The sequence below is a fragment of the Eulemur rufifrons genome, chromosome 7 (assembly GCF_041146395.1).
Source record: "Eulemur rufifrons isolate Redbay chromosome 7, OSU_ERuf_1, whole genome shotgun sequence".
In the NCBI taxonomy this organism is placed as follows: domain Eukaryota; kingdom Metazoa; phylum Chordata; class Mammalia; order Primates; family Lemuridae; genus Eulemur; species Eulemur rufifrons.
The window spans coordinates 226,321,049-226,393,137 of record NC_090989.1 but is presented as its reverse complement, the minus strand read 5'-3'; the positions used below and the strand labels follow the sequence as shown (position 1 = coordinate 226,393,137).

General features: G+C 41.4%; 1 protein-coding gene across 2 annotated transcripts; it reads right to left on the bottom strand.

The window, feature by feature from the left end:
* Positions 1-28,185: 28,185 nt before the first annotated feature.
* Positions 28,186-57,631, bottom strand: VLDLR (very low density lipoprotein receptor). 2 transcript variants are annotated; one of them, XM_069474171.1, is made up of 18 exons: positions 57,500-57,631; positions 45,804-45,923; positions 41,386-41,508; positions 39,855-39,977; positions 37,841-38,212; positions 37,617-37,739; positions 37,407-37,529; positions 36,657-36,776; positions 36,426-36,551; positions 35,758-35,929; positions 35,019-35,237; positions 34,018-34,136; positions 33,275-33,414; positions 32,812-32,953; positions 31,682-31,828; positions 30,325-30,405; positions 29,388-29,557; positions 28,186-28,673 (listed from the first exon to the last, which is right to left on the bottom strand). In XM_069474171.1, exons 1-18 carry the CDS (start codon positions 57,579-57,581, stop codon positions 28,638-28,640), a joined length of 2,538 nt encoding a protein of 845 aa, XP_069330272.1. In that variant the 5' UTR covers positions 57,582-57,631; the 3' UTR covers positions 28,186-28,637. The 2 variants fall into 2 exon arrangements, with proteins under 2 accessions (XP_069330272.1, XP_069330273.1); XM_069474172.1 differs by lacking the exon at positions 39,855-39,977 and adding an exon at positions 30,746-30,829.
* Between the last annotated feature and the right edge of the window lie 14,458 nt (positions 57,632-72,089).

Genomic DNA, 72,089 nt, shown 5'->3' with positions numbered 1-72,089 from the left:
GCATTACTTTTTTTTTTTAATAGGTTGCCCTCTGTCCCAGTCAGCTTTATTTTACCAAGGACCTGTTCTAATCCTTGTTTGTTTTTCCTCTGACTGCTGAGCCCCCGTAGAATCTAGTTATTTTTCTTTGCTGCTTATTGCAGTTCAGCTGCTGGGGTGCCTTAACTGGGATTAAGATTGGGGTGGAATGTGAGAATAACAGGAGGACAGGGAGTGTGGTGGTCTGACCCCGAAAGCTGGCTGGGTTGCAGAAGGCAGTCATCAGCTCCCTATGACCTCAGGGGAGAGGGTGGAGAATGAGGAGGCACTCTAAGGCTTTCCCAGCCTCATTCTGCCTTCTTAGCTCCTTTGGGCTTGGCAAGACTGGCCAATGTCAACTTTGTCAACTTTCCCCGTGGGGGTCCAGGGATCCCAGTGGATCAAGCTCTTCCCAAAAGCTGACTGCTTCAGATCTTGCCCTGGGACTATCTTCTGCTGCTCCTGCCCCCAGGCTCTCACTTGGCCCAGAGACTGATGCACCATACTATACATTGTGCAGTTTGCCTGTCTACTGCTTGAACTGATGCTAGGCTCAGGGGTGTGAGACAAAGTTGGGATGAAGTTGTGAGTGTAGGAAAGGCAGATACATATTAATGAACTATCTTTCTAGACTCCCCTGCTGCCATATTTTCCACAATTATTTTTGATATTTCAGTTCAGTTATTCTTTCCTATAATTTTAGAATCACTTTATCAAGTTTAATAAATTCTGTGGGGTTTTTGGGAAGAGGAAGGAAGGGGGTAAATTGGCATCTTTCAAATATTTAGTCATGGAATATATGGCTCTATAGTAATTCAAGCCTTCTTTATAAGTTTCATTCTTTTCCATGTACAAGGTCACATACTTTTCTCATCAAGATTATTTTCAGATACTTGATTATGATCATGAATTATATTTATTTTTCTCATTATGTTTTCTTTTGAATTATGCTAATGTTGATTTTCAGAATGCTCTTTTAGAATAAGGCTTCTTAACCCTGGATGTAGTTTAGAATCTCTGGGGAGCCTCAACTCTAGCAATTCTGATTCAAATTCAAGCCATTCTTTTTGAATATTATTTTTTTAAAAAAAGGTGTACTTGAAATACATTACAGGGCACATAATAATCATCACCATTTCTTTTATCAACACTCTCTGAAGTTGGGGACCTTCCTGAGGTTTCTTCTCAACCTCCATTCTGACTTTGGGGGCCAAAGCTGCCCAGATGGCTCCTTTCCAGGTTCTCAGATTCTTCCCTTTCTCCATCCCAGGCAGTCAGGGTTCCTCACTGCACCTGTGCAGCCTGGTCCAGCCCATCACAGGGAAGCCTTGCATTGACTTTTTTAATGTAGCCACAGAGAAAATGATTGTGAAGTACTGTGATGATGCATGAAACATTAAAATAGCCATGAATTTTTCATCAGAAAAAAATAAGGACATTAAACACCCCCTCTTTTTTTTTTCCTTCCACAGAACAGAGATGACTATTTTAAGTATAGAGATAAAATAACACAGAAAACATACCAAGCCAGCTCCCTGGCATCTCTGACACTCCCGAGGACTACTCTGGGGAGTCATGCCAAGGACTGAATGCCCCAACGAGGACATGCTCTTTCTTATCCTGGGCAGACAATTTCAAATGATGGATTGCATTATTAATTTAAATAATTTAAGAAAATTATTAACACATTGTTTGTTTTCTTAAATTAGGTAATGTTTGCCCATTATACAAAATTCAAAAATATACAAAAAGGTAGCAAGCAAAACATAAGCTTTCTTCCTGCTCTAATCTTTCTACTCCAGCACTCTTCCTCATAGGAAACTACAGTTACCAGGCGCTGTAAATTCTTCTTGACCAGGGGTCGACAAACTTTTTTCTGTAAAGGGTCAGGTAATAAATATTTTACCCTTTGTGGGCCATAAAAATCTCTATTACAACTATTCAATTCTACCGCAGTTGCATGGAAGCAGCAAGACAATACAAAGAGTGTGTCTGTGTTCCAAGAAAGCTTTATTTACAGACATTGTAATTTGACTTTCATATACTTCTCATGAGACTATATTTGTCTTTTAAATTCTTCTATTAATTTTTTTAAACCATTAAAAAATATAAAAATCATTCATATCATACAAAAACACAGGTAGCATGGCCGGGCACGGTGGCTTGAGGCCAGGAGTTCGAGACCAGCCTGGGCAATATCTCTACAAAAAGTAAAAAGCCTGGTGTGGTGGTGCATGCCTGTAGTCCCAGCTACTCAGGAGGCTGAGGCAGGAGGATCACTGAGCCCAGGAGTTTGAGGCTGCAGTGAGCTATGATGATGCCATTGCATTCTAGCCTGGGCAACAGAGTGAGACCCTGGCTCAAAAAAAAAAAAAAAAAAAAAAAGGTAATGGGCTGGATTTGACCCTCAGGCCACAGTTTATTGACTCCTGTTCTAGAAGCATTCCCTGCATGCACATTCGATCCCAGGTAGATATACTGTGTATTCCTTCTGTTTCTTTGTTAATATATTTACAAACAGGCTCCATGACATATGTACTATTCTGTACTGTGTTTTTCCTATTCAGGTTTCCTGGTAATCACTCCATATTTGCTCGTAGAATTACTTCTTTTGTTTTATTGGTCACATGATGTTCAGGCATGTGCCATGATATACTGAGGGGCATTAAGATTGTTTTTGATTTTTGCCTTCTACAAATAATGCTGCCAACAAATACGCCTTTGTACACCTCTGTGGTTCTGTTTGTAGAATAAATTCACAAAAGAGTAATAAGAATTAAGAATTCAGCATAAATATAAGTGAAGTTTCTGATGAGAGATTTGGCTGCTTCCATTACAGTCTTGATGTCCAGACTGTACCAGAGCCCTGGGAGGTTTTGGATCTTTTCAGGAATCACCTGTTAAGAGGAATCCCAGAGGATGTGGACAAAATTTTTAGGTACAGGTATGTCTTAACTACCAGTGTGCAGAGTGGAAGGGAAAGGGGTACACGGTGAATCCATCCCTTGGAGGACTCGGAAGGCTCCAAATGACCCATTAAGGGTGTGGATTAGAGATGCTCTTACCACCCACAGGGGCTGATCAGCACTGCAGAGCCAGAAAGGAGAGAGTGTTGTGGTTTGGGATGGGATACAAGAATTTGAAATTTGAATTTTTATGATTTCCAAAGAGGATACCTCTAAAAATTATGAACTAATCTTACAAATGAAATTTTATTTTAATGGCATATTGATGCCATCTAAATGAGTCTGGTGAATCATTTTATAGAGTATATTGTTCACCCTAGAGTAACTTGTTTCATTATAATAAGTCATATTTTGGGTTGGCATATGACAAGTTTTATTTACACCTATAAAAAGTTTTCACATCCAGGCTAATCAGTGCCACAGAAAGTGCACACTGCAGATAATTAATCCAAAATCAGGTGTATCCTAGTCCATCAAATGACTTAGTCATTTTAGGTCTCTGTTGCCTCACCTTTAAAGTGAGAGGCTTGGGATATTTGCTTGCTTAGGCTCCTTACAGCTTTGGGACTGTGCAAAATGTGGACGATCAAGAAATGCCTGGTAGGCCGGGCGCGGTGGCTCACGCCTGTAATCCTAGCACTCTGGGAGGCCGAGGTGGGCGGATCGTTTGAGCTCAGAAGTTCGAGACCAACCTGAGCAAGAGCGAGACCCCATCTCTACTAAAAATAGAAAGAAATTATATGGACAGCTAAAAATATATATAGAAAAAAAATTAGCCGGGCATGGTGGTGCATGCCTGTAGTCCCAGCTACTCGGGAGGCTGAGACAGGAGGATCGCTTGAGCTCAGGAGTTTGAGGTTGCTGTGAGCTAGGCTAACGCCACGGCACTCACTCTAGCCTGGGCAACAGAGTGAGACTCTGTCTCAAAAAAAAAAAGAAATGCCTGGTAGATTGAGGTCCATGAGGGCAGAGACAGTATCTCCTCTTTCTTATTACGGTGTCTCCTCCTACTTAGAATAGAGCATGACACATAGAAGGCACTTGGGAAACATTTGTTAAATGGATGAAAAATGAATGTATTAAATGATCATATTGCAGAAACTTGCATTTGCTGTAGATTCTTGTCTAATCCAACAGTCATTTCTCCTTCCTCCTCTGTATCAAAACTGTTATTGTCTAAATGTCTACCCTTCTCCACATTGCCATACGTTTCAGGGGACCTGGTCTTCAGACCCAGTGCTAAAATGGTGCTGGCCAATCACTGTGACTCCATTTCTCTTACTTGTGATTGGTCTAAGCATGGTCACATGGATGTCAGGCCAATGATAAATCAGGGAAAAAGTGCTAGTAGGGCTCTCAGAAAGTTTCCTCACTGATAAGACAGGACCTCTTGAGGAAAGCAGTCTTCCCATTGTTTACCTGACTCCTGAAACTATTTGGCCATCTTGCAATCATGACACTGTCAGTTTGAGGACAAGCTGAGAAGCCCACAGTGATATAGGAGAAATATGGTAAGAATCTCTCAGATTGTCTATGGTGAATATGTAGAAGTTCTGAGATAACCTACTCTGGAGCAGCTGTACTTCTAGATTTTTTATTAAGTGAAGTCATAAATTCTTTATGGTTTAGATTTTTTTTTGTTACATGTAGCCAAAACCATCCTAATAAATGTCACTTCTATAGTCATTATGCAGATGACTGAAAATTACAGACTACTTCTTGGTTGTATCTTGGAGCTTAATGGGTAGACAATAAAGATGCTTTCTTCTTGTCCTTTCTCCTGTTATAGAACATTTTAAGAAGCAACACCTGCTAAAATAGGGAAGAGTCTAGTATTGATTTAAAAAAAAAAGCATTTATATTGCTAATTTTATAAACCATGCAGAAATATTACAAACTTGGCTGTTTTAAAAATGATTTATGGGGATGGATATAGTAGACTATTTCCACTTTGCAACAAGGCAACATTGTAATTGGTTAAGTAGATTTTTTTTACTTTGATTTTTTTTTACATTTTTATTTTTTTAAGATTGTAGGCAAAAGCAATCCATTCCAAATTTTATGTGAACTCCATGGCAAGAACTTAATACTGTTTCAGTCAATAACTGAATCAATAAAATACAGGCAAAGCAGCCACAGCTGTGTCAGTGTCTTTGAGACAGACAAATCGTCAATTCAGTATTTACTCAGCGTCCCACCCACAGCAGGAAGTGGTGCTGAGGCCAGCTTGCTGGAAGTTCAGGCCTCTACATGATGAGCTGTAGTATTATGAGAGCACATTAGAGGATTAGCTGAGGATAAACTATTATTAGACCTGTCAATATTCGTTAATTGCTGGATAATACTGTTTCATACATCTCATCTCAGCCTCCGCACAGCATCTCTCTCTCTTTCAATCCCAACACACACACATACACACACATACACTTTGGACTTTGGCAGTGGATCATCGTAAGCACTTGTCTAAAAGACCCTGCAAATTTAATTTTAAGTTACACTGAATTTTCCCAAGATTCTAGTGACAGGTGTCCCAAACCCTGCTCTGATGCTCTTATTCTAGGTCAATCTTTGCTTATAGAAGGCACCATAGAGCTCTAAGCCTAGAGTCCCAAAGCCACACAGAGGAAGTTGTAGAAAAACAGACTGCATGATTGTGCTGAAAGAAAAGATCTTTGGAACCTTGATTGACAAGTTCTACCAGTTGCAGCAAGGAGCTTTTCCACTGAGTTATGTGCTCATGGCATTCTTAGTCATGAGCTGACTTAGCTTTCTTGATCTTAAATAAATAAATGCTTTCCTTTCTCCCTGTCATGTTTTCTCCCCCAGCTGATTACCCACTTTTCTCTTTCTTACAGATTTGAAGGGGTGGAAATCTCATATCACAAGAGAACAAAAGTGGGCTTTCAGCTTTCCATAGGCACAAGGCCTATCTCAATTTTAAAGCACCAGTAGTTAAAGGTAGTGATACATTGTATATTCCATTCTGTTCAGATCTAGAAGCCTTCAGAAGGGGGTTAAGTCCATGTGACATTAGTTGCTTTAAATCAGTCACCGAGGTTGGTTGTATATGGTGGAAGAAGCCTGATGTAATGGAAAGAGAATGGGGCTTAGAATCTAACTGGCTTGAGTTCACAAAGCATCTCTGTCACTCAGTGATTGTGTGACTTAAATCAGATAATTAGCTGATAAAATGTAAGCCTCAGTTTCTTCATTTGCCAAATAGGATGTTAATACAGACCCTGTGAGCAGGCATGGGAAGCAGGTTAGCCCTCACTCATTCTGCAAACTTTATTGAGTACTGGTCTGTTTCGGGCATATATGTTAGGACAGGAAATTAAAAGTCAAATATGGCACAATGCCTGGCTCCGAGGAGCTTGGAGTCCACTGGGGAAGGCAGATGTGTACATCCACGGTTCCAGAAAAGAAACCCAGTGGAGGGCAGAGATAGTGGTGATGATGATGGTACGGTGACAGAGAAGGCTTCCTAGTAATCATGACCCCTGAGATGTATTTCAAAAACCAGGTAGGACAAAGAGAAGTGAGGGGAAGGGCAGTTTAGGCAAAACCTGCACAAAATCCACCAAAGTTTACCGGAGCATGAGGGATTACTATTGGGGCTATGTAGCTGGACTGAATGGAGTGATGGAGGCAGTGACAGGAGACGAAACCAGAGAATTTGTCAGGAATCCCACAATGAAGGGCCTTGTATACTAAGATGTGAAGTTTGAACTTACCAAGTCACTTGTCACACAGCCTGTAAATGGTAGGTAGATCTGGGTTGGAACTCGGGCTATTTAAATCCAAGGCCAGGATGTGTTATCCATTGTAGCTCACTATCTCCTTCGGTGTGGGACCGTAACACAGGTCCCTGAGGCTCAGTGCCTGTAGGAGTCACCCATATGGTATAGTCTGGATTAGAGAATGTGCAAAGTATAGCTTAAGTCTCCCCATGGAGAGGGGAGGCACCCACCTGAGGGTGTTGGCTGAAGGGTCCATGGCTTGCCCGGGAAAAGTAGTTAGCCTGTGGGTTCTAAAGCAGAGGTGCCAAACAAGACTAATGGAAGGAGGGAAGCCCATCCACACGTGAGTGAGGGCTAGGAATGGAGGATGGTACCCATGGGTTGAGCAACAGGTAAATAACAGGTATGGCACAGGGAGACAGGAGTAAAGAAGGAAGGGGATTCAGGACCCTCTTCATAACCAGGGCTAGAGGCTCAGAACTTCTGGTTACTTACTAGGTGCTGGTTGCCGCCGGTGTACATGGGCTAGTTATTCTGTTATATGTACAGGCTGGCACAGAGACAAAGTCATAATTGGGCTCATCCAGCATAACTGAGATCACTTTTTCAGTACACCACTTTCATACCCATGGAAGGAGCTTTCTACTTACTTCCTATCTTAGAATGTGTTTCTCCTTTTTATGTCCTAAAGCCCTCCAAAGGGAGGATGTCATTTGAACATTTACATTATAAACATTATCTTGGGGATAACTCAGGCTTTAAAATTAATTTCAATTGTTGAAATTTACCTGCCTGAGGACATTTATACCATCTTGGAATCAATGCTAAAGAATGTCGTTGTCCCAGGAAAATCAGGCGAGACAGAATTTGCATTTAGGGAAGTTAGATGGCAGAAGGAAAAAAAAGGGACCCCTAGGAAACCCCAGTCCAGCTGCTTCCTGGGCTCATAGGCGAATACGTCTCAGGCAGCGTTATATTGGTAAACCTGCTTCCGTTTGCTTTGCTGGGGTTAATTTCAGTCAAGTTGTTTGGATCCTAGAACATAATGTGCTGACTCTGGCAGCCTTGGCTTGCTTTGGTAGAGGGATTAATGTTGGTATGTGTCACTGAACGTAACCAGTTCTTTGTTCCTCTGACCACTCTTGCCCAAACTAGAGAAGCACACTTCTTCAAAATCACTTTTCAGTGTCAATTTGTAATTTTGATTTTGAACTGGAAAATTAAAGTACACCTGTTTGCTTCTCACCGAATTCTAGCTGGTGCCTTAAAGAGATCAACTGGCCTGAACATGCCAGCTGGGGCTGTAGTCATCTGAGATTTGCTTTTGAGTTGATGTTAGTTACTGAACCCCAAATCCATGACTTTTGGGGAAAACCCAATGCTCCAATTTGGAAAGGCACTGATGCTTTTTAAGTGGCTTCAAAGCCAAGAAAGACACAGCTCCTTCTAAAATAGTTTGTAGATTTAGCAGTGTACTATATATAGTGGTGCCAGAATTTTTTTAAAAAAATCCTTTAAAAATGTGGAGGAGGCTGTGCCTTTATATGGAGCAAAGTTGCAAACGTCATTCTTTCTGACTTGTTAGAGACTCAAAATTTCCTTTAGAATCCTCAGTGGACTTAGAGTCCAACAGAAAAGTACTGCCTGTCATCTAAGTCAGGGATCTCCAACCTATGGTGAGTTGTATAATTTTTTCATTATATATTACAATGTAATAACAATAGAAATAAAGTGCACAATAAATGTAATGTGCTTAAATCATCCTGAAACCATCCTACCACCATCCTCCCCTCCCCCCAGTCCATGGAAAAATTGTCTTCCCTGAAAATGGTCCCTGGTGCCAAAAAGATTGGGGACCACTGATCTAAGTCATTCAATAAAACCATGGGGGAATCTGGACTTTTAAGTGTCAGAATGAAAGGATACAATCCCTGTCATATCGTGCTCACGAAAATGGGACTTATCAAAGCCAGACATGCTAATCCTAGAACCAAGACTCTTGCTCCATCTTCTTCTTTCTCCTGCTGCTTTTCTGTTTTCATCTCTTCGGAGAAGGGAGGGGGCCAAATCATCCCTTACAAGCTTCTGAAGGGGTCTGAATCTTATCGAAGGACCATGTCTTTCAACAATTCACTTATATTTTTAAGACTTGCATTCTTGAATGACTAAGACTCCTTATCTTTTCCTGTTCTGTAAAAACCATTCCTGTGATTTGGAAATGTTCTGATAAACCTGGGTCAGAAAACCCAATAGGTAAAACGTAAACTTGATGGTAAAGGTATTTGTTTTGTTAATTGAAGTATCCCACACTCTAAGAATTGTGTCAGGCATAGGAGAAATGCTCAAAATAATTACTGAATAAATAAAAGAATGAATGAATAAAGATGCAAGTGTGTTTGTTATTAAGTAGATCCAGAGAGTATAAGAAGCTATTGGAAAAGAAGACTTTTCGTCTGTTTTTCCTCTATGGGCTGAAGATGTTTGAAGCACAGAATGGGAATGGAAGAATGGGTTTGGGAAAGAGTTTGAGAAAACAAAACTGTTGAAAAGTAATGTCAAAAGAGTGGAAAAGGCTTAATAATAAATGGTATATCTTCCAAAGAATTGAAAGTGAGTATTTGAACACATGCTTGTACACCAATATTCATAGCAGCATTATTCACAATAGCCAAAAGATGGAAACAGCCCAAATGTCCATCAACAGGTGAATGGATTAAACAAAATGTGTTATATACGTACAATGGAATATTACTCAGCCTTTGAAAGAAATGAAATTCTGATCCATGCTACAACATGGATGAAACTTGAAAACAGTATGCTTCATAAGTCAGATATAAAAGGAGCCAAACACAGAAGCCAGACACAAAAGGACAAATATTACATAATTCCACTAATAAATAGTAAATAGAGTAGATAAATTCATAGAAATCAAAAGCAAAATAGAGTTTACCAGGAGCCTGGGAAGTAGAGAGTGGGGAGTTGTTATTGTTTAATGGGTGTTATTGTTTTTTTTGTTTGGGATGATGGAAAAGTTCTGGAAATGAATTGTGACAATAATAGTATAACATAGTATAACATACTTAATGCTACTGAATTATATACTTTGCAATGATTCAAATGGTAAATTTTGTGTTATGTATATTTTACTACAATTTTAAAAAAACAAACATAAAACAACAAAACCTGACATTTTTATATGCCTAGGAAGCCAAGGAAGCTTCACCTTTTTCTCTGACTCTTTTTCTCTGTCATGGCACAGAAGACATTGATGTCAGACAGACTTGACTCAACTCCAAGCCCCACCATTCACTAATGGTGTGTTTGGTCAAGTGAGTTCACCTCTCAGAGTTCCAGCTTTCTCATTGGTAAAATGGAGATAATAGAAATGCCTAATTATTGTGATGTGAGAATGTTACTGTGTATGTAAAATGCTCAGCACAGTGCCTGACACGTGGTGGGCAAGCGATAAATGATTAATTCATGATCTCTCCCACTCTCTTCTCCTTACACTTCCTGCCATACTCTTTCATCTCTTCCATTTCTTTTTCTTCCATTTTGCAAATTTGGTTCTCTGATTCCAGGGCCTAGATCTTGGACAGATGGCATTCTCCCTGGCTGGGCTCAGGGAAGAGTTCCTGAAGAGAAAGCAGTTTCTGATCCAGGTGCATGTTTTGGAAACTTTCTGTGTGGCTATCAGCTAGAGTGCATATTCCTTTTTCTGTGCCTCAGGTGTTGCTGACTCAGCCTACGCATTCCTCAATGCCTCCTGGAATTCAGAGTCTACCCTGTTTCTTGGAATATCATTTTATCTTCCTTACACCAAGGCATAAAGAACTTCCTCAACCCTGTGTGTTCATGCCATTGGAGCGCTTGTCTCATGATCTGTTTTTTGAAGTTATTTTTATTAAAAAAATATATATGTATAAAATAGGCATTTTTAAAGTAAAAAATATATAATATAGGCATTTTTTTTTAAGTAAAAAAAAAAAGTTCTACAATGATTATCATGAAAACTAGTGGTCTCCTCTCTCTCCTCTTTTCTAGATCCTATTCCAGTTACGCAGAGACAAGTACTATTAACTTTTACTGCTCTTATAGCTAATATTTCACTTTGTTGATAACATTTTATTGCTAAATCATTTTTTATTGAATTAGATATTATGAATTGACTTGTTGAAATAAAATATGAGAATTTTACTCACTTGAAATCTCTCTCAACTCATTGCCTCCACATTCTTCCTCCCTATATCCTTCTCTTACACAATTTGGGAATATATTGATAGTTGGCATTTATACTTTTATAACAATGTAAATCTTATTTTTTATAATGTAAATACTGAATCTTATATGTTGTTATTATTTTTCTTGTACAACTACTTTTTATTTCCTTGGAAAAAATACCTTTTTGTTTGGTAAATCTTAGTTAGACCTTGCATGTCTGAAAATGTGTTTATTTCATCCATCCCCCCCATTTGATTAATAGTTCGGATATAGAATGCCAGGTTAAATTAATCTTTCCTTGTAATATTCCATTGTTCCATTCTCTTCTAGCATCTGGTGATGGTGTTGAGAAGTCCAGTGACATTCTGTTGTCTAATCTTTTTCTGTGGCCTGTTCTTTCTGAAGTGTTTATGATGTCTACCATGTTCTTAGTTTTCTGAAGTGTTGCAGTGATATGCCTTGTTGCAGGGGGGTGTTTATTGGGCTTGGACAATCAGTGGGTTCTCTTAATCTGGAAACTCAGGTCTTTCTTTCCCAGTAAATTCTCATAGTATTTCTTTGATTTTCTTTATACTTTTTTCTATATACTTTTTATACTATAAACAATTTTCTCTATACTTTTGCTGGGACACTCTCTTTGAGTGTTGGGCCTCCTATTGATCCTCTAGTTGTCATATATTTTGTCTCCTATTTTCTCTTTCTTTGTCTTTTGTGCTACTTTTTGGAGATTTTATTTTTTTCAATTTTATCTTGAATTCTTTTACTGACCTTTTATTTTTTGGTTATAGTATTTTTTAACTTCCAAGAATTTTCTGTATTCTGCATGTTTCTTTTTTCTTACATATAGCATCCTGTTCTTCTTTTATACATGAAGTACTTAGGTTTTAAATCTATGAATTGTAGAAAATTTTTTGGACATTTTCTTCTATATTTCCTCCATTGACATGGTTTCTTCTGAAGTTTTTTTTGTTGTTCAATTTAGTCTGCTTTTCATGTTGAAAGACTTTAAAATTCTGGGTGGTTTTTTTGGCTGTTCATACTTAAGAGTGAGGGACAAAAATTCTAATTAAAACTCTGTGTGCCTGAGCAGGGCTTGTTGACGAGTGGTTTTCCCTATACATGGTTTAGTTCAGGACCTTGCCATTTTTAGAAGAAATGCCAACTATTTATTGGTAACTACAGATTCTTTCACTTGGTCATACCAAAACTTGCAATACTCTGTAATATATGTGTGGAGACAGGAGTATAAATCTGGCTGAAACATCCTGGGGATTAAGAAGGCTGGGGCTCTGAAAATGGACAATGTTGACTCCCAGCTTGATCCACTCTATTTTCATCCAAGGTTCTGGTTTATTTTTTCCAGAGTGTAAGCTTGAAGATTACCATCAAGATTAGGGAGAGAGCAATCTGAGTTATGAGAAAAGGTTTCCTATTTGCTATGTGGGTGGGAGGAGATGGGAAATATTCCTTAAAATGCCAATTTAAGAAAATTTGGAGGCAAAATGAATGTCCATCAAAAGGTACAATGTTAAGTAGATGGTGGTACAGCTATATCATGCAATATTACGTAGCCTATAAAATAATGATTTAGACAAACATATTACATGGGAAAATGGTCATAATGTATGGCTAAGTGAAAAAATGCAGGCTATAAAATATTAATTATGTAATAGTATTTCTATTAAAACAGAAACCTATTGCTATAAATGTTTCAGTTGTAAGACAAAAATGTGTTAATAAGATAAGCCAGAGGATAGAGCTCTTAAGACTAAAAATTAGTCTTTTCAAAGTTGTCCTATTTGATGCAGCTATAACGAAATAGTTTTTACAACAATTTTGGCTTTTTATTTTCTACTTCTTTTAATCTATGTGGCTCACAGATGCTTTTGCCATGATTATTTGGCCAAATTAGGAAGTGAGTTGTAAGCCCTATCCCAACCAGTTATCCACTATCCTGCAGCAACTATCTCTGTCATGAGCTGGGAATATTCAAGGACCCTTGGGGCCAAGGGCATATAACATGAAGAACAGAAGTGGGCAAGTTACAAACGTTGGAAAAAAACGGTATATTTGTTTTACTGAGGCTCTCAGAAGGAATGCTTCTGGTGTATTTTTAATTAAGTAGGAAAATGGCTATTGATTTAAAACTGCCATATATTTTTATCATTTTAAGAACATGACCTTGTAATGCTGGTTTGCAAAGATCTTTTATGTAAAATTGCTTACTGAATTTTATAGAATGCCTTTTGGACTTTTTTTAATTATAAAGTTTGTCTTATTTGATCCATTGAAGTACCATATTAGATTACTTAATATTAAATTTTTAATTTAAATCTTTGAATTTAATTTGCTAGCATTTTATTTGGGTTTTATTCATTTGCATATTATAAGTGGCAGTGATATGTGCACATGTATGTGTGATGTGTGTGTGAGATCGTATATGTATGCACACAAGCTATCATTGTGAGGTGTGGAATAGGATTTTTCCAGCTAAAGGCAGAGCATCAAATGCATGGAAAAAACTGGAACTGCAAGAAGCAACAGACAATGCACATTTATGGTTAGAGATTTCAATACCTGTCTCTCAATAACTGATAAAACAAGTAGGCAGAAAATCTGCAAGAGTATAGAAAACTTGAACAGCATTACCAACTAATTTGACATAGTTGAAATTTATGGAACACTCCACCTGACAATACCAGAATACATATTCTTTTAAAGTTGCATATGTGGGCTGGGCAGGGTGGCTCACGCATGTAGTCCCAGCTTCTTGGGAGGCTGAGGCAGTGGGAGGATAGCTGCAGCTCAGCGGTTCGACACAAGCCTGAGCACAGTGAGACACCGTCTCCCATCTCTAAAAAAAAAAAAGAAATTACAAAAAAGACAAAAAAAAAAAATACTCAAAAACCAACAAAACCCAGCCGGGCGCTCTGGCAAGCGCTTGTAGTCCCAGCTACCCGGGAGGCTGAGGCAGAAGGATTGCTCACAGCCCAGGACCTGGAGCTTGTGGTGACCCACCCTCACTGTATTCTACCCAGGACACTGAGTGACACTCTGTCTCCACAAAAAAAAAAAAAAAAAAAAAAAATTAGAAAAATAAAAAAAAAGTTGCATATGTAGCATTTATCAAGATAGACTACATTTTTGTGATCAGGTCTTCATAACTTTTGTCAGATTTATACCTAAGTATTTCATATTTTTGATGATGTAAAAGATATTATTTTAAGTTTCAAGTTCTAATTGTTACTAGTTTATAGAAAAATAATATTTGTACATTACATTTTTATCCTGCAACTGCTAAACACATTAATTTTAGGGCCTTTTTTGTAGATTTCATAGGATTTCTACATAGATGGTCATGTTATCTGTGAATAGAGAAGGTTTACTTTTTTCTTTTCAATCTGGATGTGTTTTATTTCTTTTTTTCTTATCTTATTGTACTGGCTAGAATCCCTAATACAATAGTGAATTGAAGTGAGAGAGAACATCTTTGTCTTATTTCTGATCTTAGAAGGAAAGGATTCAGTCTTTCATTATTAATAGTGATGTTAGCTATAAACATTTTGTAAATGCTCTTTGTGAGGTTGGGGACATTCCCTTATATTTCTAGTTTACTGAGTTTTTTTTTTTAAATCACAATAGATGTATTTTGTCAAATGTTATTTCTGTATCTACTGAGACAATTATGTGGTTTTCCTGTTACAATATATTAATATCACAAATTACGTTGATTTTTCAAGGGTTAAACCATCTCTGCATCCTTAGGATAAACTCCATGTGGTTATAATATATTATCCTCTCAATATATTGTTGGATTTGATTTGCTAATATGGTATTTTGTTAAGAATTTTTGCATCTATGTTCATGAGGAATATCTATTCTTGTCTTTGGTTGGTATCAGAGTAATGTTGATCTCTTGAAATGAATTGGGAAAGAGTCCATCTTTTCAATATTCTGGAGAGATTGGGTAGAAATATTATTTCTTAAATGTTTGGTAGAACTTACCAGCAAAGCCATTTGGAGATCTTGAATGCCAGGCTCAAGAGCTTAGGCTTTGCTCAGAAGCCTCCAGTAGATCCCATGGTAGAAAGATAATGACTTCAAAGCGTGTTTTGGGAAGACGAATCTGGCAGCTGGGGGCAGGAAATATGTTGGCAATGAGAGCTGAGATATAAGCACCAAGGAAAACATTATATTCTAATTTCCAAAGTTCCTGCAGATAAAGCTTTTGTTTAATTTTTTACAGGCTGGAAGGAATTTCCCACACAGAAGGGAAAGTGACCCCATTTGATGAAAACTGTGGGTAGTCTAGAATAAGTGTCTTCTTTACGGAGAGGCTATAAAGGGGCTGTAACCATATTCACTGAAAAATAGCTCCTGGCACCCAGGGTTTCTAATTCAGCTAAATAAATTCAGCCTGGCTTGATACTTGGTTTATGAAGTGCCAAGACCAGGTCTAGATTGCAGTATTTTCAAGTGACTGGAATTTATTTTTAAGACTATTTTAGATTTTCTTTTATTTATAAATTATAGAGTCATAAAAGAAACACAAATCTGAAGGACCTATTCATAATCCAACTTTGTAAAGTGTTTGCCTTCCCACAACACTGGAGATTTGTCATTTTGAACAAGTACAATCTCCTGGGCATGGTATCCAACGTATTTCCTTTTGCACTGTTCATTGCTTTAAAAGAACAATATTGCAATTTGATCCATCTGATTGCAATGGCCACTCTCAATGAGTTTCACCGTACCACATCAGCTCTCAGGATAGCGTAGGCCAGTGCCAACCAAAAAGCTTAGTAACTCAAACTATAAACATAACAATATGAATTTGTCTTAAGACTGAAACCACCATATTTTTTGTTTTGCCTTTTCTTTAAATGATAGATTTTTTTTTTTTTTCTGGTTCTACTTGCTATTCTACAAAGTGTATCTGTTCCAGGTTTAAAATTTTACATAAACATGCCTATCATGACAATAAGAAACAAAGAAAAACCAGTAGTACAAATTCAAATATTTCATCTCCATCTTGAATGCCGTGTAATAAAAATAACTCTAAGATAAAAAGCCTAAGCTATAATCTGTTTTTATTTTTAATTTATTTAATTGACAAATAATAATTATACATATTCATAGGATAGATAGTGATATTTTGATACATATAATATGGTGATCAGATCAGAGTAGTTAGCATAGCCATCATCTCAAACATTTATCATTTGTTTGTGTTGAGTGAAACCATCATATTTTATAAGCTGTTTTTAGCTCGTGAAAATAGTTCCCCAAATGTAAGTTTTATGAAAGCATCTTTCAGGATTTCCTTCTGCACTGCAACTCAAACAATGCCTGAATACCTTTCTAAAATAATGAAGTGTTGCCGGGAGAAAGGCCCAGTCAACATCAGTGGAAGAGTCACCAGATTAGGCGATGGCTTTCACTTGGCATTAGTGTGAATGACTTGGCATTGTCAACATGGGTGGCATTATTTTAAACGCAGAACATCCTGCACAGTGATTTTCATTGTAAACCAAAAGTTCATGATGTCAAACTTCAATAAACTTTCTTTCTGGGAATTGAACCTGCAAAATGTACACATGGCAAATGTCTTTTATTCAAACAGCCTAAAAACAAAACAAAAAGCTCACATTTGGATTGTGTACGTCTGTTATTCCGTCTGGTCCTCATAACAATTATGTGATGTGACTAAGTCAAGTTTTATCATTGGCTCACTTTACAGTTGAAGAAATGGAGGCTTAGAGATAGAAGAGAATTTACCAGGATTATAAAGTAAGCAAGTGGCCAAACCAAGATCAGAATTCAAATCTGTGGCTCTCATTCTTCTACCATGATGGCATACTCTCTCTCCAGAGTGAAAATGTGGACGTGGTGATTAAGTTATTCCCAGTTTGCAAGACTCACCTGGTATATAACACAGGGAAAACCAATATAACACCCTTTGAATTGAATATTTTGTCAAAAAACTTCTAAATGTTACAATTTCATAATGAAAAAAACTGTTGTTTTGCTTTTAAATATTCTGTCCATTAAACTGTTTTGATGGTATCTCAGAGAACTTATGTGTAGGATCTTAGAAAAAAAAGGAGACATATAGAAAATTTGAATTTATTTAAGTGCATAAATTATTCTAACCTGGGGGAAGGACCTTTTAAAAATCTCTGTATAGACAGACATCAGGAGATTCAGGGATCCCTGGAATTAAATGTAAAATTAATCTGTGAGTGTATATATATATATATTTTTTCTGGGATGATCTTTTGGTTTCATTAGAGTTTTAAAGAGGGGTTTGTTTCTTAAGGAACCATTACTCTGATAGACACAAAAACAACTTCTCCTATCCTCCATCAAAGCAGCCCACGAAGGTTTCTCCATCTTCTAAGCTTTCAGGGAACTTATTGTCTGTCTGCCACATTCATTTGGTACCCACTGAGCTTTGCTTTCTTACTTAACTGTTACACATAAGAGGGATTTTATCTCAATAATCTGTTTGTTTTATAGTACCCAGTAGCCTGCTGTGCATGTAGTGGATGCTTAGTAAATCATAGATTAATGGATGTTGACTTTCAACTCTCTAATAACTAGGGTAAAAACCCATGAAGAGTTGTGGGATCGAGCCCTTTTGTAGTCATACTTAAATAAGGTACTTAGTTGGCAAATCAATTTTTAAACACAAAAAGGAAGCAATGGGTATGATTAGCAAGTTATAGGATAACTTTTAAAATAGCCCCACCAGTATATAGTAAACTAGATGAGTATTATCCCATTTGATGTAATTCCCTTGGCTGATTATGTATTTATGTCAAAGATGATGCTGTTGGTTGTAAGTATGTTCTATAAGACTTTCTCATTAGGACAGCCATGGAGGGCCTCAAAATGACATTACCCAGCATGACAAATTACTATGTTCCCTGAGGGAAACTCAATGGTTTTTTCAGTTTCAAAATATTAAGCCTACCTTGAAGGATGTAAGATTTGTTGTAACAGTATGTATGCAAAAGTCAGTTTTATGGTTTCTGAGCATAAGTTCACAAAGGGACCTTCAACTTATAGGAGGCATAGGACATCACTGGACCAGGCAGACAACCTCTCGTGAAAATTACTTTCAAGAGCCAGGTGTATACATACATAATGAGTGTGATGCACACTGTCTAGGGGATGAACACATTTGAAGCTCTGACTCGGGGTGGGGGGCCGGGCAAGGGCAATATATGTAACCTAAACTTTTGTACCCCCACAATATGCTGAAATAAGAGTAAAAAAAAGAGCCAATGCTCAGTTGGAAGCCTAAGCTCTGGGATGCTTATTTACAAAGTAAGCTATGGCTTACATTCATGAGGCCTGGTTTAACATTCAGTATTTGAACACTGAAAAGCACCCAGCTTTGTGCTATGCACTGGGGGCACAAAGATTACCAAGACTAAATTCTTAAAGAAGCTTGTGTTTTCACAGTCAGGAAGCTACACACATTAATAGATGATCTCAGTATAATGATATGTTAATACATGTTATTACAGAATTACATGTTGGATAGAAAAGAGACACATGATCCAAATTGGAGCAATGAGCAAGGCTTCCTGGAAGAGGTGACATCTGAGCCAAGACTTGGAGAAGAGTAAGAGCCAGGTGGGGAAAGCTGAGACGGCCTCTCCAGGCAGAGGGAAGAGAGGGGCACAGACACAGCTGGTGTGGGATACAGCAGCATGGGGTGGGGGAAGGCGGGAGGGATTACAAGCAGGTGAGCATTACCAGAGTTTGAGTTGGGCTGGAGAACTGCAGGACATAGGAGTACTGGAATCAGGTCATGGTGTTCTTGAGCCGGAGCTCAAGGGCCTTGGCCTTCATTCTGTGGGCAATAAGAAGTCATCTAAGATAGGGAGTGACATGGCCATCTTTGCACTTTGGAAAGATGATTCCATAGTTTGAAATATTCCAAGTTCCTATAGGCCATTGCTGTAGTAAGTTCTGTATACTGACTAGCAAATTGCTGGCTGCATATCATTTAAAAGCCACCTGACCCCACCTAATTAATTTAATTACTGTGACATCATCTGGAGTCACTCTGCCCTTTAAGCTCCAGATAATATGAGCTTGAACTTCCATTCCACATCCTGTAGAAAGCCCATTGTCCCAGCCAAAGAATTCTAAGAGTCTGGGGGGTGCTTATGCTCTCTGGGTCTAAGCTCTTGCAGTGACTGAATTAGTTCAGTTAATGGGTTGTTCTGTAAGTCCCTTTTCTGTTCTGCTGCCATATCAACCCAGGTCTAGGACTGGGCTCCTTTTCTATGATTTTTATCAAAAGCCACTCACACAGGTGTTAGTGTGTGCCACAGACTTTACTGAAGGACTGGGAGGGGAAGGGGTTTACAGTGCAGAAAATGTAAGCAATTCAAAATTGCGTATTGGATGTCCCTGTGGTTTGTCACCTTGAGCCCCAAACCTCCAAGGTATACCATGTGACTCCTTCCACCCTCTTCTCTACCTTGCTGCTTCACAATGACTTCCCCAACCTGACCTGATTTCCTCTCTCTGTAGGATACAGGCAACTCAGCCATCTGTAGTCTATACCCCAAACTCGGCTCAGGACCTCCTTTGGCAAATCCAAAGATTTTCCTTCCCTCACAGCGATATAGAAATTTCCTTTCCCAGGGACATTCCCAGCCCTCCTGCCAAGGTAAAATAAGCTACATTTAATTTTGGTTATAAATAATCTTTTTCCATTCAAATTTCACCAGATATCTAAGGAGACTTGAGATTACATATAAACGGGTGTGGCACTTTGGTGAATTGGAACTACTAGGTAGGCCCATTGAAATCTTATCTGTGTCATAATGGGACAGTTCACAGAGTGCTGGGAAGTTAGAATAGCAAAGTAATCTCTGTTCCCAGCATAGTCCTTTCTGGAACCTAATGGATCCTGAGATACAGGCAGTTAGCCGCCTTCTCTGAATGGAAATAGGAATATTGGGGCTAATGACTGGGAAGAGGCTGCTTTCTGTTTCCTAAGCTGTTTGTTAATATTTAGTTCCATTCTGTGACATTCAGGGATGCAGTTCTGAGACTCACCTCACTTCCTAACCCACAAAAATCCTTTTCTCAAATTTTGGATCTTAGGAGGCTTTGTTTTCCAAAACAAGTATCCATTTCTATTTTTTATCCTAGAGGATCACAAGCTTTTGTTGAATTTGTAGGCTTACCATGAGAGTCATTGTTGCTTGTGGGTGAATTAAGGCATTGTCTGGTGAATGGGGTCTCCTTACTGGGTAACGGTAGGCAGCCATTTTCTTCTCCCTCCACGGGGACCTGTCACCTCCTTAATAAGACAGGTGTCCGACTCAGTGACCTTGGGGGCCCTTTTAGCTCAGAAATGCCAGGGTTCTAAAATTCTTAGGGAAAATAGTTTTCACAGTTTTCCAGTGCCTTTAGGGACAAGGATGGTAAAAGGGAAAATATAAAGCAGTTGGATAGGCAAAATATGTATTAAAGAAATTGTGCTATTCATAAAAACGTTCCTCCAGAGACCATTAGCACAGAATTCCATACCAAAATAATTCTGCCAAAATGTGTCCCAGGAAGGCCTTTTTCTTGAAGGGAGGAAAGAACTTGATTTGAATGGTGGAAGCCCTCATACTTTTGTGAACTAGGATTTATGCCTTAGGCTCTTCTTTCCTTCTAAGTTCTGACTTCTTTTGGTTAGGAAAGAGAAGCATGGCTTTCCTCTTAGTTTCCATGCAGCCTCACTGAATTTTTCCACCCAAGCTGGGGTTGTGCCTGTCACCCTTGCCTATCTGGGGGGCGGGCAGCCAAACTGATATCTCACAGGCAGAGGGCACAGCTGAGATGGGGACCAGTGAGATGCTACTGGATTGAGGGGACCATCTCTCATCCCACATTCCCCCCGCCAGGCAGACAGCCTATGCATATCCCCACCATGTGATGGGCTGAATGCAGAGTGGAGCCGCCTTCCACCCCACCAGCCCAGCCCAAGCCATGGCCATCTGCCTGGACTACTGCCAGAGTCTCCTAACTTACCTCCCTGTTTTTACCCTCACCTCCCAGGACTCCATTCTAAACAAAGCAGCCAGTGTGAGCCTTTTAGAATCAGAGGTCATTCCATTGCCCCAAGTCCTCTAAAATTGTCCCATCATGTAAAAGAAAATCCTGAGTCCCGACATGGCCCTTGAAATCTACATCACTCATCCTTGCTCCCTTCTCTCCTCCCATTCTGGCTTTGCTACCAGCTATGAGGCCTCCCTGCTTTTCCTTAGATAAATCAAGCACACGCCCGTCTCGGGACTCGTGTCTTCACTGTGCCCCCAGTGGGCTCACCCCAGCGCTTCCTTCAGGGCTTCTGCTTTATCTAAAATAGCACATTCCATTGTCCTCTATTGCCTGTTTTGTTTATTTTCACAGCTTTTTTCACTGCCTGACTTCCGGCTAGGATGAAGGATGGGGCTTTGGTCTGTCATGTTCTCACTGGTTCCACAGACTCCAGAACTGTACCTGGCACATAGGAAGTGCTGAACGAGAGAGTGGACTAAAGACCCACAGAGCGCGTGGGTCTGTGTGTATTGAGGGATGCCTTCTGATGGGGCTGGTCCACATATTCTTCCTCAGTTTCATTAAAAATTTAAGAAATTTTTGCACTTCCCCTTAGCTAATGTTCCATCTAGGATGTGTCAATTATAGAACTGTTCTGGAACCTTTTGTAAACTGTTACTTGTGAGTCCCCTGAAGTGTGAGAAGGAATGCCAATTGCTCTCTGGTTATCTAAAACCATCCTCCAGCATTTAGAAATCCTTTTTAGGAAACCACAGGGCTATGTGTTTGGGGTGAGGCCAAAAGGCAAATTTGCCTTCAACTTGAAAGAACTAATCCTCAGCAAATCTTGCATTTAAATGGGAAAATTTAAGAAAATATAAACAATGACTAAAGGTTTAAAATATACTCTCTGCCCTCAGCTAGTAGGCAAGAACTGTGTTTGAATTAGACACTATAGCATTAAATGTTCAGACCTGAAATTTAGCATTCTCCAACATTTCCTAGATTACGGGCCAATAACATTTGCTGAGCCTGATAAATCCGAAGAGTGTGCTATGCTTTCTCGAGGGGTGTAAAGTTTACCCTGTCTTCCCCTACTGATTAAAAAGACTTTTTTGAATAATTGGTCACCTGTGCTCTCTAATCAGCATAGGGTCACACATGATGTTCTCTGCAAAGCTAACAGGTGCAGGACCATTAATCTTCTTGACTTGTTTGGAATAAAAAAAATCTTCAAATGCTAGCATTTTAAGGGGAGATTTAACAAGGAATACTTGCTGCAAGTGGGACTTTAACACAAGAATGCAGATAAAAAAATCAGACCTCAAATGGACATAATTAAAGGATTTTAACTTTTTTTAAAAAAATGAATCATGATTTTTTTTTGGTGCAAGAGAAACAGCAGGAGTTATTTGAGTGAAGCTATGTAAGTTACCTGTCTTATGAGAACCCTATGAAGGTAGGTGGTGTGATTTTTCAGGAGAGGAAAGAAACTGGCTTGGATTGTAAGCAACATACCTGTGGCCATAGCTGAATAAGTAGTGGAAGAATATGCAAACTTATATCTATCTCACTGCAGAGCTGGTGAGATCAACATCTCTAACAAAACACAACATCTCACTCATTAAGGATTCACTGTTGAAGATTTTTGACAGTTTCTCTTTCCTTCAATTTACTTATTTTCCTCCCACTATTGTTTTTGGATTCTCTGAGTCAATTTCAAGGTTTAGCACTCAATGTAAGTCAAACAGTTGGGGGCCACTGCTTGGGAAAGTTTCAGGTAGAATATTTCTAAGGCTTACAAAGATTTTTAGCCTTACCCTAAGTGAATTTCAACATCGACCATGTAAGATCTGATGAAGGAACAGCATAAAAATGATTTTACCTGCTTGTCAAGGCCTGTCTTGTCCTGCCACCCTGGGGCACCCTCCCTGTAGCCAGATATTGCCTGTTCTCAGTCACCCACAAGGAAGGAACTCTGGACTAACCTAACATTCCTGGGTAATAGTAGCTTTGACTTTTGCTCCTTTCATGGTAGGGTTAGAAAAGGGGGAGTTTGAGAAGATGACATACTGTGTGCCTACGGTGAGGCACTAATTGTACCTCTAAGAATATCAAGAAAGGGGACATCTCTCATTCTTCCAGCCTGAAGAGTCCAGACCTCGGTGGCCCTACTTGTTTCTCAGAAAGGGGTGACAGTCATCTTCAATGATTCAGTTGAGAGAAGGAGAAAGGTTTGAGTAAAAGCTTTTATAAAACATCTCTAGAAAAAGGAAAGACTCACAATAATTACCTTAAAAATAAACTTTTATTTAAGTTCAATGTACAGTTCATTAATAAAAGAAAAATGTTTATCTACAGGTCAGCAGGACTAGATGTGTTCCAACATGTGCCTTTGGAAGTTTGAAGATGCTGAGCATGATTTGGTTGTATGCACTGGACTCCCAAGGTATTACATGTTCTTAAATCACATTTTAGTATCAAGTGACATTTAAAGGGGCAATATAGTTTTGTCAAAGCCAGTTGTGTTGTTTAAAAAATTCATTTCCCCTTGTGCATGTGTGTAAGTTGAGAGATATCAAGGTTTCAGGGACAGATGCCAGAATACCCAAAATCCAATCCTGGAGTTACAGCATCCTCATTCAAAGGTGTAAGCCATAGTTCTTCCTGTCTTCTTGGTCATGTCACTCACTATATGAGAGCCTTGAAACTTAAGATTTATTGTGTTACAGCTTATTTCCCCCCCAATATCTTATACACGGGAATGATGTTGCCTGTCTGTAAGTTCTTTTAGGGATTCCTTATCTTTTTGTTTGTAGTCCAATAAGCTACTGCTACTTCATTGGGATGGTCGAGGAAAATAATTTTGGAATGTCTAGCATCTTGAAGGCATGACACATAACTAGCAGTTTTCTTTGCTGCCCTGACGTAGCAGTGCTAGAGGTACACTTCCGATACACAGCCACACTGGAAGCCAGCCATAATGGGCCTCTGAGACACCTGAGAAACTGCCGAAGCATCTTAAAATTGGTAGTAAAGGGAACTCGGCAAATATGCACCATGACATGCTGCTTAACCTTTATACAGTCCTGCATCCTATTCTGAGAGGCGACGGCAGTAAGCACAGGGCATTTGAAATCACACATTGTTTGTAGCCTCAGATTTTATGTGTGTAAAATGGAGATAATATACTTACCTATTAGGGTTGTTGTGAAGATCAAATTCAAGACTTGAGAGCACTTATTTAGCATAAAAGCAAGCATATGGTTAAGAACTTAAGGGAGATTTAAAGTGCTTTGGCAGCCATCCAAAGACTATGCAGCCCCCCAAATATTTGTTTCCATGTCGTAGGCAGTAAAGTCAAAAGATTGAGGCAGAAATATACCAGCTGTGTTTCTAGGGTTTAAACCATGTAACCCCTTAAGCCTCAACTATCATGTCCTAAATTTCAGAATTAGATCTCATTAGACAGGTGTAGTGAACACTTTGGTCAGGATCTAATGCGTGTTATACTCACAGGGAGCAAAGGTACCCATACCTCTCACTGGGAAAGTCACTTACCAGATCCTAGACTATGCTACAATAAATATAGAGGCCTGGCATGGATAGTGATATTCAGTAGTGACATCTGCCCTGCACCTACCAAATGCCAGACGCTGTGCTGAGCCCTTGGTGTGCATTTCACTGGGCGCTTACCATGTCACAGCGAGATAGTCCCTATCACCTCCACTTTACAGAGGCAATTAGTAACTTGCCCAAAGTCCCACACATAAGACTGACACAAAGTCTGTGCTCTGTTCACTGCTTCTGAACAGAACCACCTTGACACTCATGTGACTTTTCCTTAAGCACAGTTAAGGGAAAAAACACATTTTTGATGTGTCACAGGGTAATTTGCAGAACATGAACTCCCCACCCTCAGCCTGTCTTACTCCTGCCTCAGTGTCCGTGGATGGAAGGAGGTTTACAGGGAGACTCTGGTGGTCCCACTTCATTCGTGTTTCTCAGACCAGGCTCAAAAATGCTAAGCAGATTCCGGACACATGACAGAGAGATGGGACACTACTTTCATCAGTTTGTTACTAGCTTATCTATAGATCCCCAAGTTTCTAGGACCTTGCTGCTAACTTGTATTCAGCTTTTCATGTGTGACCGTAGATGGGAATGGGATATATACAAAGATGACTGATTATGCTTCACAGGAAACTATTTTGAGCTGAAAATCTCCCGTGATGGATATGAGAAAAATAAGTCCAAAAATGCCATTGTTTCATCTTCAAATTGATTCCCTCTATATTTAAAGTAGTACCTTGAAGATTTTTTTTCTACTTGTATGTATTGCTGAACTCTCACAGTTTAGGTCCATGATATGGCTGAAACATGCATATATAAGTCTCAATTTTTGCAAAGAATCAGGCTAACCCCATTATAAAACCGAAGGGCTCAAATTTAGGGATCAAGATTAGCAGGTTGTATTATTCTTTGTTCTTGGACCAAAGTCAGCAAAAATGTATCTGCTTTTTTCAAGTTTTATCACCATTAAAAGCAAGGAGTGTAGCTTTTTGAGTTCAAAATAATAAACTGTGTCACTAGGTAAGAATTCTAGGAAATTTCTCCAATTAGACTGTATAAGAGTAAGCCTATGTATAGACTCTTTTGGTCTGGGGTGAAGATAATTAAAAGGTAGACTTTAAGCAGGTCTCCCATTTCTGTGGTGCTCCTAACTGAAGTCAGTGCTTTAAATGCACTACAGTACTATAGTTTTGCTATTTAAAGCCCAGCGTCTCATCTTTGAGAAGGGCTGACTTCGAAGGATATAGGCAAGTCCCAAAGTTGAAGCCTCGATTTTTTTTGTCTGGGTTCATCAAGAACCAAAGACTCAGAAACAATACCAAGGCTTTCGAATACGAATAAGAATGTTTTTTAAGGGAGCTGGTTGAAAAATTAGGACTAATTTTTTTTTTCTTTTTTTTTCCAAATACATACATTGTAGAGGCCACTTAAATACCTGAACTCAGGGACTTGGCTCGATCTCTTTACCAGAAGCCACAAATCTGTTCATTCATGTAGCATCAATCCTTGTGGCAATTCCTAAAGTCTCTGGAGGGCCCACTTTGTCACTTTGTGTGACAGGCTCATCTAAGTCCAAATATACTCCCCTTTAGTGTTTGATAAGCTTGACATTTCACATAGGATTCTTTAAGTTCTTGTTTGGATGATAAAGCCGAGGGCTCTAGTCCCTCCTGAGCTGTAATTACATGCTAAATTGACTAGCAGCCACTTACCATATAACTATTCTTATCTCAACAGAAACACTTTGTTTCTTCAAATGAGTTTGCACCTCTTAACTACAGTGAATTGTACCATGGTTTTTACCAGGGACAAGGTAAAAAAACTGAGATGCTTTAGATTCTTTGAGGGTTGGAAACTGGTACCCAGAACCTGAAAAGAACACACTGGGGACTGCAAAACATGGAGAATAATGCTTTATTGTAAAAACTGACTTTGGGCCTTATAGTTGATTCATACCGCATAATCCTTGCAATGGGAAAAAACACTGATTTCAAACTTTAAGCTTCTAAATGAGCATTTGGTATTAATCCAATTTTTAAAAAATCAGTATTTTCTTTTTGTCCCAGAGCAGGGTCAGAGCACCAGCCCAATGGCCCTCCGAGTTTATGATGACTACTAGCCTGCTTACCAACGAGGGCCCGTGGCAACTCCTTGCCAGCAGGCCGCACGCTGTTCAGTGTGCAGACTTCGTACAGGAAGACAGCTGGAGGGCAGACGGCCTACCTTGATGCCTGCAGCCCTTTCCTTCCACAGGCTTAACCCCGTGCCTCCCATCAAGGGAAAGCTCCACGCCTACCTCTTCTGTTCACTAATTTGGCGAGAATCACAAGGAGGGGAGGACCCATTAAACAAGATGACAGAATCAACTTCCCCTTCATCTGGATTAGTGATTTCCTTGCCTCAGCCACAAACAAGCTGTTAACTGCCTTATATTCCATATGCAAGTGAAACGCGTCAGCCACTGATCCATTTAGTTACTCAAAACATCTCTTCATCCTCTTGCTACTGTGTCGGTGAGTTGTTTGATCCCAGAGGAATCGCTGTCCCTTCTGCGGTGAACTCCCCACCTCCCTTTTGACATAGAACATGCACGCATCGCTTCAGGCCTCGTGTCTCCCTTTGCTTCCAGGCTTCCTGAGACTTTGGAGAAAGAAAGTAAGGGCCAACCTAGTAGAAAACTCACTGAACTCCTGCCACTTTTTACTCTACTCAAACTCCTTATCTGCTCTTTATACCATGCGTTCCAAAAATTGTCCATTGTAGGAATCTGTCCTATCTCTACCAGAATAAAAATTTAGGAGATGTTACAATCATATTCTCTACAAAATCACATTAGAACAGTGGTTTTAAAATTGTAGTTTACATCAGTACCACCTGAAGGGCTTAAGAAAACAGATCCTCAGCCTCCTCGCCCCCGGGTTTCTGATTCAGTAGGTCTAGGTTGGAACCTGAGAACATGCATTTCTACCAGGTTCCCAGATGACGTGGATGCTGCCGTTCCTGGAACCACACAGAGCACCCTGCCTTCGATTGCTCATCCTCCGTAGCCATCATCACGGTAAGATAGTCTAGACTTCTGTAAGAAGAAAGCCCTTTCCTATGCCTTAGAAGGCACTTGACCTATACATAATGACAAAACATGGAAAACAGACTTAAATATGAAGCAGACTTCATAGAAACCTTAGCACACACCTCTAACTCAGGAAACAAGTTAACGAGAAAAGGGACTCTCCTGCAAGCAAGAGGAATTCTAGGTACAGGCTAAGCTAGCTTCTTTTACAAAATATTTGGGGAAACAAATGTTAAATGGGATGTCTTAGTACTTGGGTGTAAGAGACTAGTGTAGTTATACAACATCAAGAGCTGTAGGTCACATATATAGTTAGAACACTTGATACTATCCACGCTGTTTATGGGAGTTTATCCTAGAGGAATAGGCACAAACCATGGTTAAGCTGCTTGGTTTAATTTTTTAGCACTTGAAAAAAAAAAAATGTACAGTAGTTTGAACACTCAGTCTTTGCAAACCTCCATTGAGGTCAAAGATTTCATAAGTACAAAATTAGTTTACAAATTTTTTGGCAATTTCATCTTAGTAACCCGTTTTATCCTATTGCCATTGTCCCAACTATTGAAAAAGTTTACAATAATTTACATAGAAATATTTCAAAGTGCTTAAGAATAGTGATTGTTCTCCGGGATATTTACAGATGGCCTATACATGTATGTACAGGTGGTATACACTATAGCACAAGTTTCATTGCTGGAATATGGCTTTCTAGGGAAAGTGCATATTTGGCCAGAGGTGGCAATACTGTCTAGAAATTCAAGGGTTACAGATACTTGGTAACCACATCCAAAGCTGAAGTAGAATGTGGACAAGAATATTTACAAAAGTAACATAAAAACAGTCAAGTACACAAGCTTGATCCACGCAAAGATTTCTTGATGTTCTTCCAGATGGGAGGAAGAAAGAGACTTCAGCTGCTGGTTCGGTTACCATTCTGACATGGGGTATATTATGGGTTTAGACCTCAAAGGTCAAGACTTGTCTCAGAAGTCAAGCTAGATCATCATCTGTGCTTACAACTGATATCTGTGGAAAGGAAAAATATGAAATGAGCTTGGTGATCACTCCCTGGTGACAACTCTAGTCTAAGACCCTAATGCACTCAGAAGGAAAGTCAGATACAAAACAGTATTAAGTTGTATCATTAATGCATTTAAGTGGAATTCAACTATACCTGCTTGGTAGAGAGAGAAAATAGTGTGACTGATTCTGCCTATTCTACTTAATGATCATAAGTCTTAGAGAAAAATGTGAAAGATACAAGTGTACCATGAATCGACCACCATTCCATGTTTTGCCGGAGAGCTTGAAAGGTGGGATATTTTTCTTCATAAAGCATTTAGTAACTTCAGATAAGTGAATCTTACCCAATACATTGACTTTAAGCCTACTCCCCTACTTACAATAATTTCTTTTTAAGAATCCAGTAGGCAATGGAGTCAACAGTTCAAAAGGGAGCTACTTGGTTCATGGTAATATTTACATGTCATTTCTCTTACCAAAAACATCTCAAATAGTATAATGATGACCTTGACCTATCTGCCATTCTGTCTGGGTCAGATGCTGATCTATATTCTAACAGGCTAGACTATCTAACGTCGAGGTAGTAGATGGAGCATTCAGTGACTCCAGGATCCTAATGGCTCCTCCTAGCCCAGGAGCTCTACCTTGAGTTAATGGTCTCCGTTCCAAAAAGTCTCACTTCAAGCCATGGTGCATAAATACACAAAGCTGACTTACTGCTGGGTATGTGTGTCCGACAGAAGCACTGTGTCTACCAATGTCTATCGAGAGGTCCTCTTCAGTAGTCTTCAAGTACACAGGATTGTCAAAGTTCATGCTTTTCATGTTCTTGTGTTGCCAATTCCGCCACATCAAGTAGCCACCGACTGCTGCCATCACTAAGAGCACTGGAAAAAGAGGGTGACTAAGTGACGTAGGTCTAGTTTCAGAACATGCAAAAAAGGTAATGATCAGGAATCCATGGTAATTGACATTGATAAAAATTTCATGTTTTATTATCTTATGCATGGGAGCTGGGCTAGCCACAGCCATCCAGGCAAGTGTAGAGTCTTGGGCCCCACCCCAGGCCTGCTGAATTAAAATTGCAGAAGCTTCTGGTGAGCTATTCAGGTGGTCCTAGCATGGTAGCTAAGCTTGAAATCTAGCAATTTAAGACAGAAGCCATGACAGCAAAGTCCCTTAGAATTCACATGTCTGGTAATAGCTTTAGAGGTCTTTTCCCCTAGGTTTAAAGGTTCTCAACTACTTTTAATTTACTCTCTGCAAATTCTACAACTCTTCAGGAAAGCATTTGTGCATCTCCTCTGTATGAAGCATAACACATATTTCAAAAGGGAATAGAACAGTATACTAGTTAAAGGGACTCATTATAAAGGGGATAAGTCAGGGTAATAAAGCCAAGGTCAAAAGCAGTAAACACCTTTCATGTAACTGAATATTTTTCACTGTCAGTTATTGTGCTAAGGATACCACAGAAGAGAAAAGTATAGACCTTAACTTAGTGTACTGTGGGGGGGGAGGAAGAGAATGTAATTCAGGGTTACAAGTGCTATGACAGTATAAAGGACCATGAAAGGGGTGGCTAGTGAACTAGAATTGTCTATCTGGTATCTAAGAAGTTTATCAAACGGAGATATGTAGGGAATCTACTTACAGAGAGGAAGAATGGCCCAGGCAGCAGAAGTCCCTTTTGGGGGAACACTGACCTCCGAGATTGCTGTGGTCACATTGATCCCTACAGAGGAATAAAAGGATCTGAATTCAGACTTAGAAATTCACCCTTCAGGTGGAGAACCTCATACCGTTGGACCCAGTACTGATCTTCAATATCTACTACAATTGTATGCCAAGAACAACTCTGGCCTAGAAGTATTTGAGTCACATGCTGTAATAGCCATGTCACTGACAGTTCTCTAATAGAAACCTTAATAGGTCAGGTCAGACTATGATTTTCAGGTTACCAATTAGGGCAGAACTAATAGTTAAAGGCTGCATTAATTATTACATTTACACTATAGATACAAAGAGTGTGGCTGTTAGTTAAGATTAACAGTTTGCAGTACTGAACCCAATACCTCCAGGAGCTAGTCCACTAGTTGGTGAAATTTCTGTTGTGTCGGTATCTTTTGTCTCACTGTAAGTCACAGTAGTTGCGGTACCTGAATTATAAAAACCAAGCACCTGGTTAATCCGAACCTTCCAGAGTGGCTAGCTGTTTAGTCCAGACAAGCCATGCAAAGGGTTATTTTAACACCAGGTGAAAGACACAAACCACTGCTGAACTAAGTTCTAGGGCTGATATATCAGAATTGAGAGAAACAGCAGTCTTCATACAAAAACAGAGATATGTAAAACTCGGGCCAGAACAGTCAGCATTTGGAATTTGACAATTCAAACAGATGGACAGCCACACTTCATGACCCCTCTGAACAATATCCTGTTCTCCTGGGAGCTATAAGAAATGTTCTCAAGATGCTCTGGGACACCAGGCACACCAAATTGTCTTGCAACTACTTTCTCAGGAAACTGAGCTAGTTCCTGCCATGACCCAAGATTAAGCTAATAAAAGCCATATGAGTTCCTGGATCACAACAAGTGGGTTTAATTTGCTACTTAATCAAAAGCTAAGAACAGAAGGCTAAAATGCAAATTTGGTTCAATGGTGAGCTTAAATTAGTGTCTTCGGCTGAGGTTTCCCATGGCCTGCCTTAAGCATAATTTCAATTCTTCCTCGCTGGAGGAAAACATGAAGACTTTGTGGTGTTATGGGACTGATTGGTATGGGGTATCCTGACACGTTAGTCACCTATAAACTAATACAATGTTGAAATGGGTTAAAAGTCAGTTCTGAAGAACTAACACGAACACCCAGCATGCGACGGCAGCAGATGGGTTCACAAATCTCTTCACACGATTAGTTAAAACAGAATTCTTAAAAGCCAGGCCAGTTTTTGCAGCTAATGTCTTATCCTATTGCCTGGTGTATGCAGGTGAAATGCAAAAAGCCTTACTTTGGCACTCTCGCCCGTTTTCCTCGAGATTGTACCCATTGGGACAGGAACAGGTATACTTTGGAGAGTGATCGTTAATCTGTGGTGCCGGCAGGCACAGGTATTCACATCCTCCATTCTCCATGTCTTCTTCACACCAATTTTTACCTAGTCAGGAAAAAAGTCCTTTAAAATAAGTATTCCAGTGCCTGCTACATACAAAGCCTTGTTCTAGATGTTGAAGACATGAGTCCTCATCTCCAAGGAGCTTCAAATTCTCTATTCTGTCAATCTTCAAGTGAGAGCAATATCCATGAAGAATAGGTATGGTCCGCATGCTCTAAGGACACCAGATTCAAAGGGGCTTCTTGGAGGTAGAACACAAAAGTTATATCTTCAAAAGATGGGAGCTGGGGGAGGGAGGTGAGGAACCAGAATTGGCTCTCACTATTGGTCCAAGGCTTAGAGTAAAAGCAGAGGAAGGAGACCAAGCATGTTCTGGCTTTGTCTTGACTTGCTCCTATAAAGTAGAAGAGAACTCAGCTATAGGGAGGTTTGAAGGTTGCCCTTAGATAGAACCATCCAGGTGTTTTGAGCAGCAGGCAATATAAGCAGATGTTCTGAGGATCTATATAATCCTATAAAAATGTGTCCTAGGGGGAGGTAGGTGTTATTATGGCCATCTATAAGCCAACAAGAGATGCCTCAAACAGATCCTTCTACCATAGGCCTCAGAAGAAACCAACACTGCCAACACCTTGATTTTGGACTTTCAGCCTCCAGAACTGTAAGACAATAAATTTCTGTTGTTTAAGGTACTCAGTTTGTGGTATTTGTGGAATAAGAGTTACTTTGGGAGTTAGTGCAATAGTCTTAGCAAGAGACTAAGGGACATGGAAGAAACAGAAATGAAAGCTGACACTGGGGGTTAGGAAAAGACAGGAACTAAGGTTATGAAGCTTGTTCACTAAGACGCCAGAAATAAAAGATATCAAACACCAACTGTGAAGTGTTTGAGGTAGGGTATGAGAGGGCAAAAGTTCCCCTTTAAAGAAAGTTGAGTTGCCAAAGAGCTACTGCCACCCAACAGGCTCCGTGTCATGCTGCTTCCCTTAGCAGTGGTGGTTACGGACTGTGCTTCCCCACAGTACCTGATGGCTGTATAAGTTCATGATAGACAATGATGTCTTGAGCATCATTAAGGTTGTTGACCAGGGTGGCCAGCTCCGATCCAGTGAATTTATTGGCGCCATAGACTGCTTCATTTTCCCCATCTATCCAGTAGACACGATCCTAAAACAGAACCCTCCAGAGTCAGCATGTCTGCCCAGGATTAATACAAGTCAGTATCTAACTAAGGTCATCATTATTTATTGGCCACTTAATGGACCAAGTTTATCGAATGCTGATCCAGGACATCAGATACAAAACTGCAAAAGAAGCAAGTTCAGGTTTCTTGATGTGCTTTGAGGAATTAGTGTCTAATTTGTACCGGGTTTTAAGACAAAGCAGTTTCTCAAGTCATGCTCCTCTCCTCCCTCTACACCTGTTCTTTTCCCCAAAGTGCTGTGGTTACTCACAGGCATACACTTAGATGTGAGACACACGTCTTACCTCGAATATTGTTAGTGCAAGAGGATGAGCTAGGAACTCCAGAGACTTCAGTACTATCCTTCGATCTTGGCCATTCAGGTCCACGCTGGATAACATGTGCAACTTAGAATCAAGCCAATAGAGACGGCTTTTTATAAGGTCTAAGTAGGGAAAGAATTGTCATTGCATGATAAGCCATTACTGCTCTGGCTTCCATTTAAAATATCTGATGAATTCAATATTCTAATTTCAAGGTTCCTTTTCCAGAAGATTTTCTTAACAGGGCTCCCACAAACTTTGTGAAGCAGCATGCAGAATCTGTACCCACATTCATTTCTGGGGGCTAAAGGGATACCTAAGATTCTCAAGGTAACTGACTGAAGAAATGTCACTCACATTACAGAAAATATTAAAAGAGGCTACCATTTGTCATTCTCCCCCAAAGAGCCAGAAGAAAACTCTTGTAAGCTTGCAATTCAGGAAATGCTAAGGCACCTGTGCTCAGAATATTCAGTCTGGCAGTCCCCAAGACCCAAGATTCACTGAATCTGTATCACATATATCAGGCCCAAATGGACAACAAACACATAATTGTGGAGCATGAAATTTAAGCCTACAATTCCACTTGTGTTATTTTCATCCCAAATGCCTCCCATAGAAGGAACCAGAGAATTGTCTACTATGGCCCGGAATTAACTATGGAGGTAAGTTAAAACACTATGAAGACGGTTGAATTGGTAGTCGAGAAGGAAGAACATACGTACCAAGTGTAATCCCGTTAGGCCACTGGATGTCTACTGTCACCAGTGGACGTCTATCAAATCCATTCATTCCTGCTTTTTCTATTTTTGCTGGTTCACCCCAGTCTGACCAGTAAACAAAGCTGGGAAGAATTAAATCAGAAATAATCCTTAGTGGTTTAGAAGGAATAAAACTTGTAGCTTAAAACAAATGTTTAAAGAGTGAACAGAAAACTCAAGAGATTGATTCTCTAGAGAAAAATAACAACACTCGAAGGTCTAAATTATGGGTAAATAAAATTTAACACTAAAAGAATCTGCAAGCTCATTGTTAACTGTAATAATCTATATCCATCTGACATTTAAATTTTAGTCACAAGGTTATATATTTCTTTTTTGGAAAGGCAAATTCTGAGGAGTGAAAGATGAATACTGTTTAAATTTTATAGTAGGGGCTGGCTGGTTGTGTTCTAATGAGGCTTCAATGGGGGCCAACTACAATTACTACAGCTTTAGTAATCTTCCTAAGCTGCCTTTCTATGTTATTTGATGGCAATTTAGGGAAACACTTCAGGTAAATGTTTCTAAAAAGGCCTACTTATTTCAATGGGACATTCAGACAACTTGTAGTTTTAGATGCAATGTGGTTACCAAAATTCCTGCAATGTTTGGTTATCCAGAGCTAACCCAGAAAAGTGTTCAGACAAAAATTAAAAATCACTTGCATATCAACTGGGTGGGCAAAAGGTTCGGACACAGCTTTTGGTATACATCAAATTGGTAATGTTATTTTGTGACTGTCACCCAGCAGTCAGTTATACAGAAGTCAGGGAAGACCTGTCATATAGATGAGGCCATCCCAGGGTTGTTCAACAGATTGACATCTTGAACCAGAAATTTTTTGGTAGTGGGGGGCTGATATATCTTGAGATTTTATTTAATAGTACCAGTTCAGGCATGAGGAAAGTTCCTGACCTACGCAGATAGCATCCAAAAGGCTACGTGATGGAAAACAGAGTACAAACCCAGACAACGGGTCCACAGCTATGGAGGCAGGCTCGCGCAAGTCAGAGTTAAACAGGAACTTCCTCTTGGTTCCATCCAGGGTAGCTACTGAAATAGTCTTAGAAGCCGCGTCAGTCCAGTAGATGGTCTTGTACACCCAATCAACAGCAATGGCTGCAGGATTATAGACATTGTCGATCATTTTAACATGTCTACCAACCTTGTCATCAATTGAGGCACTGAAACAGAATAGGTCACAAGAAATTTAAGAGTTTGACACCATTAGAGCCTGGAGAATGGACTTTCTGCTCACTGATGCTAAATTAATAATACTGTAGGTTATCTAGTTGCTTTCTATAGGCAAGAACAACAAAATTCTAAGTGAAGCTATTTGTTTCATTAGCCGTCATCTGAGTTTCTATAGTTTGCATTAAGAAAAGGCTGCACTACCATTTCTATTTGTACCAACAATGTACAGCTCTCAGTTAACTATAGGGAAAGGAAAGAAAATACTAGAAATTAAGACATCATCTGATACAGTCTTACAGCTGTAACCATCTATTACTTCAGACACAATTGTTAGTTTCTAATTAGGAACTGATAGCAATTTAATAGTTAAAGAATTAGTGTTAGATTTAATGTTCCCAGGCCATTAGATGCTAGATTGGGGCTAGAGACAGGAGAAGCTCCTTCAAACCTTCCCACAGACCAAGTGACAATGACTTACACCAAGACACCAAGAATGGAACTAAAAATTACCTGAAGATGGCCTTTTGGCTTAAATCGGCCCAGAAGAGTTTCTGAGCAGCAATGTCGGCATCGAGAGCCACGGTGTTTCTTAGCTGTTCAACTAGTTGGATATATTCTTTCCTCTCTAAACCAATCTTCCTGATGTCTCTTCGATTAGTGAAGATTAGACTTGGCTCTTTGCCTGCAAGACAGAAGTTGGGTTTTCTTAGTTTTGCTGTAAGAAGGCAAGGTCCTTCTAAGTCACTTCCTCCTAACAGAGGAGTACTTAAACAATAAAAGTACTGCTAAACACCTTAGTAGTACCTGTCCCGGAGTTCCTGCCCCTGGGACCTGCAAGGGCCTCCCACCATTGAGGGAGGCAGTCCTGAGGTTACAGCATTCAACGATGGGGTGGCTGACAAAGAAGTTACTTATTTGAATTGCACTCAAGTTCTGGAAGCAGAAAGTAAGCAAACCTGGTAGGTATTCATGGTATCATATGCAAAAGGAATGCCCAAGGCAGATGTTTGGGGGGAAGATTTGCTATTATATTTAACCTACACTATTGCACTGAGTTTAGCAGCATTGCTCTCAAGGACTATTTCATATTTAGTTTGACTACTGTAGTCACTGGCTGTACCTTTTATAAGCACTTACTCATAAAGGTACCAGAGCAACACCAGTCCAAGTCCATTTACCTACTGCCTTGCACACGCCAGTGGCAAGATCCATTTGATAGCCCCGACTACATTCACACTTGTAACCGCCTTTTAAGTTGATACAAATTTGACTGCAGATTCCTGGATTTTGGCATTCGTCAATATCTAGGAGGGAAATTAGAATTAGTCTTGCTGTTCCTACACCTCACCAGATGTACACTGCCCTTTCCCCTCACCCACAGGGCCCCGGCGTGCTCTTCTTCGACTCACCTCCACAGGTTTTTCTATCTATCAGCTCAAACCCAGCTGCACAGTCGCATTCGTAGCCTATAACTAGGTCTTTGCAGATATGGGAACATCCACCATTATTTACCAAGCATTCGTTTACATCTGGAATAAAAACGTAGCCAAGTCACTTGACAACCTATTCTCAGTCGGTATTTGTCTTTCACATTTAAAACTCAGGCTACTTGTGATAACTTCTCTAGTTGGCCTGAAACCCACGATTAGACCTAATCATGTGTTTTATAGATATCCGTCTGCGGGTGGACTGGCTCCTTGGCAAGTTACCAGTTGGTCAAGCAGTAAGTGGTCAAGTTTCTCTCTTGCTGATCAATTATCTTAAAAGAAGTTAAACTATGAACTAGTTTGTCACTGCCTGGGCTTTTAAGTCATAAAATGCTTTTTAATTCTATAATTGAATTTTAGTTCATTAAAAAGTTTAACCAGAACTTCAAGCGTATCCCTGGGGGGGGATAGGGGTGGGGGGAGGGGATGGGTGCACACCTACATGATGAGTGCGATGTGCACTGTCTAGGGAATGGACACACTTGAAGCTCAGACTTGGGGGGATGGGGAGGCATGGGCAATATATATAACCTGAACTTTTGTACCCCCATAATGAGCTGAAATAAAAAAAAAAAAAGTTTAACCAGACATCATGCAGGGTCCGGATGGCACTAGCTACGTTGGATTGTGTGACCCTTCCCAGCTTTGTACTCGAGCAACCCCTTCACTTACGACATTCCTTCAGGGGCTCGTCGCTCCAGTCCCTGCAGTCCTGCTCCTGGTTACATACTTTGCTGATATCTATGCATTCCCCGCTTCTGCACTTGAATTTCCCAGGGCCTAAGCACTGATTGACTATGAAGAGAAACACAGAAGAGAAGTTCCATTAGTGGGTTCTGATCAGGGCAACCTCTTGCCTAGCCGACAAAAAGAGACCCTTACCGTTTTTGCAGTTGACTTCATCAGAACCGTCTACACAGTCCCGGATGCCATTGCACTGCCTGCTGCCATGGATGCAGCTACCGTCCTCACATTCGAATTGGTCGGGTCGGCAGGTCCGAGAAGCTACAAAGGGAGGGAACACCATGGAATGAAGCCAGCCAAGTTGTCCCAGCTGATCCATGGAACGGAGCCAAACGTGCCATGCTGATGAGAAAGCTACTTACGACAGTTGACCTCATCACTGCCGTCCTTGCAGTCAGGGTCCCCATCGCATCGCCACTTCTTGTGGATGCACTCGCCGGAGCCGCACTGGATCTCGCTGGCAGGGCACTTGGTGTGTATCACCGGCTGGCGGCCACACTGCTCGAGGGACTCATCGGACTGGTCAGAGCAGTCTGCGTCATCGTCGCACACCCAGCTGATGGGGATGCAGGAGGAGGTGCTGCACTGGAACTCGTGGGCACCGCAGGTTGGCGGGGCACAGTCGAGCTCATCGCTGCCATCGTTGCAGTCATCCTGGCCATTGCATACAAAGTTCTTGGAGATGCAGCGGCCACTGGAGCAAGTGAACTCATCAGGGCTACATGTTACGTTGCCTAGTGAGAGAGAGGATGCCCCGTTGAAAGTGCATCAGGATTGGTCCTTTTAAGACTGTTGTCCCAAAATCTAACATACTGATCCTTCATCAGTAATCCTAGCTTCCTAGCTTAATTTAAAAGCTAAAGTGGAGTTAAATCAAGAACAAGTTCCTGAAATATTAGGAAACAGTCTCATCGTATAAAACAGTGCAGGCACACTATGAATGAGAACAGAAATAAAGGATCAAGAAAAGAGTTGAAGACCAGAAATAAATTTGCGATGAGAATCACAATTGACTCTACAGGGACAGTGATCAATAACTTAAACTGTAGCAGGGGATTGCATTTTGGAAGGCAGAGACTGAGTTATCCTTGAATCAATATACTGCTTGTCAGGCCAGATTACATCACTCGCTGAGCATATCACGTGTTAGGTACACAGGCAAGGTAATGCTCGCAATGAGGTTAAGACATTATCACCAAAAAGAAATGAACCACGTGCCACCATACATGGTTCACTCTTTTTTGGTCCTATAAATGAGGATCACGAATAACGAGTCTTAAACACTCAGTTTTTAAAAGTCACTGCCAGGGCTAGAATCATGATAAGCTACTCATACTAGCCAGTTTGTACGTTGACTTAAATTCCTGCCAAACACATTAAGGTCACAATTTGGTGGTAATTAGAATATGAGACCATGACTCTCTTGGGAAGCCAAATCTAAATTTACGAGGGAAACACTTGGCAGCTCCAGGGCTTACCAACCAATACATAAAGTTCAATTCTAGGATTGAACACGAAAACTCATTGGACTAGGTGCAGTGGTATTGACCTCAGGAGGTGACTTTTACACACGAGACTGGTGTTTCAGCTGTAAGTGCCCTGAGCTCCTTGTATACTACATCGGGAGGCTCACACGTGTCAGACCAGGGAGCTGCAGGTTTTAGAGGCTCTATAACAGGGGCGGTAGCTTGAAAGAACATTCAAAGCAATGTTTGTTCAACCTAGAGATTTTCCCAGGGCCTCACCTTTAACATGTAGCATTTTATTACAGATTTTCCAAGACCAGAAACATGAAAGAATAGGAAACGGAGTTAGCTTTCAGAGATAAGAACCGTAATGGGAGACAAAGGTATCACAAGTTGGCTACACTTTTCTGGGTGACTGAGAGCAAGATGTTAATTCATGCTTCTATGCCAGTTTAACTTTTGGAAAGGTTACGGTAGAATCTAGTTTGGAGACAAAGAAATGCTTGTATGATACTCAAGGTATTTTTTCCAATAAGCCAATCTAGTTTAGACCTATGAAGGTGTTCGAGAGCCTACTCACCTTGCAGTTTTATTGAGGCAAAGTGAGGGAGGCCCTAACAAAGTCTACACAATTGCTGTGTCACTGAGCTACTTTTAGACACGATGCCTTGAATGACTTACCTTCCTATTTCTATTTGCCTAAAAGAAACACCAAGCGATGGCCGATTACCATGTAAATGTCTTTGAGAGTTTTAGGGCAGTTATGAAGGACAAGGAATTGAGCAGATAGTGAAGTCACTAAAAAGTGAGTCGATGTAAGTGCATCTTCATGCTGGGGTAGCTTCCCCTACCCACCCTTCCTTGAGCAAAAGGGCCTTTGGGGCACGCCACTCAACACTGATCTTCTTACCACAGTTTTCTTCATCTTCTCCACTGTCACAATCATTTTCACCATCACATCTCCAGGACACTGGGATACACTGAGTGGAGCGGGCGCCACAGCTGATTTCATTTATGCGGCATGTTCTCATATCTGTTGACGATATACAGTCTCAAAAGAGCCTCAAAACTGATCAACGCAAAGCTGCTGCTGCTGGGCTGCCTGGAGGTGGGAACACCTGCAACTCGGTGGCCTGGCACACCGGTGACCTTGAACTTACTAGCTGAAGCCTGGGCCGTTCTTTTGCCAGCTCCACTCCTCAGAAGCCACGCCAACCCATGCTATGTGGCAGCGCACTCGAGGGCCTTGACCGTGTCACTCCCTCAAGGTCCCATGGTGTGCTCAGCTCTGGCTTTTGTTTTACTTGGCACAGTTAGGTTTATGGGCCGGTACGTTTACGGGCCTGCTCCTAGCCCGCTATTTATCTGTTGGATATCAAGTGGGCACACTCACATATTGTCACCTCATTCCAACTTCATTCAAGGCCAGATGGTCGAACATATATGAAATCTTCCATTGCCTAGATTTCTTCACAGGCCTCCTTCACAATCTCCTCTAGATTTACATCTTGCAAAGTAGGGGCATACCCTAATTCTTGCCTTTACCAGGTTGTCCTCCACCAAAACTTGGGGCTGAATCTTTATAGAATGTCTTTAATTTACTGGCCTTGACCAATATTATAGTTACTCCCCTCACTTCTTGCCTAGAAAATTGAAAGTAACACCCTTATCTTCCTTTCTGTTTGATTTTCTTTTATAATCACATTTCAGACCTAAACTTTGTTTACAGTAGTCCTTTTTCAGTGTGTCAGCAGGCCTCCCTCAAAATGCATTAATGAACTCCAAGACTTTCTTTACCTGGACATGGAAATAGTCTCAATTTATATGATCCCAAACCATCATCCTCTATGGTCTCAGACTTTTTCCCGAGTATCAGCCTAAGAACACAGACACACATTTGCATACCTAAGAAGTTTCTCTTACTTAAAAACAAGCTATAAGATCACTGCTTTAGTAACTGTAGGTCGCAGAGTTTGTTAAAAGTCACTATATCACCAAATACTAGCTACTGCACCCCTTCAGTAATAGATTTTAATAATATGAGAAGCTGTGCATCTAAAAGCTTCTACTTGGTCTATGGGGAACCTCACATCTTGACTTAGATTCCAGGACCAGTGTACTATCTGCTCAGATTCATTATTATCAAACATTTGAAATCTATGCACCTAGTCAAGGAGTTCTTAATCAGATCTTCTGGCTTCGGTCTTAAGTATTCAACAGTGAAGCTACCCAAGAGAATGTCAGTCTTGTTAGACCAGGGAGTATATTCTTTAAAGGAGACGGATCAACTGTTAATAACTTGACTGACCTTGGAGTCAATTGGCCTAAACTTTAAGGCAGGCAAAGAAAAATGAATACTGAGTAGTGGATAAAGCCATACTTAGAATTATGAGACACAGAACAACTTGGAAAAGGTCAAGTCCAAAGCAAGTCACACTCACGGCACTGTTCTGGGCTTTCGTCGGAACCATCTTCACAGTCAGGATCCCCATCACACTGCCATCGGTTGGGCACACACTGGCCATTGTTGCACACAAAGTCAGACTCCGCACATGTCTTCTTTACTACAAAAGTTTATTCGGAGGGTTAAAGTTGAAGTCACTTACCCAAGAGCCCTATCTTCACAGCAGGGCTAAAATGGCATTTTGGGGATGTTTACCTCTAAAAATAAAGCTCAGTCAGTTGGCACTCAATCGCCAACATCCAAGAGAACTTTACAAAAATCATTCTTTTTTTTAGAGGAGGAAGGTGCCCATTTGAGAGACTTGGAGGATACTGACGTCAAAGTAAGACAAAGGTTGCCCATTATCTTACAACCATAGATACATGTAACTTCCTGCCTATGTTATAATGTTGAGATTAAGTAATACTGTCATTCTCTTCATGTGTTGTTTTCTAAGTCATTTAACTACTTCGTAAATTTAACAACCAAACATTCCATTTTGTGACTGGGTCATAGTAGAACTGTTTGCTATGGTCTGAATATTTGTATCTCCCCCAAATTTGTGTCGTAAAATCCCAACTGCCAATGTGGATAGCATTAAGAGGTGGGGCCTTTGGGAGGGTAAATACATCACAAGGGTGGAGCCCTCGTGAATGAAATTAGTGCCCTTATAAAAAGAAAGGAGAGCTTGCTTTCCTTCTCTGTTCTCCACCACGTGAGGACACAGTGAGCACATGGTTGTGTGCAAACCAGAAAGAGAGCCCTCACCAGACATCAGGTCTGCCGGCACCTTGACCTCCCAGCCTCCAGGACTGTGAGAAATAAATTTCTGCTGTTTAAACCACCCAATCTATGGTATTTTTGTTATAGCAGTCTGAACTAAGACACTGTTCTAGTGGCATGTCTTAACAATAGATATAGATAGAAGGCTAAGCCTCAGTACTGAATATTGTCACCCCTACTCGTTTTCTAGGGCAAAGGAACTTATATAGTAGGAAGGAGAGAAAACTTAAACAGTATAACAAAGAGGTCATATTTAGAATTCAAGAAAAGATTTTAGCCTTTTCAGCCAAGGGGGAGGCTAACATCAATCAGCTAAAAGTTATTGAAGCTGCCAGTGCTGATATCCGTAACTTACTGCTAGTGTTAAAAAAGCCTAAGGCAAGGTCTCTTCCTAGGGCAGGCCATCTCCCCTATACTTAGGGTTACCATGCAATTTGTTGTCCAAATAGGGACAGTTTCAATAGAAAGGGGACACTGCTAATTATATGAAGAAGATAAGCATAAACCAGGACTGTCCTAAGCAAACTGGGAAGCTTGGTCACCCTACTCACAAAGGAATCTGAGAGTAGGAAAAGTCTTGATAAAATAGCCACACAGTATGCCCTAGGTTTATCCTTGTAAGACTATATTCTTCCTTCCTATGTGCCCACACTTTCTACCTGAATTTCCACTTTAAAACATTCCTCTCTAACAATTATTCTGTGATGGTAAATCAGCTTAAAAGTCTGCAATTCGCTGAAAATTTGAAAGGGACTGCATCAAGTCAAGAATTTAAGCTAGCTAGAACTCTCAGAGGTTAGAGATTACCCTTGGACCACTCTGGTTTAGCCTTAGATATTTTAAAGTGGGGAGACAGTGATTATAGTTAATTTCTAGAACTCAATATAGGTTGACAAATTATTATGATCCAAAAATGTTATTCATCTCTTTGAACTGCATTGCCAAGGAAACAAGAAAGATCATGTCAGCTCTTAGAGTCACACCTGTTTCTGAAATCACCAAAATACTCAAACCCCAGTGTTAATGAATTAAGTGCTATCTAAGGCCCATTCTCCTGAGCATGAAGAGGCCAGAGAATCTGCAGGGGTTAATTCAATCTGTGATGTTCTTCAGAGGTTATAACAAAAGGAGTAGGGAAATAGCCGTAAAGAGATCAGATGATTTTAAGAAGTAGAAAACGTCATGAGGCTATGAAAGACTGGCTGTATAACAAAGCGTTTGAGCAAAAGATAAATAGGGACAAATTGCCCTAGAGTTCTTGCTCTTCATTCTGATCACAGACTAGGAGGGTAAACAGGATATTTGAGATGAGCCTCGACAGAGGGATGGAAATTTAGATGTGACACAGAGGAAGAGAATTAGCAGTTACATACTCAGAGTATTCACGTTACTGATTAATACGCTCAGACCAACACAAAAGAATGAGTTAACAGGACCAATGGAAGCACATCTAAGGCCACGTTGACTCAGTATGCTAGTTGGCATGTTTGAAATAAAGAGCCCTGCTGAAAATTATATCCAAGTTCCATATCCAGAGATTAGACAGGAAAAGTAGGAAGTGGCTTTGGAAATTCTAAGTAATTGTATAGCTTTTCTCTTCCATAAAGGAACATCTCCAAGTAGGTGTTCAGAGCTTCCCTCAATCGAGCTTCTATTTTCCTCCTCTACTTTCACACCTGAGAGGCAGAGAAAATTCTGACTAAGAATATATTTAATTTTTCCCCACCTCAAATAATCTCAATTAAACGTACAACTACCTCCTTCCCCTTCCAAACCCTCCTACCATGTGGCTACTAGAAGGTATTTATAAAAGACTATTTTAGGAAAAGCCAGTGATTATGTCCTAAGATGACCCAGGTCAGTTCCTACTGATTTAGTCAGATGGTAAAAGACGACTTCAACAACATAAAGAGAACAATTACTTTTTAAGAAAAATCAATCGGTTTTGCCAAATATGTTTTTAGAATAGAGGAAAAATTGCTATTTACACTAAGAGAACAGTTGACAAGAGTGAGGACCTTCAAGGGGGATATTTAGTGAGAGAACTAAATTACCCAGGTAACCTAGAAATAGCATGGAACTCAATGTCTCGTAGAGTAGATTAAAATCTTAGAGTTAAAATGCAAATGATGGAAAAGTGTTACACAGGAGAACTCTTCTTGGTCCTGAGACTGGATATGTTTCTTCCCTGAGATGGCAGAATGGACTTCCTATGCTTCCAAAGAAGCTATTGATCTGCACATTGGCATGAAAACACTTGTGACATTTCTTAGAGACATCAAGCATAGGACAATGTTTGCCATAATGGTTACTCTATAATATCTTAGTAATGATGCATGAAGAAGTAGTGAAGGCCGTAACAAGATAGCAGTTGATGAAACCTACATTTAGCTTCTACTTTTCTCCTGTGTTTCTAGTTTGTGTAGTGAACATCTTCATATAACATCTTTTAAAAGGTAAAGAAGGCCGGGCGCGGTGGCTCACGCCTGTAATCCTAGCACTCTGGGAGGCTGAGGCAGGTGGATCGCTTGAGGTCAGGAGTTCGAGACCAGCCTGAGCAAAAGTGAGACCCCCGTCTCTACTAAAAATAGAAAGAAATTATCTGGCCAACTAAAATATATATAGAAAAAATTAGCCGGGCATGGTGGCGCATGCCTGTAGTCCCAGCTACTCGGGAGGCTGAGGCAGTAGGATTGCTTAAGCCCAGGAGTTTGAGGTTGCTGTGAGCTAGGCTGATGCCATGGCACTCACTCTAGCCCAGGCAACAAAGCGAGACTTTGTCTCAAAAAAAAAAAAACAAAAAAACAAAAAACAAAACAGGTAAATAACAACACTAGCACCAATAGTCACAACATTGTTTCAGGATTTTTACAACATTGAACCAAACGACCATAAAGCAAACTGCAGCATGTATTCAAGGTACCTAATGTGAGCTTGACATGTACTTCTCAGCTGTTCTGGCTTGACATGAGAAGTGCATACACAGGCATTTCTCACAATGATCTTTTCATAGATGCTGATTGATGGGTATGATGTTATATCCCCATTCTCTTGGGGAGAGAATGTCTTCCGCCCTGCTAATGCTTTAGCATTAGCAACTATTGTAGGCAGAGAATTAAAAAAGAACCCTTATCTGATCTTTGATCTGTGCTGGCTTGTAATTTCTATGTCAGGGGTTAATTAACCCCCTGAAACTTTATGGGATTTCCTCATGTCCATGGCTTGCTTGCTTTTCTGGGATCAGAGCCATTTGAGAATTGAAAAAAGAGAAAATCACTTCTAAGCAATCTTCTGTCTGCCTTTATTTTTGGTCCTCTTCTCCCTTCCCCCAGCTTCCTATACCACATGTTTGCCTCATCTAAGATATACTGAGACCTGTCATTTAAAAGGAAATCCACCCTATCTTCAACACTCCATATTCAAGTTGATAACCCCATGTTAAATATCCATTTATACTCTTTTAGACAGGGAAGTTCTGATTCTTTGGACTTTGGTTCAAAGCAATTGTTAGGAGTGGATTTTATTCTCAAAATCTCAGTACATTTGTAGACACTAAGATAACATCATCCCACTTGAATAAAATGTCTAAGTCCATAGGAGATGACAAGTGAGATCATCAAACTCTTTACTCACCACAGTTCTTTTCGTCACTGCCATCAACACAGTCCTCGTCCCCGTCACATTTCCACAACAGAGTAATACAGCGGCCATTCGTGCACTGGAATTGGGAGGATTCACATTTGGTTTTTCTCCCTAGAATCAGAAGGGAACACTAAGCAAAGCGAAGATAGAAGGGTGCTAAGTTAGAGATGCAAGTTACCCAAAACCCATGGACAGGGGCTCTCTCAGGTTAGCTGCAGACTCAGCAAGCTGCAACAGTCTAGGGGCCAGAGTTGGGTGGGTCTTGGAGCAGTGACTGACAGTAACTGACTTCTTAACTGGGCACATGGTGAGACAAAACACTAGATTTCCCAGCCTCTCTTGCGGTGAGGCATAGCCAAGGGACTAAGTTCTGGCTAAGGAAATGGAAATGGTATATATGGCTTTTATGAAACATTAAAAGGACAGAGGATCCATTTTCCTTCCCTTTATTCCTTTCTGTTTCCTAAAAACTGGGCACAGTGGCTGGAATAGTGATTTTGGGCAAATGGAGCCAGACCAAGACAGAAGGAACCTGGATTGTCCAGATACCACAAGCGGCATCACATCTGCCCCGGGCTCATTTCTCTCACTTGTTTAAGCCATTTGTGTAGCTACAATCACACAGCCAAATCCTAATGCTTTAATGGCATTTCTTGCCCACATCCATACTATTACTCATGAATAATGTTCCTATTATAAGCAAAGTAAAGGAGATTTAGAAAGGGCAGCAAGAAGAGGGTAAAACAGAGGTTTAATATATGGTTCCTCATCTTAGAAATTGAGGTCTAATTGCAAAAAAAAAACACATGTTTACAAAACAGCTCCAAGATAAGATAAAAGTAACAAGAAAGTATAGTCAAGAGGCAAAGGGAGATCATTTCTAATTTAGTGATGAGAGAAAAGGAAAGTGAGGTAGTGCTGCAGACCTGGATTCTATTTCTCTGAACCTCATTTTCCTATGCTGAATATACGGATACTTAATTCACATAATGTATGAACTAAGACTTGTAAGTAGGGTACTTAGTTTTGTGCCTGGCACGGGACAACTAATATTCAGGTGATTCCTATCATTAGCAGTTCTGTCCTTTTGGAGGATGTGATCTCTAAAAAAGGAACAGATCTGGTCACTTCAAGCAAATATTCTGCAAATATTTGAGAAAACCAGTGGAATCACATAGTTTCTGCAGATGACTTAGGGAAGGTTTCCAAGCAGAAAGCCTTCCGATTCCCTGCCACCTTTCAGCATTTGCAGCTGTGGCATGCTGGCATAAGAACTGATACTACAGCGACAAGCACAGACTGGAACGCTTGTGTTATGCATACAATACTCTAGTTGGTCTCCTTAGTATCAGCTACTCCCTGCTGTCTGGGAGCACTCTGTGCTTTGTGACTAATTTGCTGAGAGATCAAAATTTGGCCCAAGTCAAGATTACCTATGGGTGTGGTTACATTCTTACATATTAAATATATTGCTTTAAAAACTGCTTCTATTAATACTACTCTGTTCTTAAGAGTCTAGTTAAACCAGGACCCATCTACAAAGCAGTATGGTTGAATGACACTTCTTACCTACATTTCATAATACTTACGCATTCCCCTTAGCAATATTTTATTGGTTGCAAGATGCTAGAGATTTAGAAGGGGAACAAGAAGAGGGAAGAGATTGTTGTCAGGAAGTATCACCTGTTTATCTTTATGCTGCTAAACCCAGTATGAGGTACCTAGCTGCTTCTGTCCCTTGCCCCATCACCAATGGATTCTCAATATAGTCTGCATATTCTCAGTGCTGGGGGGACGTGTTCCAGGGGCCATTTGCTGTAGTTCTATAACCTCACTACTTTTGAGGATGGTAAGAGTGGTAAGAATCTTCTTTGAGGACTTTATTAGAAAAAGCAGAAAAAGAACAATTTGCAGTCAGAGAACATAGGTATAAATATACTTAGGGAAAAAAACGGGTTGCAGTTAGGATACAGTGAAGGCTGAAAGGCTCTGAATTTTTTAAAGGTTTTAGTTAACAAAGGTTGTGAAGTCAAAATGAGATAAAAGCACTGGTATCTACATAGTCAAAACAGGAAACTTGTAATGGGACTTGGATGGGGACCTAAACACAGAGGTCAAATGATGGTTTTTCACTTCAGGGTTAGGTACCCAAAAGAAGACCTCCTTCAAAATGAGTTTTGAAGCTGCAGATTTTATAAACACCCAAACTGGCCTAGGATTAAATACGGGCATACAGCTTCCTAAGGCTGATATTTAGTCCATTACCACCTTGAAGAGGGTATCTGAATTTAGCTACAGCTGTTGATTACAATAGTAATCAATTGTATTAAAATCTTGGCAACTCTGCCTCAAGAGTCTATATTGAGTAGGCTCAGGACAGATAGAGCATTTTCTACTAAGAAAATATCCTAAGACAAAAAGGAGTTTCATTTCTACCTTTTATTATTTCTGATATTTCCATCTCACCCAAGCTCCTGCCTGATCGTTGTAAAGCTGTGTTTTGCCACCGCAGGCACAGACACTCCATCAGAGGAGCAACTGGCGTTGGGAGTACAATGTGCCGCTAAAACATCCCCGCTTGCTGGAAAGAGTGAGAGCGGGGTGGGGGTGGGAAGGGAAGCTGGCTTTATAAAGGACCCTTTAAAGAGAGGCAAATAAAGACCTTAAGCTTTATGGCTATGCCTCTTAGTTTCCTAGTTTCCTAAGCACTTTGTTTTGAGAGATTGCTGCTGGGCAGAAAATGCTCCCTAGTTTTGTTTAATTCTCTGCTTCATGCAGAGCAGGAGAACTCAGACACTAAGTCCAATGCTGAGACCCCAGTCATCTGACTGCAACACTTTAAGTTTTCTGTTCAAGTTTTAAAAAGGTTCTGCCTTTCCACCTCTAGTGCTCAACGGGACTGCTGCTGTACCCAGCTCCAGAATTGAGAGCACCAAATGAGTTAAGGAGCTTTTGGTTCCTGAAGCTTTTGGGATTATAGGATTGTGAACCTGTAGTCTATTTCCATCCATGAAAGTTAAGTCTTGGGTTCGGCATTATACTTTCATAAAGCGAACAAGTTGAGCTTAAAATCATCTACACCTGAGGTTCTTTTAATTCTTAGATTAAGCTAAAGCCAACAACACCTCAAAAAACTACCTTGGAAGTAGAAGCGCTAGGTACTTATCCCAGGGTCTGTCTGCTCAGAAAGGTGAGAAATTGGGATAAAATGCAATTTTTAACAGGTTCCTCAAAGCCATGGGGTTTCACATGAATGGCTTAGGGCCAGAGGGGTGGGTGAAGTGGGGGGAAAAGGCCATAACAGCAGGGGCTCTGTGTGTTCTCAGCCAAGAAGGCTTTCTTTCGAATATTAGATTTCTGTGTAAGAATTAGAAAAGGGTTCTATTGCTTTAAGAAATTAAACTGTCTGGCTTTCCTTCTAGCTCTGATATTTAGAATGCATATTTCTGTTCCTTTGGGTCAAGAGGTTGGAAGTCACTTGTGCCTACTCGCTTATGTGGCTATTTAAATTTGTAATGAATGAATTCCCAAAGTGTCGAAGAATTACTCACTTTTACTATCGCTTAGAGAGATGGAATCAGACTATGCAAACTTACGTCAAGGCGCCCGTGTCCCAGGAGCCTTGCTTACCTAAATTGTTAACGTTGCTACCCAGACATGTTGGCAGTTCACTGGCTCCAAGAAACTCGGGGTTTTTAATGCATATGGAAGTCAGCCTGCTGTTGTCTAATTGTCCCTGCAAGGGTTAATATGGGAGAACAATACGTAAGCTTCAGTAAAAACACTGTACAGACCTTACAGTACATACCGAGCCTTCAAGAGGGGCTACAAATTTCCCTGCTGGGCTCTGAGCAGCACCGTGGCAGGAGTGCTCCAACATGCATGCCCAGAATAGAGAGACGGTGTCTCTGAGTATCAGGCTCAGAGTGTGCTTCAACCTGCACAGAGGGGCTCATGCTGCCACACTGCTGGGGCCACCAGGACCAAGCACTTACATCTCTCGTGCCCTTCCTCATTGCTTGAGCACAGAGGTGTTATCATCTGCTGGAATTTCTTCCGTCTGTTTGTTTTGGCACTTCTGGGGCCACCAAGGGCATTTATTTTTAGTCCAGTTCACTTTCACTGCCTGCCACTTTAATGCCAATCTTTCTATTCATAGGCTAAAACTCCTTTTAGGACAAGCAGATTTCTGAGTCAGCAAAGAAGTTTTCCTAGGGGGAAGGAGGTTCACAAGAGGCAAAGTACCACAACAGAGGTGCCAAGGGAGAGGTTCTGAGCTGTCAGGCATAAAGTTGTGTTCTGGCCTTAAAGTCAGCCTCTGAAGCACTGCAAGAACCAGTTTAGGGGCCACTAAATGCTGTTGAATATGTAGCTTGATTCTTTTGATCACTGAAATAAGTGAATTTTACAGCTGACAACTGTCAGTGTTTTCCTTTATATTGGATTGAGAAGATCTTAAGAATCATGGATAAATAAGTAGATGATTTTTGTTGTTGCCCCAGCACTGTCCTAAGACTTCATGTCTCTTAACTTTTAAAATTCTCAATCCTACATGGTTGACACTATTATTCCCCTTTTACAGATCAGGAAACCTGTTCAGTGAAGGGAAGTACAGTAACTTGCCCAAGATCACCATGGGCAGAGCTGTGATTTGAACCCAGGCACTCTGGCTCCAGATACTGTGCTACTGAGCATTCAAATAAACTAGAGTGCCCAACTCAGGACTATGTGTTTCTAGAATATTCTGTTGACTTGGAATTTAGGTAAAGAGCCAACTTCAATTAATCCAGTTAAGTAGATGTTTCCATTTGTCAAGATGAACTCTCATAATACAGCCTTATTGTTGAGATAGAGCCCTGCGCTTCCCCTTCCTCATTCTAATAATAATAAAAAAAAAATGCTGCTAGAATTTTCTCAGTGGGTCTTCTTCCAGAAGGATTATGGTTCTTGGTTTTCTTGTCTAGGGCACACTGGTCGAGTCAGAGCAAAGACCCTCCACCTGATATACTTGGAAGTTAGCTTCTATGGGTGGTAAACTAAGTCAGTTGTCCTCAAGTTCTAGGTATGTATCAGAATCCCCTGAAAGGCTTGTTAAAACCCAGAATGCTGGAGCCCAGGCCAGAGATTCTGATTCAGTAAATTTAGGGTGGGGCCTAAGTTTGCATTTCTAAAGAGTTAATCTTGACACTGCTAGTTTCAGACCCTACTTTGAGAACCACTAAGGTTAAGAAGCTATGATTCTACCCATAATGGAAGTGGCTATTTCATTTTCAGGGTTTTAAGATATACTATTAAATATTAACCCCCATATGCCCTCACATCTATCCCTGGATGGGCACAGGAGATAAATGCCAATCTCTTACAACAGACATCACGGTGACAACCTGAGCAAAGCCTACTATGTAGGTAAAATTTATTTGGATGTCTTAATAGGCATGTACAATAAAGAGGTTCTTCTAAAATCTGTCCTCCCCTCCCAGTTTACTCTGTTTTTGGTCCATCACTTACTCTAAATCAACAGTCTAAAAATGAGCCCAGATTGGCCTCTATCCTGACATTTGGCCATTAAGCTCTGACCATATTCAAGTCCCCATCTTTCACTTAATCTAAATTTAAGTCTCTTGTTTATTTGCCTCCAGGCTGCCACATTCTCTGCCCAAATCAAGATGGTGATTCATTCAAGCAACCTAGAATGGCCAGAATTGCCAAGAATGGGATCACTTCCTGGTTTCTCACTGTCCCGAGGATTGAGTGTAAGTTCCCTACCGATTTTCCTTAGACTTTTCCCTGTCTGCCACCACCACCATCTGCTCCGGTTATACTGGCTGACCTAACAGCTTCAAGGGGACGCCCTCAACTCCCCACGCCTTTGCCCTCCCGTGTAGCTGCTTTGTCTTGGTTTGCTCGTGTTACCCCTGGTTTACTTACCCAACAGGAGGGGCTCAGATGGTATTCTTGAATGAGGCCCTCGATGCCTTTTTTGGCAGAGGTAGGTATGGTCTGGCTACTTTCTCATAGTCCCTGTCACACAGCCATTATGCACTGTGATGCATTTGGCTACCCATTTCCACCTTTAGACACAGAGATTCCCTAAGGCAGGGCCTGCAATTTGTCTCTGTAATTCAGGACCTGGGGCCTGACATCCAAAGATTCTCTAAGCACTAGTTAGTAGTATTGGATGTATCAGTTGATTCACTGGTTCACTAATAAAGCTGGTCTGAACTAGAGACTTTTGTCAAAACATTCTTCTCAGCTTTTCTGAAATTGAAGCCAAGTGTGACCAGTTGTTTTACTAGCTAGAATACTTTGAAAGACTATAAGCTACAAAGGCTCTTGTTCCCTATGCCTATGAGGGTATGTTCACCTTGTATTTATAGCACTTTTTCATTTAAAAACAGTGCATCTTTCCACACTTGTCCATCAGAATGAGTGTGTCAGTGTGGGTATGTTGGCCTCATTTCCATGTCAGTAGAGCGGTTCTGACAGCAGCAGCTAACTGGTAAGGTTAAGAGTTTGATATATTAGACCCAGATTTTACTTCTGACATATTTCAATGCTCTTTGGTAATGTTGGCAGCAATCCATGGTTGCTTGAATCACATCACTTTTGTAAGACCTTCTGCTGAGATTAAATAGTTTCTGGCTTTGTCATATTAAAGTCTAAATTCTTGGTGATTTTAGGAAAACTTCATAAGCTATAACCCAGGTAGCATGTGAGAATTCCAGCAATCCTCAGCTGCTATCTGCCTCTTTCACGATTTAAGTCTTAAACACCAGATCTGCTCACTCCTATTCAGAGCTTCTATTCCAGGCTGTCTTTGGATTATTGATTTCCCAGTGTGGCTGCCCCACTAGATTAAGTGCCATGAAGGATGGGACCAATGCTGTGGTCACCGTGTCCCCCATGCCTGGTGCCATATGGTAGGTGCTCAGTAGATGTACTTCAAGTGGTTTCAAGCAGATGTACGAAGACGATCGGCAGCAATCTACAACCTATAGATCCATTAATAACTCAGATCTTGGGAAGGCTTTCTTAAGAAAATGAAAGATAAGAGGCAGTCAATAAAATAGGAACCTGTTTACTCACAGTATGGGGGGGGCAATATTGAGTTATAACAAGTGAAGTAACTTGCAAATGTTGTCTATCACCAAGGCTTTCTCATCTCCCTTGCCTGGCTCCTAGCCAGCAGTGCCCACCCAGATACCCTGAGGTGGCAAAATCAGCCACAATCCAGAAGCCCTGTTTTATAATTTCTCCCCCCTCCAACGTTATCTCTTTAATACAAGGCCATGCATACTCCTTCCACCACTCATAGAGCACCTCTAAGATACAAAGCAGGCAAAAGATTTCTAAGCAAACAATAAGAATTTCTATACTTACTCTCACAGCACCTAGCAGCCATTGTTTTTCTTAATTTACAGCCTCAAAAATAACTAGCAGGCCCAAGTTTTCATAGGAGCTTTGTGCAAAGGGAAAAGTGCTAAATTTAAGATATAGGTTGAGCATCACTAATGCAAAAACCCCAAATCTGAAATTTTCCAAAATCCAAAACTTTTTGGGTGCTGACATGATGACACAAGTAGAACATTCCACATCTGACCTCACGTGGTGGGTCACAGTCAAAATGCAGCCAAAACACAGTCAAAACTTTGTTTCATGCATAAAATTATTACAAATATTGTATAAAATTACCTTCATGCTATATTTATAAAGTATATGTGAAACAAATAAATATCATGTTTAGACTTGGATCCCATCCCCAAGATACTGCATTATGTATATGCAAGTATTCTAACCCTGAAAAAAAATCCAAAATCCACAGAACATGTCTGGTCCCAAGCATTTTGGATAAGGGATACTCAACCTGTATCACCTGCCATCTCGTTTGGTTCCTAGTGTTTAGAGTTTATGTTGCAAGGCAACAGAGGAGCTTAGCAAAGAGACGCCGATTTAGATTAGAAAATGCACAGAGTAAAACTGAGTTGATTTTCACTTACAAAGTCAGATGCTCTTCAACTTTGCCCCTTGTCCTCAGAAAAGCTATCAGTCCCCAGATTTCCTAGCCAAAAACTCTTCAGTTAGGGGAAAAATTACCTCTGGACCACTTACTTTCACTCAGCAAGTACATCGTACCCACAACCTCAGCAGAAGGTATTTATGGACTGTTTGGCTTGAAAGTAGTCTGTCATGGTGTGGCCTAACTATTCTCTTGAGATTAATTTGTAAGGGAAAAAACTAAGCAATTTTGAATTTATAAACTAATCATGTGGAGGGCAGCTGTATTAGCCCACCAAGAGAAGCTCTCATTTATGATGAGCATCATTATAGACCTTATCATAACCTTTCAATGCACTGAATTTCTTACAGGCTAGTATGTGAAGGTGGCTTTCCAAAGGAAGGTCAGTATCCAAAGTGAATGTAATCATGATTTTAAATCATGCAGGCAACTGCCTCGATTTAATCACTATGCCTTCTACTGAAAAGAACAACTTTACAGTCTGTGAGAAATACAAAATGGTTTAGATATTTAATATGAATTACCTGTATTCTTAGGCTGTGTGCCAAGTCTTCTGGATTTTGGATCAAAACCTGAAGCCATATGGCTGGGTACTATCTGTTCCCTTGACCTTATGGCCATGTTTTATTCTAGGAGTTCCTGTTAAGTCTTAGTCTGATATCCCTCCTGGAATAGAAGGGGCTTGTAACTGCTTTTCACCTCTTCCAGAATTGTAATAAAACTACTCAAGTGAAGGCAAGCTTATGATTACTCAATTTCACAAAAAGTAGAAACACCTGGATCAGGTCTTCACTTCTTTCGAGCATATAGGCTGTCACCTTTGCTAGCAATGTTTAGCATTTGAATATGCAGTTTGTACTGAAGTTTTAACATGTTTCAGCTCTATTGAACTTGACCTTCATACGTGCTTTAGGTACCTGGGGATGCAGGTAATAAAGGCAAGGAATCAAAATGCCACATGAAATGGGCAAGAGGGCAATTTAAGGAACAAAGGTGTTCCAGACTTCAAGAAGCTGCCACTGCCAATGAGGGCTTGTCTGGTGACCCTCCTTTAAAGAGTCCTTGTTCACATGTTCAGTTTTTGATAAGGATTATCATCATCATATCTTCCTTTGGTGCTATCTGGGTAAGTCAGGTTTGTTTTCCCCTTGCCTTCCAGTTTCCTACCTCCAGGTCTATTGGTACTACCACTAACACCAACCCACTTCCCACAATGGGAGAAGTTTCTTTCTACTCTTTTGCTAGTTGCTGGCTATATCTGATTAGCTCCCACAAAACCTTGGTTCTTCTAAACTCTGGCATTAAAGAATATACAGTAGTCCAGATCTTAATCTTGAATCCCCAGGCTGGAGAAAAATGTTTCCAAGAACCTCCAGGTCTTTTACAATCAGGTGTACTAACTTCTCGTTAGCCTTACTTGAGCTCCTTGTCAGAGTCTTGGTGCACACTTGCTCTATCCTACAGTTTTGGGCCAGCACCATGTGATGGTGGAGAGAAAGGGTAAGTGTAGAAGGTCTGGGGCCAGAAAGTCAGTCCACATGCTCTGGGACTTTGAACTTAAGACGGAAGCCAGTCTGGGTTGGCTTAGAGTTAGTATCTGCCTCAGCCAACTCCAAATTTCCTCCAGTTCCTAAAGAACTTCCTTCCCTTTGAAGAATTTGCATGGGCTTCTGCTTTCCACTGTTTAGGGTATGCCACATATTTCACATGTGACAAAGGGGAGCAAACAAAGAAGATCCTCACCTGCCTAATACAAGGTGACCAGAGGGCTTTGGCTAACTCATTTCAACAGTTTAGGTGCATTCCTAGCATTCTGCAGGGTAAGGTTAACCTCTAATGGAAAGTTATTATATCTTAAATTCCAAGACTACGAAAGGACATGCAGCAAAAATGAAACTTTTCTCTCATCTCGCTAGATAATCATCAGTAGTTTATGATATACCTCTGTTTTGAAATGTTACAAAAAGCATAATGCGAGTCATGACACTGTTTGGAGAAGTCGCTTAGTAAGTTAGTATTACTCGTCCATTAATGATTAATGTTAGCGTCTGCAAACTCCTGTAAGCAGGGCTTTTCTAGGCCCTTAGGCTTGTTCTACATCGGGTCCCGTCTTCACTACACGCTCGTCTTTTTCGAAGAGTGCAGGCGGGAGAAAGCCTTTGAAAAAACAGCCCGTTGGAACCTGTCGGTCTTTTACTTTCCCTTAAAGATAACACTTCTCAGGCTGCTAAATTACGAGCCCGCGGAGCCACGTGACCGCCCTAAACGTGACCGGACCGCCAGCCAATCGCAGAGGGCAGAAAAGCCAGTCCCAGCTTCACACGCTCCGGACAGTCGGAACTAAAGGGCAGGGCGCACTCGGAGACGTAAAAACCCCAACTATTGCCCGAGAGGCTTCTTGACCACATACTTTAAAGTTTGCTCTCACTTCAGGAGACACGTGACTGGAGACAGGCGGGCCTCCTAAGCCACCGGGCGACAGGAGCTAGGGACTCTGGAGGATTTAGAGCTGGGGCAGCTTTCTGTCCTAGTTCCCTAGAGCTGGCAAGCGAGCCCCTCGGTGTCTCGTCTTGAGGTCACTTTTGGGACCCGCCAGCGTTCTGACGGAACCCTCTTAGGAGGGCTTTCTGTCGCCGGCCCGGGAAAGTTCTGAGGCTCTACGTGGGAGAGTGGCTGAAGACGGGTCAGGGCTCCCAGGCCCAGTGCGGCAGACTCTGGGGACTCGACAAGACACCACCTCCCTCCCCAACAAGACACAGCCGCACACCAGCTCCCGCGCTACTCCTTTGATCTATTGTTTAGAATGAAGGCTAATTACACCCGCTAGATTAGGACTCGATTCCTCTCGAGGAAACGTCACGGGGAACAAGAGTCGGCAAACTAACCTGGTTAAGTCTGCGTTCCACTCCCCTCCCCGCTCAGCTACGCGGGAGACCCGAGCGGCTTCCGAAGGCGGCCAGAGGGGTGGAAATGGGGCGGGGGGCAAGCACTCAGAGGGGAGTCCCGTTTCAAGCCACACTCCTCCTCTAACCTGCACGCCGGAGAGACAGCCCCGCACCCGAGGGAGTCGCAGTCTGGGTGCGCAGGCTGCGCACTTCTCCCGGCTCCGCGGAGCCTCCCGGCTGCCGCCCACCGAACGTGCGCCCAATCACGGCCGCGGGAGGACTCCCTGCCCCGGCCCGCACCTGGCGCCCCGCGTCCCCGAGGCACCCACCTTCGCCCACCGTCCGCTCCCACCCTCGCCGAGATCCGAGGGGCGCGCCCCGGGCTGCCGCGCACGTCTGGGCCCTCTGCCTGCTTCCTAACACTCCGCCTGGCAGAGGCGGCAGAACCATTGTTCAATGGCTCAGAAGCTCACATTCCCCAGTCACTGTCAAAGGGGAGAAAAAACGAGGCAAAGCAGTGGCTTTAGGGGAAGGGGTGTAAGGGAATGAAGACTAGTTCAGGTGAGGCTTTAGGACACCCCGAACCTCACTGTCCCCCATGCCGGGCTTCCTTTAGCTCGGCGCTGACAGCTCAGAGGCGCCACCAGGGTGGGGAGGGAAAGGCGGCGAGGAGAGCGGAGAGGCGCCTTCTAGGAGGGGGGTGGGCAAAAGGAGACCCGCGCCTCGGGTCCCCGGTAGCCCAGGCTGGGTCCCGGTGCCCCGCGGAGGGGCGCGTCCTCACTCACCGGATCCGGTGGCGCCGCTCTCCCGGGGCGCCCAGCACAGCGCGAGCAGCAGCCAGAGCGCCCAGCGCGCGGACGTGCCCATGGTGCCCGCCTGGATGGTGCCGCCGCCGTTCGCTCCGCACAACAAGTTACCAGCCCTTCGGAAAGGAGGAAGGAGGTGGGGGCGGGGAGGGGGAAGGGGGAGAAGGAGGGGGAAGGAGTTAGGGGGGAGAAGGGAGCGAGGAAGAAGAGAGCACCCCCTCCCCTACAACTTGCTCAATCTCCTCCCCACCAGCCAACCCACCACCCACCTCCCCGGGCTGCAGCAGCAGTGCAAGCCGAGCCTGCGGGCATAAAATAATGCAGGCGCTGCAGAGGAGAGGAGAGGAGAGGAGAGAGCAGGGGAGGGGAGAGGAGAGAGAGGGGGTGGGGAGCCAAGAGCAGAGGAGAAGACAGAAGAGAGAGGAGCCGGCTGTGGAGCACCCACCCTGGCGGCGGCTGGAGCACGGGGTGAGCAGCCGGGAGGGGGAAGGAGGGGGAGTGGTCAGCTGGGGGGGGGGCGGCGAGCGCAGCGGCTCCAGCCCTCCTTCCCCTACGCGTTCTTCTTTCTTGCGCCGGGCAGCCTGGTGCCTGCGCCGGGGGTGTGCGAGTGTGAGCGTGCGTGAGTGGCAGTGGCCGTGGCCGCCGCCGCCACCCGGACTGCTCCAGGGGCCCGGCAGCTCCGCGCGTCCGCCGGAGGCGCACGGGGGCCCGGGGCGGCCGCTGGTTGGCTCACGCACCGCCCTCGCCTCCAATCCCCGGTGCCTGTCCTAATTTCCTGATCCAAGGAACCTGCCGCCGCAGCAGCTGTGCGCTCCCTACAGTCATTACTGTACCCTCCCGGCAGCCGCCAACAGTAAAATGCAGCAGCAGCAGTTACCGCTGATGCAACTATCGAGGCTATTGCCTCCGCCTCCCCACTAACGGGGCTTGCAGCCGGGGGTGCACTTGCAGCTTCCAGGCAACAAGCGTCTCTCTACCACCCTCTCCTGCGCCCCTAAGAGAGGCTGGTAGGTAGCATCTTCCTCGGGCCTCCTTGCTCCACCCAGAAAGTGATGAAGAGGAGGGGGTCCAAACGTTTGGGCAGCTCTGATGTGGGGTTCGGGATGCCTGTCTCAATCGCACGCTGAGATGCCATTTTGATAAAAATTAAATGTGTCTTTAAGTGTGTGTGTGTGAGAGAGAGAGAGAAAACCCGGGGTTGTGGCTTGTCCTCTGTAATAGAACAAGACTAAAATAACCCAGTCTGGGATGAGGAGGGAAATTGCTAGCGCAGCTTTGCATTCTCTCATCAACGATTATAGTTAATTGCTAATTGCACAAAATGATAGTTTGAGGACCTGTAATTAAAAGCTTAACCTTTTCTTGTTTGGGAGAGGGGGACCCAGTAGGTTTATTCTTCTTGATAGACTTTGTAACGTTCAATTACAAGACTTAAAGAAAAAAGGAAGCAAAGGCAAGACTCAGAAAGGATTGATTCTTGTTTTGCGCCTGACAGTACCTGAGCCTATAATTTCCTTTGTATATAGTTTAGTTTTGTTGCACACTTAGCCCTGGTGGAAGTGCAATGTCTGCTGTGGTCTGTTAAGCATCTAACCAGAGTGGGAGAATTCGCTGAGTATTTCACCTTCTTAAATAAAAGATAGATATATATACACACATGTAAATGTATATATAAAGTTTTCAATCTTGAATGACTGAAACTTGCCATATTTCAATAATATGTTCTGACTCTATTCTATTGGTGATCTGAGGAGTGGTGAGTACTGCCTAGCTACATCCTCCTGGGCATTTGTCAAGGCTAGCCATCAGATGGGATGTTTATTAGGAACTTGCTATATCCAGGAAAGAGGAGAGAAAATTCTGAGTCAGCATACATTGTGGTGGGGCCATAGAATATCCGGATTGTGACTGCTAAACATGAAGGGGCTCAACTCTTAAGCATGGATGGTGGTTCTGAATGCTATTTTGGAATGCTGTTTTGCCTGCCCTGTGTTTATGTGGGTGATACAAACTGCAGCAGCCACACACATACAGTGAAACAACTGCAGTGTGGTTTATGACACTTAGTAGTGAAGATGCATGCTGGTGTTAGTCATCTAACAGTCATTGAGATGTGATGGTAAAACCTTAGATGCACGATGTCATCAATTTTCTTGGGGTTCTGAAAGGCCATCTGATGAGCTGTGTCACTTTACAGAAGAGGAAAGGGGATGGATGGAATCAGTATGAAAAGGTACAGCATTAATAAACAGCTGTGTGGCTGGATTTTAATATTTTACTCAGAGATAAATGTAGAGTACAAGGTAAACATTGATATGGCATAATAAGACTTATCTTTGGCAAACATGTGTTGTGATTTCTATTTCTCCCCCAAAGGATATAAATAAACTGTTAGTGAACTTAGCTGCAGCTTGGTGTTCAATCCTGTAGCTTTTTTGCTGAATCAAAAGGAAGCATAACTTTTGGTTCCATCTCTGATTGGCTAACTTCGGAAAAATCACTGTGCCTCCCTGTGCCTGCCTTCTGACTTATACAATAAACACAAAACCAACCTACATAATATCAAATTGCTCTATGGCCTCAAGGACTAGCTCTTTGCAAAGTGTTGATTATTAGAAGAAACAGATCATAAGGAGGAATATATTTGATTAAGATAGAAAGTAATGAATAGCTAAAAAGATACATTGATCATAAGCAGATATTGATGTGGCTAAACTACCTGGGCTCGGAGAGGTTGACAGTACTGGATCCTGGATGCCTTCAGGTAAATGCATACATGGTCCCATTCACTCCCACAGTCCACCACATTCATGTATGTGTTGAAGCAACACTCGTTGAGCATCTCTGGGTAGCAGGCATTGTGCAAAGCAGTAGGCACGTAGAGACACTTATCCGAAGAAGCCCAGCCTCTGGTGGGGGAGACAGAGAAGTGTGCAATTATAGTACCCCATATACAGCACTGATCAAAAGTTGCCCGAGATGCTATAAGATTACAGAGAAGGAGCAGCTAATGTGGCTGTGAGATAAGGGTATCAGAAATGGCTTGCCAGAGGGTTTGTCTCTGAGCTGAGTATACTCGTCACTTTTACCAACTTATTTGAATTCTTCCTTCTTTTGGGCATATGGTAGGATTTGCACTCCCTGGCTCCCTGATAGTTGGGTGGGGTTGAAAGACTAACTTTGACTAATTATTTGTGAGCCTAAGTTACAGGGTGCCACTTCCAGACTGGAGCATTTAATTGCGAGTGTGAGACCCTCTCTTTTTGTGTGCAGTGACAAGAAATGTTCAAGAGGTGGCTGCTTCATTAGCCCGGGTCTCTGAATGACTAGATAGATGCATTCAGAGCTATTCGTCTGAGTAGCTCCCTGCAGCCTACATGTCTCTGGCAATGGCCCCGTAGAGTAGAGATAACCAGCTGGGGCCCACAGGCCAAATCTAGCCAGTGGCCTGTGTTTGTATGACCTTCAAATAGGAATGATTTTTCTGTTTTTAAAGGGTTATATATAAAATACAAAGAAGGAATCATGCAACAGAGGCTATATGTTGCCCACAAAGGTGAAAATATTTACCATCTGGCCCTTTAAAGAAAAAACTTGCCAACGCCTGACTTAAGCGAATGAGAAATAAATCTTTGTTGTCTTCCTCTACTAAGATTTTGTTACCTCAGCATAACCTGGCATTAACCTGACTGATACACTGGGTGAAGAAAGAAGGGGGACCATGGTGAACAGAGGGAACAGAGGCAAAAGAGCAGCATGTGCTCAAGGCATTGCCAGGGGTTCAGGATGGTTCAAGGGTGGGATTCAAGTGAACTAATGGTGAGAAGTAAGGCTGAAAAAGAAAAGCAAGCATCCCCACAAAGCATAGATTGATGAACTAATACAGTTTGGGGGAGAATGATCTACTAGCTTACTCCAAAATCATTTCACTGACCCTCTCTTGCTTAACATTTTTATCAATAATTTGCCTTACACATAAAAAAACAAGTTATCAAGTTTTCAAATAACCAGACAATTGCAAGATTATTTTGTAACTGTCTGGAGGTCAATTTGCTAAAATATGTCAGAGCCTTTTACGATTTTACTTACTCTTTCACTCATGGTTTCTCTTCCTCAGGAAATAATCTTGAATGCTTGCAAAGACCTAACTACATACACGTTAATTATAACAAAATATTTAGGAAACTGTGAATGTCGAACAATAGACCATTAAATAAACTGTGGTACATTTGCATTGATGACTGTATTTCCAGTGACCAGCACAATGCTATGCAGTTTGTGGGTGTTTAAAAAAAAAAATCAAATAAAATTTGAATGAAGTGAGGAAAAAAATCAAACTAAGAAAAAAAAAAAAAGACAGGCAAAGACTCGGTTAAGTGGAGCCTTGGCTGTCATGCTAACACTACTTTGGATTTTGTCCTATGAACCATGTTCACTTGTGACAGATTTTGATCCAAGGCCTGACATTCAGTTTCTTTTGGAAAGATCATTGTGACAATGGTATGAAAAATGACTTATTTGGGGGAGTGGAGTAGACTAAGACTAGAGAAAGAAAAAATTAGCTAGCGTCCCTGGTAGTGAGGGAGTAAATTAAAGAAAGGAGAGGAAGAAGCTACTATTTGCATAGTCAGAAATGTTCATATAATTCTTTCATGAGATTTCTCTCCTCAGTCCTTTAGCTTTATCTCTTTGAACAGTGTTTGCCAAACATGCATTATCTCTACGTGTCACTGGTGATGTCTGCTTAAAGTACAGATTCCCAGGACCCTCCCTTGGAGATCCTGATGCAGTACGTCGAGGGTAGAGCCCGGGAATCTGTACGTGTAACCCTATTTCAGCTGATTCTCAGGATTAGTCATGATTATGAAACTGTTTTGGAGAATGCCTTCTTCAATGAAGTGTTAATTGCAAAGCAGTTTTTACTTCTGTCAAACGTATGTAAATATATTTGTCCAGTTTCTCCTAAGGAAGTGGGTTAGAACCATAGAAGATGCTAAGGTTCATGCTTGTCATTTTCTTTTCTTCAAATGAAAGAAAATTTATTATTTAGACTAATAAATATGGGCATCAGAAGTAATCTGCAAACCACTTGCTAGTTGCACTGATCATTGTGTTTTCTACCCTACAGCCTCAGCATAGAAAGTAAGATGTGAAATAAGCTGTCCCCTTCTGGAGCATTTCGATGGTAACTTCCCAGGCCACCATTCCATCATTTTCTAGTTGTGTGACAGGTCAGAGGAATGAATAGGATTCACCCCCTTCTCAGCTCCATGGGCAAGACCTGATGGTCTAAATCAGTCAGTCTTAAATTTTAGCTTCTATCAGAATCACCTGGAAGGCTTGTTAAAACACGGATTGCTGGGCCCCTCCCCCAGAGTTTCTGATTCAGTAGATCTGGGGTAAGGCCCAAGAATTTGCATTTTTAACAAGTTCCAGGTGATGTTGATGCTGCTGGTCAGGATACACACTTTGAGAACCACTGTTCTAAAGCCATTGGCATAACTCCTGTCCTCAACCACTGTGATTGGTTGAGGGGCCTCCACCTGTTAATGTGTGGCTGCCTTCTGGCCACTCCCACTGGATGCTTCAGTGCTAAGCACGCGTCTCAAGCTAGTCCAGCTGTAGTGAGGCTCAGGACTTTTGCTTGGGGCTTGTGCTTAGTTAGAAAGGTCCTGTCTTCTAAGTAATGTGCTATGTGGACATAAGGCCAGACTGCTCTTGCCATTTTACCTCCATGAAGGAAGCCAATGTGAAGAGGAAACCAACTCATGGAGGAGAGGAAACTAAGGGAATCAGAAACAGCAACCAAACTTGTGAGCCCGACCCCAGGTCAGCTTGTCCTGAAAGCTGCCATTCTATGGGGCTTCTCACTTATCTGAGCCAATCAATTCTCTTTGTTCCTTAAGTCAGTTTAGATTGAGCTGCTTTCTTTTACTTGCTACCTAACTGATAGAGGAGCTTACTGTAAAGCAATGGGCAAAACTCCACATGTGGCCACCAGTGGAGAACACATGCCCAACCCCTCCTGAAGGGTATTTAGAAGAGGAATACAGGCATTAGTGAGGCCTGTCGTCAACAACTGCTTTCTTGTGCATCCTGGCCAAGTCAACTCCCCACCCCCACCTCAACCGCAAATGCTGAGTGTAGACTTATCATAAATGAACCCTGATTACAATCTAGTAAGAACAAATTTTTTGAAATCCCAAGGTCAAAGATGATTTTGCAAACTGCTTTTGAATAATTTCAGAAAGTAAAACTATGGCCAAATGTAAAAATGGCTTATGGCTGGAGAGAAACTCCTAAATGGATTGAGTATGAAAACAGACTCCTGGTTCTCACTGGGAGCAATTTTGCCACACCCTCTAACCCCCCAGTGAACATTTGCCAATGTCTTGAGATGTTTTTAATTGTCATGCCTGGGGGAGAAGTGTTATACTACTGGCATTTAGTGGGTAGAGGCCAGAGATGCTGCTGAACATCCTCTAGTGCACAGAGCAATCTCTACAACAACAAGTTATCCAGTCCAAAATGTCAGTGGTGCCACAGTGAAGACATCCTGGGCTAGACTTTTGAGAATTTAGATGACTCTGTAATGCATGGGCTTTTTATATGGGGCAAGGTAGAGAGACATTATTTAGGACTTGGGTGGCCTAATAGAAAGTTGTGGATCTCAGGACAAAGAAAGGACAAATTAGGTTTTGTTCAGTCAATGACAGATGTGAATGCCCTGTCAGAGGAGGCAATGGGTAGATTTACAGACCTGGGAGATGTAAAGTAAATTGCAAGTACTTTACACTTTAAGTTGAAGTAGGTAAATATAGGACAATATAGGGCTGTATTGTGAGCTCATTAGTGTCCTTTATTTTGCAAAGTGTGGGGTTTTGTTTCCTTTTTTTTTTTAATGTGGGAATGAGGTGCTGGGCCACTTACTTTCTGGAAACTGATAATTAATTCTTATGATTCTGGCTCCAAATTTGATTGTTCTCATTTGTCATAAATGCAATTTACAGGAGGTTTTGGAATATAGTGCTATAGCATTTAAAACACTCTTACAACGGGAGTTTCTATAGAAATGAGGGAATTGTGGCTCCTACTGAGCTAGCTAAGCGTAGATTACTCATTAGGACATAAGAATTTTAATTTGCAAAGTATGAGTCATGCAGCAAGTTCTTTAAGTGTGTACCATTTCACCATGATAATTCCATTTTTGAATTTTTAGGAATTTTGTAGAAGTGGATAGTTGATGTATCCAACGTTTTCTTACTTGATTATGTGTGAGGTTTAAATTTGTATTGGTGCTGCTCATATTCCTTGAAGGGCTGCATTTCTGAATAAATATGCCTCCTTCCAGACTGGCTTTCCAGGAGGGTTTTGTCCTAGCATCTCATTGTTTTAGAAACACATTTATGAGGAGTTCTAATGCTGATAACGACCCTATCTGGAGAGTAGAGGGAAGGCCTGGTTTTAGTGTTATATAATAGATTTTAAAACTGCAAGTAATTCAGAATTGTTGGAGGACAGAATGGCTTACGGTGGGAGGAGATGCCAGAGAGGTAGGCAAGTTCTCTTAAGGAAGGTATTTGTATATTTGGATTTTTATCCCAAAAGCATTTAGCAAGCTGTTGAAGTTTTGTTTGTTTTTTCTTTTTCTTTTTTCTTTTTTTTTTAGACACAGGGTCTTGCTCTGTCGCCCACAGTGGAGTGCAGTGACCTGATCATAGCATATCGTAACCTCAAATTCCTGGGTCAAGCCCTCAGCTTCCGAAGTAGCTGGGATTATAGGTGCATGCCACCACACCTGGCTATTTTAATAATATCTCTTATTTTTTATAGAGATGAGGTTTCGCTATGTTGCCCAGGCTGGCTGTGAACTCCTGACCTCAGGTGATCCTCCTGCCTCAGCCTCCCAAAGTGCAGGGCTTATAGGCATAAGCCACCACACCTGGACCATTGAAGGTTGTTGATAAAGAGATGATGGGAGTGGATGTGGGTATTTAGAAATATGACTATCTGAGAAGGTGATTGTTTCTGTATGAGATCCAGAGGGCACCCATGTGGTACCTGAAAACCTTTGTGCACTGAATCAGTGCATTCAGGCAGTGCTGGTTAATGGTTAAGAGAGTGGGTGCTGGAGCCAGCCTTCCTGGGTTCAAAGCCTAGCTCTGGCACGTACTAGCTATAAAATCCTAGGCAAATTATTTAACCTCTCTTTATACCTCAGCTTTTTCACCTGAAAAATGGGGATAACAAAGCACCCACTTATAAGGATTCAATGTATTCATACAAATAGAGCACTTAAAACAGTGCCTGGCATGTAATACATGCCCAGTAATTGTTCCCTGTTATTGTTAATAATAATGACATTTGTCATTGCTGTGATGATGATAATGAGGATGATGATCAGTAGCTCCAATTTAACAGAGAGGCAAAAACATTTCAGGTGTGGGCCCAGGATTTAAACGATATGAGGCTGTGTTTCTCGACCCTAACTACATATTAAAATCTCCTGGGGAGCTTTTAAGACTATCAACACCAGAACAGCTCCACTCCAGGCCAATTGAATAACAGTGTCCGGGAGTGGGGCCTGGGTGTGAGCATTTTTAATCATCCCTGGTGAGTCTAATGTGCATTCTGATGGTGACTCACCTGGTGTCAAGCCTGAAGCTCTGGCCCCCAGATAGTGTAGAAGGAAAGCCCAGTAGTAAGGTTTGAATGAGTCTGCACCCTTAGGAGACAGGGATGTCGTGGCGACTGTTGCACAAGAACCAAATGCAATTCCTCTGCTTGTGTTCTGGAACAGCCTCCCAGGCCTCGCTTTGTACATCCTGCTCCTGGCCCAGTATCTCACATCCAGCTAGATTTTTCAGCTGTAAGAGAGCCAAGGACCATGGGAGGTCAGAAGCTGGGCACAGCCAGACCAATCTCATGCCCTTACAAATCAATCTAGCAACAAGGTCTTGTTAAGCACCTTCTGTGGGACCAGCAGCATGCCAAGTGACTGGAGGGCAGCAACCAGATAGTGATGGGGCTGCTCTTGGGGAGTGAGTCCTTATTGTTTCATTTGCCTTTTCTGTGGGAGCCAAAACTTAGGCTTGTTTAAGTGGTAATTGACAGTCCTTTCTTCTAAGGAAGTTACTCTTGGATTTGCTGCCAATAGGAAGTGTATTATTTCTTAGAGCACTATAGCATTCATTTATCGAGTGCCCACTCAATTATGAGGCATGACAGAGTTTGCCATCTAAAAGAGGAAAGACCACTTAATGATTCCTAGAGTCAGAAGTCTGGAATAAATGGATAGACAGATCAAAGAGTTAAGGAGCTTCCATTGTAATTGGAGAAGCTCTTTTAGCAGGAGCTGGATCTTCCGCTGCTGAAATCTTAAAGGAGCCCTGAATGAGTTGTGTGGGAGAGAAAATATGTTTTTGAACATAAAGGAATAGTGATTTTCAGCTGTTTGTCTCATAGGATAACAAGATGCAGGCTGTGGTTGTTTTGCTAAACCATAGTGGGAGCAGATTTAAGACCTGGTAGATTGGAATTCTATTTCCCCCCCACCCCAGGAGAAACTGAACTCTCATAGAACATATGTTTATGACAGTAATATTTAGGTCTCATTGTTTTTCTAAATGACAATCCTTGCATGTGAGGGAAATAAGAAGAGTCACCCTCTGGGAGAGGTTTCCTTGTAGAGTTGAAGGATGGTTCATGGTTATTGACCCAAACTGAAAGACAATTGATGGTTAATGACCCAAATGAGACCTTGTTCAAAATTGACTTGCGTCCGGGCGCGGTGGCTCACGCCTGTAATCCTAGCACTCTGGGAGGCCGAGGTGGGCGAATCGTTTGAGCTCAGGAGTTCGAGACCAGCCTGAGCAAGAGCGAGACCCCATCTCTACTAAAAATAGAAGAAATTATATGGACAGCTAAAAATATATATAGAAAAAATTAGCCGGGCATGGTGGTGCATGCCTGTAGTCCCAGCTACTCGGGAGGCTGAGACAGGAGGATCCCTTGAGCTCAGGAGTTTGAGGTTGCTGTGAGCTAGGCTGACGCCACGGCACTCACTCTAGCCTGGGCAACAGAGTGAGACTCTGTCTCAAAAAAAAAAAAAAATTGACTTGGGTTTGTTTTGGGAAGAAGATAATGAGAGGCCATTTGGAAGAAAAGATCAGAGGTCTCACTGTCGATAGAGATGGAAGGGGGAATATTGGGATTGGGATGGGGGGTCTTGGGAAATGAGACATACCTGAGACTGTTATTGACTCTGATATTTGCCTTTTACATTCTCAGCCATAACACCACAATATCACCAATATCCTTCTTTGCAATCAAAACTTACATCTTTCTTGCTAAAAGAAGTACTTTGAAGGCAAAAATTATGGTTTAAATACTTGTAGGGCCTACCACATTTGTGGAATTGAATTGGAATATGGGAAGAGATCTTTTAATCAGGTTCCCTTGGTGGGAATACCTTCCAGGGAATACTCATTCCAAGGAGGATGGATCATCGTTTAGTTTTCCCTCTTTACATTTCTTCCTTCCTCCCTTCGTCAGGGACTTCAAGAAACAACAAAGAGGAGATGGAGAGAGAGTTGGCTGACATAAAGACCGCTCAGATACTCAACAAAAAAATCTATGAAGGTCATGGAAGATCTCTTCTTCCCTTTGAAGTGACTTCATAGACCTTGCCTGGCTAGAGAGACAGATTTCTAAATGTGAAACAAACAAACAAAAAAAATGATTGCTATGTCTTACATAGTATGAGAAGAATGCCTTTCTTCTGAGTAGGTTCAAAGAACTCTGCAAACATGACATCAGTACTCCCTGGGTGGAGGCTCTGGACTGACTCTGAGGAGAATGATCCCTTTCAGCAGTTTGGAGAAGCTCAAGCACAGATCACTGTCCCCACTGAGTTTGTGTGAAGTGTCCCTTGATTAAGTTCTAAGTCTCACATGCAGAAGAATGGCATTAATACTTAATGTAGCTAGATGAAGTCTACGTGAGATCTCTTGATGAACTCTAAGTCTCATGCTGTAAAAAGGCACACTGTACATTTTTACAGTTTCTTATTCTTTTCTCCCAAATGGCCACTTTTAGAATTGGCCTTCATCTAACATCTGTTTGTGGAACAAGGCAAAAATAAAATGAGAACAAAACAAGAGATACCAAGTAGTATCTGTGTTATCATGACTTAGCACCAAATTGGATCACCGGGGAGAACGTGGAGTCTTAAAGGATTCCATGAAAGGGGAAATAAAATCATCCTTCTTCTCTCTGTTGTTTTGATTAGGATCTTGTAGCAAATGTAGTGGTTAGAAATTCTAATCACTTGAAGAAACTTTGAATAAATTGAAGGAAAAAGCAGTAGTTATGATGTACAATAGTTATAACTCCTTTTTCTGTCTTTGCAAAGACATTTTAATTGCATCCACTAAAATTGCTTATTTTCTCCTGTTTTAATTCCCATCCCCTCCACCAATCCCTGCCCTGCATTCTCTTTGGTTTTTCTTAGAGTCTCAGGAGGCCTTGCCCATGGAAGAAAGTTTATGGGATACAAAGAGAAATAGAACTGTGCCTAATAGCATTTCCTCAAATCAAGTTCATTTCAGGAGACAATTCACTGGAGAAATTATCGGAATTATTGCAACAAGGATTATTTGGAAATTGAAGGTGAAAACAGGAACTATTTATCAGCTCAAATTGTCTTCCCATTTCCTCTGCTTTATGAACTGTCTTCAGTTTATTTCTACTAATAGGTGTAATATGCTGCCAGAGAGAGTAGCTCTTTTATTAAAATCTTTCTTATCTTCTTTTTCTGTATTTTTTTCTTTTATTTTAAAATTTATTGTTAATATTATTTTTGACTGACAAATCATAATTATATACATTTATGGGGTACAAGGTGATGTTTTGACATATGTATATAATGGGGCATGTTTAAATAAACCCAACTAACATATCCATCACCTCACTTACCTATCATGTCTTATGGTGAGACATTTGAAATTTACTCTGTTAGTTATTTCGAAATATACGGTACGTTATTATTGACTGTGGTCACCCTGTTGTGCATAGATCTCAAAACCTATTCATCCTGTCTATCTGAAACTTTGTTCCCTTTGCTCAATAACTTCCCATTATCTCTCTCCCCTGCTACCTCCCCAGCCTCTGGTAATCATCAGAATATTTTCTTAATCACCAAAGTATCTCTGGTAGGAAATGTTACTGGCTATTGAAATCTTGCTCAGCTATAAATACTTGTCCTGTATCTAGACTTGGCAGTGTGCAGCATGTCTGGGTTTACAACCAAAGCAGCAAGTCAACCGTGGCTCTCATGTGGTTATCTGGATTTTGGGAGGGCTCTTTGTATTTTCCTCCCCAAATATTCCCTAGTTAATTTTTTTTAAAAAATCTTCTTGGGAGTATGGTGGAAATCTTTGATTTATTTGGATTAAAAAAGAGACTGTGATGTTTTGTGGCATCTATTTAAAATTTCACTGCCAAATCCATCTCTCAGCTTTTCTTGTTGTACACATTCTTGCTGAGAAATTTTCAGTGTCTTTCCTTCCAGAGGCTAAACAAATGCCTTAGTGTGGGCACTTGGAACCCCCTGCCCTTCCCTATCTCTGTCAGCTTGTCTCTTGTCCTGCCCAGAAATGCCTGCTGCAGTCATATGTTTTCTTAAACTTACCTTTGGTCTTGAACTCTAGTATCAGGTGGGAGTGGGTCTGTGAAATTTTGTCACTATATGCATGTAATCATATTCAGTAAGGTTGGGGATTAGAGAAACTTTACTATTTATTTTCCATGTAACTTTGCCTTACTTTCATAATTTTTAAAGTTTCCTTCAACTGCATTGACATTCCTGTGATGTTTGGGAGCACAACCATGGAGCCCACAGCAGGCATACACCTAAAGGGCCTTTTAAGTGACTAATGAGGGTAATCTGTTCCCAGCCTGTACTTACTGTGTCTTCTATAACCCACTGAAATTCCTGCTGGAACCAGAACTCACACACAAAATGTTTAAAGCCTTGATAAAGTTGTGTCCTTTGGAGCACATAGTGTGAACCTCTCATAGAAGTGACACTTTGTACTGGAATCCTTGTGTAACAAGGCAGCATAGAGTCTTGGTCCAGGTACAAGAGGCACCTATCTTGTACTAAAGTTGCTTCGTTGAAAGTAGTTAACAGTAAGGTTCCACTGTGTGTAATTTCAGCCACTGAATGTGACTCTGTGGTATTTTTTTGTTGGTGTGGATAATGGAGAACATGCACCAGTCTTACCATATGAACTCTGATGGGTAGGCATGGGGTGTGCCCGTGTATGTCCCATGCGTGCAGCCTGGAGATGCTCCCCTCGGTAGTAGCAAGGACCAGGGCTCCAGGTCTCATAAGCCCAAAGCCACTCTCCCTTACAGAGCTGCATGTGGTTCTCAGATCTGGATCAGGGTTAGCTCTGAGAGGTGCTCAAGAGAGCTATTTTTCCAGAGGAGACTGAAGAGATGCCCAGTGTCTGATAAGGGAAAGGAAGCATGGCCCTTGTCAAAGCAACGTGGGATTCCTGAGCTAAAAGAGACCTTGGCTCTCCTATTGTGTTGAGGAAAACATACTGAACAGTGGTGCTCTTGAAATTTCTGGCTTGTCCCCAGGCTCTGTAGGACCTTGGAATTCAGGACTGAAGGGGCTAATAAGCTTGTGGTAGTTGATAATTCCAATATGAAATTTGCAGCCCCTAGATGACGTTTTAAATTGCCCAGGCATTTCCATTAATAAGCAGCTGAACAAGTATTAATAACAGGTGGGATCTTGTGTGTGAGTGTGTGAGACTTTTGTATGTATGTTAGAAGGATTTCTGGCCCATATTGGTTATAAAATGCTCTCTCAATTGTAAGCAATATCCTCTCTGCTTGTCTAGAGGGTGACTCTAGTTACCTTGCTTAAGAAAGAAAATATAGATCTTCTAAGTGGTGTGGTAGAAGGGGCTTTTTTGACTCGGAGATGGCTTTGCAAAATTTTCCATCTCATCACCTTAATATGTTGTGAACGGTATTGGCATTTGGATTCCAAATCTGAGGTTTTCATCCAGACTCTGCCATTCACGAGCTCGGTGTCCTTGATAGAGTCCTTACCTCCTCTGAGCCTCACTTTCTTCAACTGGGGAAAGGAGATAATCCTTGCTCTACTTCTTGCCTCTCACAGCATTTCTTCTGGCTCCAAATAGAGATGGATGTATAAGTAATTGTCAGTGGTTTTGGGGGAGTGTCCAGTGACATTTTTACTATGACAATGTGTTGAGATTCAGAATTTAAAATTGTAGGGAATAGAGGGAGATAGAAGTAAGTAACTTTGCATAAGTACTCCAGTGGCCCTCCTGGGAAGGAAGGGAACAAAATCTCTCCATCCCTCTCCTTGTAATTACAGGTTACAGAAACCTTCAGGATGGGCTGAGTGATCCAGTACCTTAGGAGTATAAACATGTCTCTGTATTAGAATCATCGTGGGGGTAGAAAGAGTTGGGCTGGGTGTTAGCAATGGCATTGGATCTTGCCTTGTTCCAAAAAGCAAAGG

Excerpts from the sequence above, each read along its gene's own strand:
- VLDLR (XM_069474171.1), bottom strand. The coding sequence starts at position 57,581 with ATGGGCACGTCCGCGCGCTGGGCGCTCTGGCTGCTGCTCGCGCTGTGC. Across the intron at positions 36,777-37,406 it reads CGAGCCCCTGAAGGAATGTC|ATGTAAACGAATGCTTGGTA; the intron begins GTAAGTGAAGGG and ends TTTTTATTCCAG. Across the intron at positions 28,674-29,387 it reads TCGGACACACATACCCAGCA|ATATCAGTTGTAAGCACAGA; the intron begins GTAAGTCAGCTT and ends TCCTTTCCACAG.